General features: G+C 34.4%; 2 protein-coding genes across 2 annotated transcripts; one reads left to right on the top strand and one right to left on the bottom strand.

Moving 5' to 3' along the window:
- Positions 1-13,951: 13,951 nt before the first annotated feature.
- Positions 13,952-44,411, top strand: LOC126967191 (cytochrome b5-related protein-like). The gene is made up of 6 exons (XM_050811669.1): positions 13,952-14,088; positions 28,121-28,345; positions 31,307-31,719; positions 33,447-33,635; positions 34,414-34,638; positions 42,708-44,411. The coding sequence occupies exons 2-6, from the start codon at positions 28,130-28,132 to the stop codon at positions 43,012-43,014; spliced, it is 1,350 nt and encodes a 449-aa protein (XP_050667626.1). The 5' UTR covers positions 13,952-14,088; positions 28,121-28,129; the 3' UTR covers positions 43,015-44,411.
- Positions 44,412-60,850: 16,439 nt separating this feature from the next.
- On the bottom strand, positions 60,851-61,678 carry LOC126967323 (uncharacterized). Its single transcript, XM_050811784.1, has one exon. The coding sequence runs from the start codon at positions 61,676-61,678 to the stop codon at positions 60,851-60,853; it is 828 nt and encodes a 275-aa protein (XP_050667741.1).
- Positions 61,679-72,089: the final 10,411 nt, after the last annotated feature.

Consider the following 72,089-nt stretch of genomic DNA (forward strand, 5'->3'; position numbering starts at 1 on the left):
TTTGAAATCTCATATGTGTATTCGTAACATGTTCGCAAAACGATAATATATATCCAATGAAATAATTGCTTATATCTATACTAAAAGAATGACTTATTACTTAAAGAATACTCAAACTTTTTGTAAGATTTTATATTAAGTTCTTGAAGTATTAAATATACTATTCAAATTCAAATATTTTTATTCAAAATATGATGTGACATCACTTATTCAAAGTCAAAAACTACCACCTATTCTAAAGATAATGCCTCAGACCTGAGTAGAATGGGCGCAACAAACTCGGCGGGCTTTTTTTTTAAGTATACTAAAACAGGCTATCAAATTGTTCCATAGAAAATATTTCTAAGAAGTTATATCATGAACCTTATGTTATGAAGACCATATAGATATTTACGATACCGTCCAATAAAGTGCACGAGGAGTTACTTGGTCTTAAAATAGATTAGTTTTCCGACCTTTAATGCGTCTTTAATGGATACTGGGTCATAAAATACTTATTGTTATGGATTTTACTACAGCTACCGATGGTTTCATTTTTATAATTCACTTCGCGCATCATAATTGTAGTTAGTTGAACTCAAATGATGTGAGCAAATAAGCATTATTAACTTTCAATACCTTTAACTTAACATAACCTTTTTTAACCGCCGCTTCTGAGGTTTAAATAACTTTATTCTCATTAAGACCTATTGTCACTTACATGAGAAATTAATTAGTTATTGTTTGTTTTCCATAATTATTTCTCACCATTGGCAGCTCAATATGACTAGCTGTTCGTGTAACAATTCTGGTTAAATTCTTATTTTTAAAGAAGGATGTGTTAGTGTGAATTTTTTATTTAAAACCGTGTAAATAAGTAAGCATGTAGTGTGGTATATAATTGTCTGATTGTCATACTTTTTGTTTCTGTGTAGATTTTTTCAGTTGAAGTTAAGTAGGGATAATGAAACAGTAACTTTACTTGTTTATTTTGTGTTGTCTGAAGAAATTATTAACTAATTTCTTCTCTCTCAGAGCACCATGAGTTTCCGAAGCAGTGGTAGCGTGAGAAACGACATCAAACAGAATTCTAAAGGAATCAATATTGAGAAAATGAGTGTCTTTATATGCGCTTAAATGTCACTGCTTGTGGCGGCGACATGGGACGGGTCGCCCCCTTCCATAAAATATGGTCAAGGAAGGCGATGGCTGGCCCATGCGTCATGATCGTGGACGGGCGCTACTTATGGGGCAGGATAATCCTGTTACCGAAAACTCTGCTTCAGATTCTTAAAAGTTATTAAATTATTTTTATAATCGTTTTTAAAATGTGTGTGGATAATCCAGCTACTGTACTCAATAACTTTTGTTTTGATGGTAAGTGATCACCGCAGTCCATACTCTCTTGTTACACCAGAGGAAACACAAAAGTGTTGTCAACCTTAAAAAACCGTCGAATAATTAATATACTTAATATGAATTCGAAATATGAAAACACATTGTGGTATGTGGCGGGCGAGGATGGAACAGAGAGTCCCTGGTGAGAGTCAAATGGTCGACCTATTGCCACATGAGTAAATAAAGGTTTTGTTTACTCGTGTGCTTTTGCGTCACCGATGTTTCATTAAAGTAAATAAGTAAAAGTTATCCTTATATTCCTTAAAAAGCGATATTTATTATCTCACTAAAGTGTCATTTTTAGGGTTCCGTAGCCAAATGGCAAAAAACAGAGTCGTCATGTCTGTCTGTCTATCCGTCCGTATGTCACAGCCACTTTTTTCCGAAACTATAAGAACTATACTGTTGAAACTTGGTAATAAGATGTATTCTGTGACTTGTGAATTCACACAAAGAAAGAAAAACAAAAGAATAAATTTTGGGGCTTCCCCATACTTAGAACTGACACACAAAAATTTTGTTCATCAAACCCGTGTGCGGTATCTATGCATAGGTCATCAAAATTGCTAAACATAACAACATTAACCGTGAAGAAAATTTCGTTATTAAAAAGTATAAATGTAAATATTAATAATAATATATTAATAACACTATTTATTTACCAATAATTTAATAAATTTCTAACGAATAAGAAATTTTATATTATGGCCGAGTCACACTTGGCCGCTTGTATAATTTTCATTCGTAATTCAAATCACTTTGTGTAGTATCATTATATCGTTAGATAAAAATTAAAAGAAAATAAAATTCATAAGAAAATTTAATTAATAAATAAGAAAATAAAATAAGTCTACATTCGTCTACTTATAATAAATTCAATTGTATTTAATTGGAATGTTACTTTCCAAGTAATATAAATTCTTGTTATAACAATTTGACTCACTGAGTCTTTGAATCCTGAATGTTTTATAATAGCAATAACACTAGCAATAGGTTTCGTAGATAAATTATTTCATGTAATTAAAGTTCAAAATAATAACTAGCTGACCCAGCAAACGTTGTATTGCCGATATTAAAATCGCGATACAAAAGTAACTGTTGATCGTAGATGGGTGAAAATTTGAAGTTGTATGTATTTTTTAATGTTGACTCATAATCAAACAAATTTAAAAAAAATGTCAAAAAATTCAAAAAAAAAATCGTGTCAAACCTTCGTAAAACCCTTAACATTTAGGGGGATGAACAATAGATGTTGTCCGATTCTCAGACCTACCCAATATGCAATCAAAATTTCATGAGAATCGGTCAAGCCGTTTCGGAGGAGTTCAAAGTTTAACACCATGACACGAGAATTTTATATATTAGATAATCATAAGCCTTTATTACTACACGTATATAAAAGTTAAGTTATTGGAACCCCACTCTGGGTATTGTCCCCTCTCAGATCATCTAAATAGACTATGACAGCTCTAAAAATGTCAAAAAAATGGAGTTTAGAACTAACCTCTATTGTGAGCACACTAACACAAAGTGTCATACAAATCGCGGGTGTAAGACGTAGCTTGTCACGCACACTAAACTAATATTCCTGGCCTGTTTTCATCGGTTGTCGAAGAGCAAGAGACTATCTAGCTAGGCGTATAAAAAATCTAAGAGGCCTCCTATACATTGTTATAAAAATATATATATATATATATATATATATATATATATATATATATTTTATTGCAGGCACTCATTGGACCAATATCACACACAGAATAAAAAAACATTAAAAACAAATACAAAATGTTAAATTTATGTTACTAAAATAAATTAAATTACTAGAAAAATATATTATAATACACAGTGTTGAAAATCGGGTTATCCCTACTAATATTATAAATGTGAATGTATGTTTATTTGTTACGCTTTTACGCCGGAGCTACTAAACCGATTTTGATGAAATTTGGTACAGCGATACACTAGAGCTTGAGAAGGACATAGACTACATTTTATCACGGAAAAATCCGAGGTTCCCGCGGGATTTGTGAAAAATTTATATTCACGTCGGTGAGCTGTAACTATACCAATAGTAGGTTTAGTTTGTCTCTTATGGTATTGATGGCCTTACAGTTGTTGTAAGTTATAGTTGGACCAGAGCTGGCATGTATACATGCCTAGACAATACGTGTGGAACAACGTTATATAGTCACACATAAAGTTAAAAAATTTCATAAAATATGATATTAAATAAAAAAGTCATACCTACGAAACAAAAAATCGTAAAAGGGGTTTATACGTGAAATTGCTGTTTTAAGGTTCGAGAATTAAAAGTGTTACCTTATTATAGCTGACCCGGCAAACGTTGTTTTGCCATATAAATTATTTTTAGAGTTAGACCGTTTCTTGGAGATTGCAACATTACTTTATTTTTCTAAAATAAAAGATTTTTTCTAAAATAAACGTAGCCTAAGTTACTCCTTATTACATCAGCTAATAAAAGTCCCGTCAAAATCGGTGCAGCCATTTCAGAGATTAGCCGGAACAAACAGACAGACGGACAAAAGTTGTAAAAAATGTTATTTTGGTGTATGTACCGTATATATTTTCATATACATTTAGTAGAAAACAGTTTTTTCAATATTACAAACAGACACAACATTTTTTTTAACACATTTAAATAATATATGTATAGATGATAGCTAAAGCGTTCTAAATTCAAAATCAGTGAACGCATATAAAAAAAATGTTTTTCATTCGGCTTTATAAATAAAGATGGATTGCATGGTTGCATGCATGATTGATGGATGGAAAGCAATAACGCAACAGATTAATGCTAACAGCTCGCAATATTAGTGCTGAGTTTAAAAAGGATACGGCTAAAAAAGCGAAGTGCGTTTTTTAGTGTAGGAATACATACAGGAAACTTTAACTTGAAGAATAGATAGATTACCTGAATTCAAATTCAGATTCAAATATTTTTATTCAAAATAGTATGTGACATCACTTATTGAAAGTCAAAAACTACCACCAATTCCAAAATGTATCCCACTGACCTTAGAAGAACGGGCGCAACAAACTCAGCGGGCTTTATTTTTCATCAAAAATATGTTTTACAATTAAAGTAACATTTACAAAGTGACAAAGTAATATTGTAGTTATTATTTAATAGCCTGAGGGCGGTCCATCCATTCCCAATCTGTGGTATGATATAGAAAGTTATTTATGTTATAGTAACCTTTACCACACAAACGTTTTTTTAACAATTCTTTTGAATAACGTAATACTTTTGTTTTGAACATTTTCTGGGATCCTATTGTAAAAGCATATACTTACATTGCCCTCAAAAGACTTGCTAACTCGACTTAATAACTTGTACTATTCTGTAGAAGAATTTTTTGACCACAAAGAGTAACGGGCTTATGACATTGCATTCTAGCTTAGATTAAGAATTGGTCTCCGTTGCCCTCCAACTAGATACCGCACTACCTAAGAATACTGGAATCTTTCATGGAATACAATATACTTACTGATGATATGTGATCTCAGTGTCATTCTTTTTACGTTAAGTTTTACTACGAAATCTTTTTAATTTTAATTTAGTTTTAAGAACATGTGGCACGTCAACGTCATGTATTGTTCGATACTGGCTCGGGTACGCCCACTTGAGCGTAGTATTAGTTGTCGCACTTTGCGACTATGCCTGCGGTATCTTCATGAAGCGCAGCGGAGACAAATCCTCAATCTTAGCATTATAGATTATTATTATCTTCACTTTAATCATTTTTTTTTATAATTTATCAAATTATCATTTTGTGTAAAAATAAAATTGAGTAATTTATATTGTAATAAAAAATTTTGACCGAGACCAAGTTCGCAGGCTGTTGGTAATGGCTAAATTTTTTTTTTATGTCAATTAGGGTCAAGATAAGTAGGACGTTCAGCTGATGGTAATTGATACACCCAGACCCGCTCAGGATTCTTGAAAAATCCAGAAATTCTGAGTGGCATTACAATTGCGCTCGTCTCCTTGAGATATTATATGTTAAGTCTCGTTTGACCAGTGATTTCGCTAGCTACGGCGCCCTTCTGACCGAAACACAATAATGCTTTCACATTACTGCTTCACGGCAGAAATAGGCGCCGTTGTGGTACCCATAATCTAGCCGGCATCCTGTACAAAGGAGCCTCTCACTGGTAAATAGCAGATAACTTAAGTTATTGTTTGACCAAATTTGTACACCATTTAATGGCAAATAAATGAATATGAATGATTAATTGAATACGACGGTAGAAGCCGATTCGCATCAATTAACCATGGAATAAGTAGCGTCGTTGAATGCAGTATATCCATATGGATCCATTTGCATCAAGTCGGTAAAATAAACGAGCTTGAAGAGCGTATCGATTTAACCAACCTACAGAGAGAAGCACGCGTTAAATCTTGCCTTACCAGGTTGAAGAAGTGAAAAACTTAAGGGATTTTGGGGAGAATTGTGACGAGTAATGAATGGCCTCAATATTATTATAGCAACATCACAATGTGTGTCCACAAATAAAGCGCCGGAACAGTGCCCTAAAGTTGACGTTGATGTCAAACACCGGAATCGATATGACTTTGGCCTTTGGACTACCAAGCGTAGAGCATACTTGCACCTCAAAGGCCAGCAACACATCTCTTGATCACTAGTAATGTTCATCGGTGGTTGGTTTTTCACTTCCCCATTTTAACTTCTTATAAAAAAAATCGAATATCTAATCTCACACATCGAAGATTTCGAGATAAAATAATTTGTTCAAAGAGTTTACTTCGGACATAAAGCTTCCAAACCGACGTAGATAGAAGATGAATAATCACAAAAATAACAATAATAAGATGACAGAAACACATAAATTTGATTGGTATTGAGAGGAAGCGAGATACACTACAATTTCTGCTATACCTGTCGCATTCATTCCCCAACAAACAATGGCAGCCGTGGTGCAATACTGTTTAATTCTAATTTTATAAATGATTTGAGTTTTCTTTAGTGTTAATTCCGCCAATATTTGTCTTTTAAATCTGGCACGAGACTCAAATATAGTCTCGTGCCAGATTTTAGCGAGACAATACGTCCTGAGGATGCCTCGTGTAGAGGCGAAACACGTGTCGAATTGTTTAAAGACAAATTGGCGGAATTAACACTAAAGAAAACTCAAATCATTTATATAATTATGGATTTCCGCAAAGTAACGCCTACTTCAATAAATTTTCTTAATTCTAATTGAACAAATTCTGATTGTTAATACGTTGTTGAGTGATTTGGTGTGAATTCAGTTATTATTAAAAATCGTCAAGAAAGAAAACAACACACGTCACAGACTATTGCTATCTCATTTACATACGCTGACAGCAAATCTAGTGGTTCAATTTCTATCTACGCTACCCGCAAAATTTTCATGGAGCACTTAACACTTACCGATGTCTTCGCTTGACTGAATAATTATATTATACTCCCCACAACATTGGTGTTACGAGTATCTTCACTCATCGGTATAGAACACACGGAGATCATTGGTTAGATTAGTGCGACCACGTTTAAGCTCATTTAAATCAGTTTTGAATCAGCCTCGTAAACCAGAATTTATATTGATTCAGTTTTTTATTACTTTTGAAATATTTGACATTGAAATGCTTTGAATACGATTCATGTATTGGATGCAGTACCTCACAAACTAATGTGTTGTGCTAAACAAAAAAACATCTTTTGAAAAATATATATTGACCTTAGATTTAGGCTGGTCTCCGCTGCGTTCCAACTTGATACCGCTCTACGTAAGAACAACTATTAGATGCTTGTGTGCGTGGCATCTTGACAGTCTTTGTATTATTTTACATTGAAATTAATAAAATATAAAATACTTACCTACTGGTGATATCTGATCCCAGTGTCTTTCTTATTTCTTGTAGTATTATTTTTACAAAGTTTTACTACGCAACGCGGCATATTAGTTTTAATTATTAGCAAAGTTTAACAGAATCAATCAATGTCACGCATTGTTCGATACTGGGTCGAGTACGCCCACTTGGGCGTAGTAATTGTTGCCGCACTTTACGACTACGCCTGCGGTATCTAGTCAGAGCGCAGCGGAGATCAATCCTTAATCTAAGTCATTGATTTAAAAATAAATTTTAACAAAAGAGAACCGACTTCAAAAACACAATTTCATAGATATAGGTAATATTATGCACTAGAAAGCATAATAATAATTGCGTATTTTTAACCAATATAATTAATTAATCTAATTATAGTTACGATTATTGTTAATTTTTGAATCGGTGTCCTCCCGCCGCGGTCCCGATCTCGCCTCTCGCCTCCTCACGTCGCACGTGCGACTCAAGCACATCTCAACTATGTATGTAGTTACAAACCTACTGATGGCTGATAACGATGTTACGGTAGGTGACTGAAATATCTGGATAACATAAAAATGTTAATTATGATAAGTTTTTCACGCATATACTTATAGCAAATTTAAAACTTTTATGGTTTTCTTATCGATTCCACTGTCAGATCTGGAACAAATTCCAATGGGACCACATGGGAAGCACCAGCTTTCAAATAAAAAAAGAATTATCAAAATCGGTGCACCCAGTCGAAAGTTTTGAGGTAACAAACATAAAAAAAAACATACTGACGAATTGAGCACCTCCTCCTTTTTTGAAGTCGGTTAAAAAGAGTGTCCGTTGAGTTACTTGTATGTTCTTCTCATGAGCCTTACTTTTTCAAACATATGGTTAGATTCAGTAATAAATAAATAAGGTAATCAAAGTAATTAATAAAATATTTATAACGTAGATTTAAAAGAGTTATTAAGCCTGAGTTTATCTGAATAAAATTTATTTGACTTTGATGATCTAATCGAAAAGTACAGAATGGAGATACAAATTAAGGTCGATATACATACACTTACAAAAATCAATGCTAAAAAGAAGGTTAACAAAAGACAACTCACTGGCCTTAATTATTACTACAAAGTTATTGACGCATATCGAAAATGTCTGCTTAATTATGACAAAAGTGTTTTTGGCCTACTTATAATATGTAAAACTTGAATTACTAAAGTAACATGGTTATAAAATCAATGTATTTTTAAAATCGGCCTAAGGATAACTTATAACACGTGAAACCAGATTACAAATAAAAAACTTAGAAAAAGATTATTAAAAAAAATTATACGTATCAAAACAAAATATATTAAATGACCTAAATTATTCTTTAAAAAGTTACTGACATAGCCCAGATGGTTGCGAAACTGAAGTGGCAGTGGGCAGGGCACATATTTAGTATTGGTTAGTCCCCCACAAGATGTACCGACGATCTGGGGGCCTACTCCTAAAATCGATATTCGATAAATCGTGGCATTAGTCGAATCCTACTCTTAGTTACGTCGATCAATGTCGAAACGATGATTGAACGAACGTAACATTATTCGATATAATCGGTCCTACTCTTAGTTGAAAATGTCAGAGACGAATATTCGAATTTCACAAATAATCAAACGTCACTTTTACGATAATCTCAACGACACCATCTAGGCTGTCGTTGCTATTATCGCTTCAAGTTGTATAGATATATTTGCCATACAATATACATAGTTAATAAATATTATTACAATAATTATATGTGATTTACTACTCAACAGGATTTTTTTACTACTAAGTTATTTAAGTCATTTTGTTGGTCGTTTATGCGTAGAAATAATGCAAATGGCCGCCTGAGAAATAGGAAATCGACGAGAAGGGTTGAGTTACTTTTTTTTACATTTTATTATCCGCGAGTTTTGTATTATTTATTCAATTTTAAATGGTCATATTATATTCATTACATTTTTTTTTTTAATTTACGTTATGTGTAAATGATACCAAATTGGTGGTGCAGAGTCTGGCATGGTCCTTACCTGTTTTGACTTTTGACACAGCGACAAAGCACAGATAATGTTTAGGTTTGAACATATTACATTCACACTAACATCGTAAAAAATTCAAAATATTAGTCTATGGTAACGATAAACGATAAGGAATTCGAACATTTGTTAGAGTAGGGTAGTTGCGATATATTCGGAGTATTATCGTATCGTTCCGAATGTATCGTTGTCTATTTTGCGAGTAGACCTCCTGGTCAAAATCGCCGGAGTAGGTAGGATGAGGGCAGTGCATGACCGATCGTCATGGCGATCTTTGGGGGATGCCTTTGTCCAGCAGTGGACGTCTACCGGCTGAAATGATAATGACGATGAAATTATTTTTGGAACGAAGTTCATGACATAGTCATACTACTACTAAATAAAGTAATCTAATCAATATGGTCGTTGATCCATCGTGTATGATAGAAATCTGAGATAAACAAATTATTCCTTGTTATTTAATAACACTATATCTTTACAACAACAATTAATATTCAAAAACTAAAGGTTGATGCATCCGATATACGATAATTTATATTTATGCAATTTATTCTTTATAAATTTTAATGAAATAATTATAATTATGTAAACACGATTTATATATTGGATGCAGCACCTTACAAACTAATTTGTTTTGTATATTACAGCCATTGTAAAATACTCTATTTGTTTGAAAATCGTGGCCATTTAGTTTCTTGTATGTTCTTCTCGCGAGCTCAACTTCTTCCGAACATATGGTAGAATCAGTAACAGATAAAAAATATATTTATAGTGACGATTCCACAGTGTTTAGTTTAAGCCTTATTGAATTAAATTTATTTAACTTTGACTTTATTTGACTTTGAGAAACTGCACACAACGTGATTACCTACTTAATCTTCGAAGTCATCAATTTTTTACGTTTTCATGTTCCTTTGCGTGTGCTGTTGCGAAATCAGCACATTTTCTGTTGCTGCCGTAATATGCATGTTTTTATCTAACAATAATTTCCAGAATTTGTTGGAAAAAAATCATAAGTTTTTAATAAAAGTTAATTAATCTGAAAATTATGAATCATTTGAGTCATGCTCGTTACACAAATCCTTCATTTAACCAGCAACGACCACTAAAAAGTGTGTCAAGTGCGAGTCAGAATCACGCACCAAGTGTTCCGTACCATCGTACAATATACAGGCTGTAATCATTAACGGCCGTTTCCAATATACTATCTACAGATAGAGATAAATTACTACCTTCTTCTGTCAGTAATTAGCTGTCAATAATCTGAAGCTGTCACAATATACCCGATAACCCGTTTTTAGGAGGAACAATTTAGTAAAAATCTTGCAAATTGGCTTTGACAATGAATTATTCAATAATGAATACGGCTGTATGGGCTTGAACCCTTTGCAACCATCTGGGCTTTGTCTGTGACTTTGGTTCTGCTATGGTTCTCCTCATTTCTGATTCGATCTTGCAAGGAAACTCAGAGCATAGCCCTCTCCATTGCCCTCTAAGCGACAATGATAAGCGAAACTCTCTATGTCATCACTGGCAACACACATTAGTAAAAACCTTCGTTTCCAGATACTGTGGTATTTTGGACGAGAAGATTTTACGGGACATCCCGAACGGGATGGACATCCATCCGAGGCGGATTCGACGAGTGACCGCTTTCCCGAAATTGGATCTGCCTTACTGGTTTATTTGTCCAAGGTAGACGTACTCGTCAACAATTTCGAGAGTACAGTTCCCAATTGTTACGGGAGTAAGTGCAACATGGACATTTGACATGATCTTCGTCTAGTCCATGTTCATTTCGAGAGCTACTCCTTGGGAAGCTGTGTTTAGGACATAGATATATACAAAAATTTGTACCAAAATTTATGGACAATGCGGGAATCAAACCATTGGTACATATTAAATTTGTATACTTTATTCCCAGAAGTGAGGTGTATAACACACTTAAAAATAACAATTATTATTGTCAAATTTGTCTCATTCAGTCTCATTTTTGCAGTTTATGGCACAGAGACCGCTGATACGGATGTAATGAAGAATTCATATTTCATAGTTCTAGAGATTCAGAAACTGATTCAGATATGGATTTGGGGTGTACTACTTTGAGAGACTTAATGTTTTTTTAACCAACTTTGAAAGGTATTTTTTTTTATGTTTGTCCACTGAGATTTATGATATAATTTTCGTTATTCTTCTTTAGTTTACGGAATAGTTGCCATTTGGTCTCATAAAAAATTGACAAGTTTGGCCCAGTACTTTTCATTTAATGAATATTTTTGTTTACGTGGATGATATAATTATTGATTGCGAACGTCTTTTATAGGACGTTTCATTAAGGTTGATTATATTTTATTATTAAGTATTAACCCTTGTCCCGTTAAGTAGGCAACCTGTCATTCATGCCTAACAACCGTTCTTCAGGATATTTCAGTATCTCACAAGTACGAGAAATAGAGTTTCGAAAAGCATTTTTTCGGAGTGATTACTTTTTTCCGTTTCCGTATCTTGGGATCTATAATGTTTAGGCGTGCGGCACCTTTCGTAGGCCTACCCATAGTCACCTAAAAAAATAAATTGCGTGTAAATCTAGTGTGATATATTATGACACAAAAAAGTAAAAAAATAATTACTATAAAAAAAACCGACTTCAAAAACTGAAAAGTATGAAAATATAACTTAATATAAATTTTAATTAATTCACCTCGTATGCAAACCTTATACCTTTAGTATTAATGAAATACTACCTATTGATAGGGTAGAGATCAAGCTATCTTTTATGTAGTTTGAAATAAAAAAAAAATATCTTTTATGTAGTATAGATATGGAATCCCAAAAATAACTGAAAGAGGAAACTTAAAGTTATTAAAAAATATTCATTATCAGGTTTGTCTTGTTGTACTTGGCTTTCAAGATCACGTTGCGGTATAAAATAAAGTCTGTCATTGTTCGCAACATTCAATCTACAGCAGGAATTATATAGACTTATAATTTTTTTTTTTATATGAGAGGGGGCAAACGGGCAAGAGGCTCATGGGATGGCGAGAGGTGAGGCAACCGCCCATGGACATCCGCAACAACAGGTGTGTCAAGAAATGCGTTGCCGGCCTTTAAGGCAGTAAGAGTATGCTTTTTTCTTGAAGGTCCCGAAGTCGTGTCTGTTCGGGAAGACCGCAACCGGTAGTTGAGAACATATCCGATGTTTTACCTCCAGTATGTAAGATTCGCACCGCGGAATATGCGGTGGTGGTGCACCTTGGTCATCCAGAGTCGAGTTGGACGCGAAGAGGGAGATCAGCTTTCTCTTTCGCGTCATTTGCCAGCGAGTCATCATCCCTGTGCAGTGGCGGAATGGCTGGCTGGCAGAAGTTTTCTTGGACAGCCTTGGCGAGCGACCAGAACGCACGAATTCCCGAGGGAAGGCGTGCAAGTCTCTCACCAATTCTGCCAATGTGCTTCGACTTTACGTCAGCAATAACCCTTTTGAAGGACCTGAAGGCATGATTGAAGTGTTTTTTAAGTTCGCTGGAATTCACATCCATAGATACCAACGCATTGACCCAAGCCTGATAGCACTCCTGCTTTTGGTGAGAGGCCATTTTGCAGCAGCGTTCGAACCATGTTTGGGACCTGCCACCGATAGGCACAGAGGAGGATGGAATGAAGAGTTCAATACCTTGCAGTATCACATCAGAAATAGCGTCAGCAGCGGCATTTGGATCACCCAGCGAAAAACAGATCTGCCTCCACGGGTAAGATGCAAAAAAACACTGCATCTCGTCCCACTCTGCTGACCTATAGACCACACGCGGCGACAGCCTAAGAAGCGGGTCGTCTTAGGCGCGTGATCGGCACGGTGCTCCGGATCAGGCAGTGGTCCGAATATCCCAGAGAAGGATCAAAGGCAACTAGGTAGCCGTCTGGATGTGAGGTCAACAGAAAGTCCAACAGTGTATGATCTTCCACGTCTGGGATTAGCGTTGGCGCAATAACCAGTTAAGTGGACGGCATTTAAATTTGAGCGAAGTCCCCTGATGTTGCAAAAGTCCACAGCGAGGATGCAGAGTGGTTTGATCCTCCTGCTATGTTTGCCCCGAGTCAGCACAGATTTGCCCCCTCCAGAATACGCGGGGCAGCCTGGGCAACCACTATTAGGTACGGGGATTAATTGTGGACGCCCAGGGACGGATTCTCCAGGACTGCATAGCCTGGTACCATGCTGGAGTAGTCTACTTTTTTTAGTCCGTGCTGCCATTTGTATTTGGGAGGAGGGGTGTAGGCCTCCGGATACCCCACTCACCGGACGAAACACAGCGGCAAGCCGCTATTTCACGCTGGTTTCGAGTGGGGGAGTGGTATTTTACGGGCGTGTCGGCCCAATTCGGTTGTGTCCGTGAGGACCCAACATGGCACTTCCACTCCAGCAAATCAACTGCTACTAAATTAATGCTATTACTACCAAATTAACTGCTCTTGGCTCTCTTTCACTGTATGTTGTGCTAAAATTAAAGCTAAAGTAGGATAATGATATGACATTAAACAATAAATGAAGGCAGTTTAATGAAATGCCTAAATATTCACTCAACCGTAACACGAAGCAAAGAGAATCGTTTATCGCACGCGCAGTTTTTATTTTTAACAATCCGATCGACAGTCACGGCCAATCAGCTTGTCATGATGGTTGTCATTTGTGGTTTGATAACAACAAAATTATTTAAATCATAAAATACAGTGATATCGGTACTTGTTTAGTGACAATATAAATTATATCTTTAATATTTACCGGTGAGTATTTTGTGTGGTTTCTGTATATGTAAAATATGACAATTAATAATATTTCGAACTGGTTAGTGGTTATTTTATAGATTGTGTTAATTAGTTATCTATAAACTACAGCTGTATCATACTGTTATTATGTTTGACCATTTACTGTACCATATTGTATGTACCCACGCGATGTCATTGAACTATGCCCTATAAATTTTAACTATCTGACCCACCAGACGTTGTTCTGTACATAATAAATAAAAAACTGTTTTTTTATAAATTTCTCAATAATATTTCATAACATCAAGAATTGTTTCACAGCAGAACTGTCAAACCGTGCGGCGATAAATTCTCTCATAGAAAATACGTCCATACAAAACAAATATTGGAAATAAAAATAATTATAGGTCCCAAATCGAAATAAAAATCAATCAACTATCTCTCAAGTTGGACTAAACTGCACTCCATGAAGTAATCCCCATTAAAATAAAACAATGCTGAATATATTTGTGATATGATTTACATGCGTAAGGTTATTATAATTCTGTTATACATTGATATGTAATTTCAACCTATCTTTACAAATTACTTAACTTACTAATGACAACGTTTTTAACAATAATGATGATTATGATTTAACTATATAAAGATGAATCATTTATTAATTATTAGTTGAGTCCACTACTTCGTCGGCATCGAATCTATCTATATTTAACATAAGTAACATAAGTTAAAGTGGCAATTTTGCTTTGTTTGACAATTAACACGATTATTTCGGTACTTGCTAATTGGGTACATTGTAAACTGACTTCGAAGATGACCCGTGAAAGTGCTAATGATATCCTACAACACTTCACTGTAAATTTTGGAAGATGACGACAAATGAGGATCGAACGGGTACATCCTCTTGAACCACACTGGCGAGAGTCAACGGGTCTTCCATCTGCGTCACCGACACGTCATGTTAAAATGTGTAACAAATTAAAAGTTTAATTTCGAGAAATATAATTACTAAATGGGAAAGTATAATGAATTAAATAAATTATAGGTATAAGACTTAGATTAAAGATTGATTCGCTGCGCTCCAACTAGATACCGCAGGCGCATTCGCAAAGTGAGGCATCTAATACTACGCCCAAATGGGTGTATTCGAGCCAGTCTCGTGTGACGTTGAGGTGCCACACTTTGCACCTGGTACCTGGTTGGAGGGCAGCGGAGACGAATCCTTAATCAAAAGTATAAGAACACTATCTACTCTCCTGTATCCTGTCAAAATCTCTAAATCAATTTTACGAAATGACTGTATCTAAAATGGCAATTACCCAGCAATTCAACTGTAGTTGGTAGTAAAACCTGTTTTTTTTTGCTAAAATTCATACTTACGACATAATATTATATAAACATAAACAAAAATGTCAATAGGTTATACGAATATAAGGTATACCAAATCATATCAAAATATTTTAATGCAAGTCACATTATTACAAAAAGGTGGTACATTAGATAGATGCACAATATATGACGCCCTACAAGGGCACAGCAATCTTTTATCTATGCATACATATAAATAAAATTGGAGTGTCTGTTTGTAATATTGAAATAACCGTTTTTTACTACATGTATATGAATAAATATACGGTACATACACCAAGATAACATTTTTACAATTTTTGTCTGTCTGTCTGTTTGTTCCGGCTAATCGCTGAAATGGCTAGACCTATTTTGACGGGATTTTCAATGGCAGGTAGCTAATATAATAGGGAGTAAGTTAAGCTACGTTTATTTTAGAAAAAATCTTTTATTTTTGAAAAATAAAGTAATGTTGCAATGTCGAAGTCCAACGATCTAACTTTACAAATCATTTATATGGCAAAACAACGTTTACCGGGTCAGCTAGTATAAAATAAATAAGTTTAAAAATAATAATATTTGCAGTAATAATATATTTAATACAACTTTTATTATTAATATAACAATTTTTTTCTATGTTATCTAAGAATATTATAACCAACACGATGATAAAATATATCATAAACGCAATCAATTGTTATTACTACACACTGCTTGTTAATTTCCTAAGAAAGTTTATTGGTGTATTTGGTCCATTCACCATTGTTACGTATCTCTTCCGGGGGTAATACGTCACAACAGCCGACCAATCACAGCGCGTCATTTCATGGGGCGAGGGTATAAAAGAGCGGTTTCGGAATCATTTGTTTCAGTCTCGTGCCAGATTTTGGCAAATCAACATATCCTGAGGATGCCTCGTGTAGAGGCGAAACACGTTTCGAATTGTTTAAAGACAAATATTGGCGGAATCAACAATAAAGACAACTCAAATCATATGGATGATAATAAAATTAATTGAAATGAAATAATTTTTATTATTATATTATATATAAAGGCATTTATTTTCTCAAAATTGATTCCTTTAGAATTCTTTTTGATGTCATCAGTAGCACCTTACAAACTAATTTACGATATATATTACAGCCATTGCAAAATACTCTATTTGATCGAAAAGAGTGGCCATTGAGTTATTGTATGTTCTTCTCATCAGCTCAACTTTTTGCGAACATATGGTAAATTCAGTAATTTAAAATAAATATTTGTAGTGACGATTTAAAAGTGCTATGTTTAAGCCTAATTGAATGAAGTTTATTTGATTTTGACTATGCTTTTCAGACATAACATTAAATTGAAAACTGTACAAATATTTTGAACACTAGTTTGATTTAAAAGTAACTGCGTGATCTGTAAGTATGTTGTTTATTAAGTGGAACTCAGATGACTATTCTAGATAACTTGTTATGTATAACACCTGTACATTTATATAAGGAAATATTTAAAAAATTAAATAATTATTTTAACCTTTAAGTACACGCGTTCTTTGTGGTAACATTGCGTCACGCGTCGGGTACACAAGTATCCCCATAAATATTTTACATTTACATTATAAGGTATTTTTAAAAAATTCTTGACTAAAAGTTTTTATTATTAGAATATACACATCATTATTCATGAAAAAAATTATTATTTGCAACACGAACAGACACGAGTAGGGACTTTTAAAAACCAAGTTACCGTACATACATTTATTTTGGGTAGGTACTTAACTAATGTCTTAAAATTTAACAAAAGTATCATTTTCTGGCTAACGCAATTATAAATTTCTAATTGAATTCGTATCAAAAACACGTAATTATATTAATATTTAAAAAAATGATAATAATTACACTGATTAATCCTACTCTAGTGTACCTACTATTATGAATATTTCTTTCAATTGGCTTGGTAAACAATAATTAATTGCAATATAATGAAGCTAACGTAATAGTTGTTTTTAGAAAATTTAGATATAATATATAGAGAAAAAGTGACCTTGAACAGATTAACTAGTAGCGTGCCGGTTGAAATAATTTTTTTGTTGGATTTTTTAAGGCCCGACACAAAATACGTAGAAGCGAAAACTATAAAATATGTAATATTTTTTAAATCGATACTTTGTTTACATTTTACTAAATAATTATAAAAGGCGAGGTTTATTTATAACAAAAAGGGACGAGACGAGCAGGACGTTCGTCTCATGGTTATTGATACGCCCTGCCCATTACAATATAGTGCCGCTCAGGATTTTGTAATCGGTGATAACAATTGCGCTCGTCTCCTTGAGACATAACATGTTAAGTCACGTTTGCCAAGTAATTTCTTAATTCGTCGGTATGTTTTTTTATGTTTGTTACCACAGAACTTTCAACTGGGGTGAACCAACTTGGATGATTCTTTTTTATTTGAAAGCTGTTGCATCCCGTGTGGTCTCATTGCAACGGTCCAGATCTGACAGTGGAATCCATGAGAAAACCATAAAAGTCTTAAATTTGTTATAAGCATGTGCGCGACAAATTCACGAATAACTCAATATCGCGCCAACCGATTTCGTTAATTCTTTTTTTATTGGAAAGAATTATTACTAATAGTTTGGTGAGAATTTCGTTAGGTTATATGGGATCCATGACAAAGTCAGTGCCAGGTAGGTTTGTAACTACATGCATAGTTGTAGGTGAGATGCGCTTGAGTAGCACGCACGACCTGAGGAGGCGAGAGGTGAGAGCGGGGCCGCGGCGGGAGGACACCTATTCCAAAAATAACAATAATCGTAATTAGAATTAGATTAATTAATTAAATTTTTATAAATATATGCAATTATTTTTTGTGAATATTATATCTATTGTTTTGGAATAGTGTTTTTGAAGTCGGTTGTTTTTTTGTTTAAATTATTTTTACAAATTTTTTCAGAATAATAAGTCTATCAGAATTCTTAGATTTATATGTTGATTACAGTACACGGTAAAACCCGAATGGGTTTTATTTGTACTTAGCTTTGAGTATATATATCTTGTTGTGTATATAAATAAAAAAGTGTGTTTGTACTTATGTAAGTACGCAAGGAGTTAAACAAAAGTTAGGAATAAGTCCTGGTATGATTAGTAAATCATACCATTACTTATTCCGATAAAATAAGGACTTATTTATGTAGTAGTGATTGGTAATTAAAATGCACATAATAAAAATGTTACATCTGTATTTTAAAGATTCCCCTTAGAAGTTAATAAACACTTATTTTTAAAAATTAAATGACAATTGGGGCATTGGGTCCCCTTACAATTCACAATAAGTAATGCCCACTCGAAAAAAAAGACTTTTTAATTTCAGATTTCTATATTTGTTAATAAAAATATGTAAAAAATTACTTATAATGTACTTATTATAACAATTAACAATTAAGCCTTATAAAACTCAGAAAACTTATTTCTACAACCCTATCTACGTGTTGAGGGATAAAACTTTATTATGCTTAAAACTAATACATAAGGTTTGTGGGGGGAAAATCCAGGAAACTGGGAAAACCTGGCTATTTGCTATCCGATGCCCACTCGAACTTTTTTTTTTTGCGCCCAAACAAGGGAAAGGGCTACCCTCCGGGATAACGTTGGGAGGGAGGTGGTGAATGCTCATGGTTATGAGGGACTCACGTGAAAACCTAGGTGCCTACCCACTAAACACCACCTGCAGTTGGCTTTGGGCAGGTGCCCTCTAAGCCTACATCGAAGGCGACCTTCTCTTGGGGAGAGAGAGGCGCAAGCGGCACTCCCTATGGAGTTTCCACTGGGATGCCCACTCGAACTTAGCGCTCTGGCTTATATAGGGCACGATCGTCTACCGTAATGATGCTACCAACTGTTATATCTGAATATAATATTCTATTATAGTTATTTCTAATTATAGTGATAATTATATAAAATAACATTACTAACACAGTAAGTAGTTAAATAAATGTAATTATTAATTTTAATGTCTTGACGTCGGTAGCGCTTATTAACACATCAAGTAATCAATATTATATATTGTTGACATTTATAAATTATAAATCTGAGAAAAACCTGATCATTGGCTTATAAAAATAGGTATTATGATAGGATAGATTATCAAGGTAATTTTATTTTGTAAACGAAATCTTATCAATGATAATTGCTATTTGTTTGTGAATACAGATAATATCAAGAGACGAAACATTTTAAATTTTATATGTATAATAGTGTCTTAGGGTGCTTACATAAAGAAACAGGTTTCCAGTACAGACAAATCTGTACGGGTCGGTACCGCTCGGCGCAGGTATGATAAAATTTATTGAAGTAGGCGCTACTTTGCGGAAGTCCATAATTATATAAATGGTTTGAGTTTTCTTTAGTGTTAATTCCGCCAACATTTGTCTTTCAACAATTCGACACGTGTTTCGCCTCTACACGAGGCATCCTCAGGACGTGTTGTGTCGCCAAAATCTGGCACGAGACTGAGGCGAAACACGTGTCGAATTGTTTAAAGACAAATGTTGGCGGAATTAACACTAAAGAAAACTCAAATCATTTATATGCAGGTATAATATTTCAATATAATCTATGCACCGACTACCTGGATTCACCTGTTTCTTTATACGAGTCAACACTGTACCGATCGGTACCGTAATTAAATCTTTATCCGCATGATAATAAAGATAAAACGCAAAATGAATTTATTACATTAATCCATTTCTTTGTTTGTCCGTTAGTATGCCGATTACCACTATTGTTTTCGAATTTTTAATTGGTCAATACTAATGTATAATCTGAAATAGCAAAACAGCATTAGAATTTCCGCGGTCGTACTTCATTAGCATCTGTGAGCACCATTCCACGCGAGCGCGCTTCTGCTCTGCTCTCAATTCATGAGGGATACAACGACAACAAGGTTTCCGAACTTTCAATTCTTCTTGTAAAATTTTCTGAATTTGGCTCATACCAATCCCCAATAGTCCTGGAATTGTCTCATAGGTAATCCGTGGGTTTTGTTCAATTAGCCGCTTAACAGTAGCCACATTCTTTTCGTTGACGGCAGTTGAAGGCGGCCCTTTACGAAATTCGTCATGTCCTTTACGAAACCATCGCCTCACGGTGCTCAAGCAAGGTGCTTCTCTCCCAAAAGCATTTTGAAGACGAGCGGCACAGTCTTGCGGAGAGAGAGAACTTTTAAAATCATAAAAAATCATCGCTCTAAAATCTTTTACTTGGACAAAGGCCTCACGATCAAAGATCTTCACGACGATCCAACGTTTTCTGGCGATCTTGACCAGATTGTTGGTCCATCTTGTGTGTCTAACAACACTGCGTCTTCCGGAACGTGTTGTCCATTCGAGGACTTTACTGCCCCAATGGCCATCTGTCCGTCGAATTATGTGCGCTGCCCACTGCCACTTCAGGTTCGCAATCATATGTTAATGAGGAATTTTATTTTTTACAACAACATTTAAAGAATATTATGTAGTATATTTTCTTATTATAAGGTTACAAAAATTAATTACAAACAAAAAAAAATATTGAAATCACTTATTGAGCGTAACAATAAAATTTATTAAATAGCCTGAGGGAGGTCGGTCCGCTCACAAAGGAAGGGGGTTAAAATGATACCCCATCATTAAGAAAGTCATTAATGTTATTGTAATATTTTAAACTTCGTAACACATATTTTGTTTTGAACATTTTATGGGATCATGTTGTAAAAGCTTATAAATCGTCCAACGGAGGACACGACAAAAACTCGACTTAACCGAGTAGTTGGCATACGAAGTTTATATTTGTTCCTGGTGTTAACATTATTATAAAAACAGTTTCTAGAAAATTGTCCTATGTGCTAATGAACATACAAAACTTCATTAACAATAATATTATATTAAGAAGCAATAGTTAAATTGTTTATTTCTTTCAAATGTTCTCTTAGTGATTTTTTAAGATCTATCTTATAAATAGCGCGAATAGCCCTCTTCTGCTGCATAAAAATGGTATAACGTACGAGATAATACTATGAAAATAACTTAAGTAAACTAGACGCTCGCATCTATGTCAGATAACTGTCTAAACTTTTTAATCGCGTATCGATAACTCAGTTTCAAAGTGTAACAAGTCAAAAATTCCGTAAGTTTGATTTATATCTAGAAATACTTATGTATGAGAAATTGTTCCATAAACGTGAACACACTGTCACATTTATTTAAAATAAAAATGACAAATTAAGTTTAAGAAATAATCTATTCATTTACAATAATTTATTTATTCATAAAGGCTTACCAACTAAATACAATTTATTAAGTTATGCACTAAGAATTAAACAAATATAATAAAAGAGTTTAAATGTACTTAAATTATAGGTAGGCACTACATTACTATACAAAATACATGTGATATTTTAAAATCTATAAATTTAGGAGAGCAATAAAAAATTTTGTTTTTTAAAATTAAGAAAATTTTAAAAGAAGATATCAATGTTTTCCAATTATATAATTGTAACATTAGCTGTAGAGGAGAGTTTAAGCCATAATTACTGTGGTGGTATTTAATGTGCATTGGGGAGAAATTACTAATTAATACAAAGTTAAGTTTGAGTTAAATTTAAGAATAATATAGGTTTAATTTTAGTATTAAGATCAATTTCAAAGAAGAATTAATATAGTAATTTAAGACAATTAAGATAAGAATTATTATTATTATAAGGTCTCAAAGGTCGTAGGTAGGTTATTTAGAGGTTTCATCGCCTCTATGTTTAAAAAAAAAACTCGAATGTACACTTAGTATTTTTGAAATTTCGGTTTAAAGACATTTATTCTCATAAGATTTAACATAAAATCACTTACATGAGAATTTTACATAAATATACAATATAATATTACCTTAGGTTTCTATGATTAAGCATGCAAAACAAACAAAGTGAACAATTACAAAAAATGAAGGTACATACAAAATTCGTCAAAAGAACATCAACATATTTTATATTTATCCGGAATAAGAAGGACTGGATGTGGCTAACGACTTATAAAGATAACAGTTGAAGTAAACTAAAATAATACCTACGGTTTGAACAATAATACAAATAAGAAAACTTAAAACAAATAAGTACATGTTTATGTGAGTGATTGTGCATTCGAGCATTTTTTTTAAATCATATTATTTATTTTATTCGTAACAAAGTTAAGATTAAAAAATACTTAGAATGAAGTATAATTATTATATTAAATAGTGTTGTTTATAATAATATGTTCTTTTAGTTTTTTTTTTTAAATAATGCCGTACATTTAATTTCTTTTATAGTATTTGGAAGTTTGTTATACATCTGAATTCCCTCGTTTATTTATAATCGGAAATTTTAAGTTCCTTTTACCGTAATTAGTTCTTGGTGGACGTAGCATTAAGTCATTACAACTTCTTAAGTTGTTTTCTTGGGAATACTTCTTTTTTTTAAACATTAATTCTGTGTGTATTTCGTTAGTGTATTGTTCGAATAAGAATACATGTGTAATATTTATATTATGTTTGTGTTACGTCCATTATTTTAGTTTCTTTATATACTTTGCTCGTTGGTGTCAGAAAATCATATCTAAATAATACTTTTATAAGTTTATTTTGTGCAGTTTGGATTAAATGTATGTTAGTTCTGTTAGCTGAACCCCAGATTTCAACCAAATAATCAATATGCGGTTTTACGAGAGAGTTATAAATGATATAACGTACATTTCGGGCGCGACAACGTGCTATACTACGCAGTGTTCCAGTAAGGGAGGAAGGAAGACTTTACGTTATCAATGTGAGGTTTCCATGTTAAATGATTGTCTAATAAAAGGCCTAGATAGTTTTCACTATCTGTTCTTTTAATTAATTGGTTATTAATTTTTAATGGTAAATGATTTGGAATCTTTTTATTTTTAGCGGCAAATATAACATAATGGGTTTTTGATATGTTTATCGTCAGTAAATTACACTGAAACCGCACATTGAGCAGGTTTAGGTCATCTTGTGTGTCTTGTAGATTGGCTCAATTTTATGACCAAAATAAAAAAGGCTAGTGTCATCTGCATATAGTGATAGGGTTCCTTTGAGCTGCAATTTACTAATGTTATTTATATAAATCAGAAATTACAATGGTCCTATTATTGAGCCTTGAGGAACTCCATAAAGTACAGTTTCCTGACTGCTTTCATACTTGCCAAGTTTGACTACTTGTTTGCGATCCGTCAAGTACGATTTAAAATTTTTGTGAGCTACGCCAGTGATACTAATATCATTTAATTTATCAAGAATAATTTTGTGGCTAACTATATCGAATGCTTTTTTTAAATCTATAAATATGCCAATGCTATATTTCTTATCATCAATGTTATTTTTTAATTTAGTTACCAAATCAGCTGCAGCCGAAAGTGTATTAGATTTCGGTCTAAAGCCATATTGCTTACTAAATAAGAAATTTATAGATTTTAAGTATGTCTCAAGTCGATCGTATAAAATACGATCAAAAATTTTAGACAATACTGGAAGAACTAAAATGGGTCGATAATTCCCTGGCTCTTGTTGTGATCCAGACTTGTGAATAGGCGTCACTTTTGCAATTTTTAGACTACTTGGAAATATGCCTTGATTTAAACAGGTATTTATGCACTTTGTAAGTTCATCGGCTAGTAACGGCATGATGCATTTTATTGACTTAGTATTTATAGTATCGATACCTGCACTTGTATTAGAGTCTAAGTTTTAATTACTTCATCTACTGTTGCCGATTTAATAGTACTGAGACCTGGGTACGTAATATTAGTGTCCATACTAGCATTTGTGTAGGTTTTATTGTTATGGTACTTTATAGGGATATCTTCCGCTAATTCTGAACCAACAATAGAAAAGAAATCGTTAAAAGCCTGGCAGATATCATTTCCATTCAGAAATACCGTGTCTTTATGTTTTAGTTTAGTGAGTACGGATTGTACTTGATTTTTATTGTGATTTAGAGAATTTATTAAACTCCACATTTTAGAAGGCTTATTTCGACAATTGAAGAACTTCTTGTGATAGTAATCTTTTAATTTTTGAATTCTGATTGCAACGGCACTTTTAGCTTTTATAAAATTGGTTGCGATGCTTTTAGCTTCAGGATTTTTTTTACGTTGATGCCATAGTATGTTTTTACGATTAATATCATCTATTATACTTTTATTTATCCAGTCTTGCTTCGATGGATTATTAATTTTAGGGCGTTTTGTTTTGTTTTGTTTAATTAATGTCCATATTTTATCCTCTAAAATGTTGTAATCATGGTAATTGTTAAATATTTTGGTATTGTTAACTGTCTCATAGAGCTTTTTATAATCAACCACTTCATAGTGTATATTTTTTTTTGCTTCTGGTCGATATTTCCTTACTTCAAAATAAATCTGTTTGTGGTCTGACATCGATGATTCAATAACAGCTAAGTGAAACCCATTTTCATTCAAGTTGGTAGAGACGTGGTCGATCAAAGATTTTTTTACTAAATGTTTCTCTTGTACAATATCTAGATTCAATTCTGTTGATAATTTTGAAACCATTTTCTTGTAGGGAATCTTTATAAGCTTCAACTGACTTGTCTGGGTTTAATAAGTCAAAGTTAAAATGACCAAATACTATAGCTCTTTTTCTTAGATTCAGCTGAGAAGAAAAAGCATCTAGAAAATTATTAACATTACTTCTATCGGGTTTGTATACAGCGCCAATATCTACAGAAAATTTTTGCAAGTTTATCCATAAGTAATGGTTGCCGTCTTTGTACAGCTCTTCGACAACACTTTGCTTTAAGTTATTATGAGCAAAAATTGAAACACTAACACCATAAGCATTCTGTCTGTACTGATAATAGTGAGTGTAACCAGGTAATTGAATTCGTTTAGCTTCTTCTTCGGTTTTTATCCACGTTTCAGACAATACTATTATATGTATGATTGCTGCGAAAGAGTGAATAACGCACTGTAGTTCATCAACTTTACCTGGTTTCACGATACTACGTGCATTTGCATAGAAGCATTTTAGTGATTTTTTGGTTGAGGAAATTTCATTGAGATTGGTTAAAGCTTGATATGTGGAGTTATTATCTTCTAGTTTGTAGTATATTTCATGGAATTTTTTGAATGGATAGTAATGATTTTGGGTACATTCTTGATATATCTAATGCGAAAATTTTCTTCGCCTTTCTATTGAGAACGGCGAACGGCGCTGAAGTTCCTCTTTCAGATTTTGAAATTGAGCCTGCTGGTATGTCTGATCCGAGAATATTTTTATTTTATTAGTTTTTATGTTGGAGTAGGCATTTAGCGGTTTCCTCTGTTTTAAAACACACTATGATAGGGCGCATTTTGTCTGGTTTGTATTTCCCAACACGGAAAATATTAATAGGGCTAGGACAGTCTGGTGTTATTGTTTTAATGGTAATTTAACCATAGATTATTGGCACTAAACCAACAGCAAAGTGGTTGCTGAAATTTGAAATATTTTAGTTAATTTTACATAAAGATTTAAAAAAAACATGTTTTATAAGTAGTATATAAGTTAGAATGGAGCGTGGTCAGAGAATAAAGGCTTTTATTATCATTATTCTTGGCGTTAAACGATTACACGATAAGATAAACATTGTTTACTTCGTCATACAAACCTTGGATTGTTTTACTTTTAATAATATAAGTGTAAGTTTTTCTCGGTTTGGTAGATCATTGATATTAAAAAGTACGAGTGTACTTATCTTCCTGACCAGCGTTGAATGTTTAACACAATCAGAAGCCATAGATAAATCACAAAAGATACCAACTGCATTCCTACACCTGCATCCGTTATTGGATTTTTCCCTAGTTAATCAAAACTATTTCATATAATACAATTTGTAAGAATTAAATTATGTGAGCTATTTGGCTTAACATTTTTTTTTCAATAATTATAATTTAACTAAGGTTAGGTAGGTAACACTAATACTCATTCTGAAGTGCTTCCCGACTTAATATTGGTATAATTTTACTATATTATTTCAGAAGGTCAAAATACATGCCATGTCTGATACAACTAATAAAAACTATTTCAGGATATTATGGTGTAATGACATCAATTATAGAACTAATTATTGATTTATGATAGCAGATTGATTTAAGAGTGTTAATTATTTCTGTAGGGCAAACAATAATATATTTTTTATATTCTTTGACATTATCCTTAAGGAGTAACTCAGCCCCGTAAAATAATATAAAACAATAAACCAACATAGTCCCGCAAAACTGTTTGGACAGTTTGTCTGCATATATAGTTATCCCCAAAGTTAAAAGCGGATCTCTTGTTTTAAGCTGAAGATTCTTACTGTAAATAATTAATAGTAAAAATAAATAAATAAGGAAGCTCTTTTCTTGAAGGTTCTACGTCGTATCGGTTCGGGAAAACAGAAGCCGGTTATTGATTCTACAAAGTGGCTGTGCGAGGCTAGAAATTTCTTGCAAAACGCGCGGTTATAGAATACCAGATGTCAACGAGATGCGGGTAGTATTTAGCATTTTGACGTTTAGTGCGGTGGAATTCGGCTGCTGGTATCTACACATACTGCTCCTCTGAGCACTCACCGTGATAAATGCGGTAGAAGGTGCAGATAGAACTCACATCTATACGCAACGCCAAAGTATCAAGCCGATCGGAGATGACTTGATCGTCGTTGATTCGAGCCGCTCTTCATTGTATGGGGTCAAATGGAAGAAGCTGGTACTGGGGAGCACCCGCAGTTGCAGGCGGTGGCTTCTAGTGAAGAACTGTCTCACCTTGCTGAGTGCACCAAGCTTTTTTGAGGCCATTTTGACCTTCTTTTCCAAGTGACCACGGAACTTAATTTAATTTTAAGCGGCTTCACACACAGATAAGCTTCCTAAAGTTTAAGTGTGTATTATTATATTGTAAGCTATAACTACATTTTATTTTAAATGAATATTTAAAAAAAATTGAACGTCAATCGATATATCTACGCCAAGAATGCCGATACAGGCTATGGTGGTTAGAGAAGTGATCTCGAATCGAGGGTTAGCGGTGAACGCACAAACTTGTGTTTTCTTTAAGAATTTAATAAAATGAACGTTTGTAAAGACCCGTGGTACTATAAAATCTGTATAATACATACGTTTCGAAACTTGAATAGTTTATATATAGAAAAAAGTTACATCAATGTCAAATCAAAAATAATATCTATATAAAAGGTTGATAAACAATTATTACATATGTGAACTCTTATACAATGCCGTTTTCCTCATTGTCTTCACAATAATTAATAAGACCTTATATTTAGATGGAAAAAAACGTGTCATTGTCCTCTACAAAACATTAACATAAAGTGAATGATGGAAAATACTTCTTTAGTATTTTTTTTAAATAAATGAAGAGACGAGGAGGATGTTCAGCTGATGGTAATTGATACGCTCTGCCCATTTCAATGCAGTTCCCCTAAGCGTTTGACTCCCGCATCGGTCGTAAATTTTGTTTTCAAATTTAATTTATCCTCTGGTATTTCACCTCTGGGTGAGGGTTATCACTTTGAAAAAATAACATATTAATTATAAGTATCTTTAGCACAGACAACAATCACTATCAGTTCCATTATGTTATGTATTTAATAAAACATTATGTAACAGAATTACTTAATCTTACAGCATCTTGCAATGGCGCCAAACCTGGACAGGCGACAAACAAGCTTCCCTGATCTTCAATACCCACTTTTACGAGACCAAGATCCAAAAACTGCCCAACAATGGTTAGCGGGCAAGAAAGTCCAAGATGGGGCAAACGGCCTTTGGCGAGTTCACGACAGCTTATATGATTTGACGAATTTTATTGATTTTCATCCCGGAGGCACTCAATGGCTTGAGTTTACTAAGGTTAATTATAGAAACTATCTATACTCTTACTTTTAGTTAATAGTAGATAGCAAAATTCATGAGGAAATAGTAAGTACCTACACTTTGCATGAAAAAAATCGAAACACCTCTGAAGTTTCGTTTTTATTAGTTTTATGTTTTTGAAGTTATACTTCTTTAGGCGCGTGATGAAAAATTGATGAGAGTGAAATTTTAAGATGCACGCGCATCACTGTAACGCAAAAGTAACAGGTTGAAGTTGATTCCTAAAATTTTCTAACGTTTGCGTCATTCGTTTTTTTTTTGGTTTTTTCGTCAATTATTAGGACAGGTAGAGTTCAAACCCATACAGCAAGATTTTTACAAAATTGTTCTTTCTACAAACGTAGAATAGCACGAGGAGTAAATCATTTTAATGATTTTTGCTTCGTTAGGCCAAACTAGTATAACTTCTTAGTTGCATACTTGAGTAGACCCACACTTTTTAAACATAAAATAAAAAAAAATAATGCCAATTATCTCGCATTACTATGAACTACCCAAACCTGGCTAAAAGTCAGAATTCCGGATTTGATACGAGAAGAAGACTGGCCTTGGTCTTGCCGAGATCTGAACCTTGGGCTACAAATCTGTCTGTTACCTATACTACAAGCCAACCTCAAGTCACAAGAATTCTCTAGTGATTAAATATCCCATAGCAACAGAGCGTAAATAACATTCGTGGGAAGTTACGAGACATTCCCCATACAAGTGTCCTAATACAACTTACAACGAAGCCTCAGCCACTAAATTGTAATTGATACGCCATGTCCATTACAATGCAGTGCCACTCAGGATTTTTGAAAAACCCAAAAATTCTGAGCGGCACTACAATAATTGCGCTCGTCACCTTGAGACATAAGATGTTATGTCTCATTTGCCAAGTAATTTCACTAGCTACGGCGCCCTTCTGACCGAAATATTATATTGCTTGCACATTACTGCTTCACGGCAGAAATAGTCGCCGTTGTGGTACCCATAACCTAGCTGGCATCCTGTGCAAAGGTCCCACTGGTAAAATCTTTGATATAAACAAAAAATAAACGAAATTATTCGTAGCCTGGTAGATTAACGACCCGCATTAAGTCTAAAGAAAGTCGTCATTTCGAGGAAAATTCTTTTTTAATTATTGCTGAGATTTTAATAAATGAATATATATAATAATATATATATATATATAAGTATTATATGTTTTGTTTTGATAACATGCCTATTTAATATTATAAATGTGAATGTAAGTTTGTTTGTTACTCTTTTACGCCGGAGCTATTCAGCCAATTTGATGATATTTGGTACAGCGATAGACTAGAGGTTGGGAAAGGACATAGGCTATATTTTATCCAGGAAAAATCCATGGTTACCGCGGGATATAACTATACTAATTGTATGTTTAGTTTGCTATAGGAGTCTTCCGCGAAATAAGATTCATACAATATGTTGGGAACGGGAGCGAGAACGGGAACCGGAACTGGAATAGGACATGAGATAATCTTCAATTCCAAACTTACTTCTTAAGCCACGGGCATCAGCTAGTAACGACATAAAAAACAGAACTTATGACAGTCAGACTGTCACTGATTATGGGTATGTTCCGATATGAACTGCGAGCACTGCACAGTGCTATCACTGTAGAAAAATTCGTTCTGATATGGACTGCCAGTATACTGCCGCAGTACCCTAGGGAAATATATGACGTCATAAATCGCTGCCATATTCTACTGTGAGCACTGGCGTTTTCGAGGTAAGGTACTCGCAGTACTTTGATCACGTGATCAGTCAAAACCACTGGAGTGCCTAAAGATTATAAACAATACCTACAGTGTAATCCTTAAATATTTTTAATGTGACAGTACTCCAACAACAGTTTTTTTTTAAATGTACTAGAAAACTTTAATACACTCATTTGAATGCTGCGTCAGGTAAAATAGTAACCAATATAACTGGCTATAAAAGAACGGCTTCACAGTATACTAAATTGACGCCATACTGTACAGTGGTCGCAGTGCATATCGGAACATACCCTATGTGTGAAACAATTATCACGTGGATTAAATTGTTGTTGATGTCAAAAGGTCGCGGTCAAACATGCAAGGAAACAAGAATTTAAATAATATGTTGTTTAAATTGCTTTAATTAAATGTGATATATCTATAATATGTTACTACTCGTAATACAAAGTACAACAGACAAAATAAGTAGGAATTGTATTGTTTAAATAATAACTATAATTCTCTTTTTTTATTTATGTTTTAATTAGAGATGCCACCAGAGAGGTGTTGTTTTAGGGTTGCGTAGCCAAATGGCAAAAAACGAAACCCTTATGGATTCGTCATGTCTCTGTCTGTCCGTTCGTATGTCACAGCCACTTTTTTCCGAAACTATATGAACTATACTGTTGAAACTTGGTAAGTAGATGTATTCTGTGAACTGCATTAACATTTTTTTCACAAATATAGAAAAAAAAATTTGGGGGTTCCCCATACTTAGAAATGAAACTAAATAAAATTTCTTCAAGAAATCTACAAGTGTGGGATATTTATGTTTAGGTCTTTAAAAATAATATTGAGGTTTCTAATATCATTTTTTTATACTGAATAGTTTGCGCGAGATAGTGATAAAACTGAAAAAAAATATATGATGTACATTACCATGCAAACTTCCACTGAAAATTGGTTTGAACGAGATATAGTTAGTAGTTTCTTTAATACCTCATTAATCGTTACAACTTAACTTTTATATTAAGTTGATTGCTACTTGCTGCTACGGAACCCTGCATGGGCGAGTCCAACTCGCACTTGGCCGCTTTTTTTTATTAGTTTGACGAGTCTGTATTTGAAGAACATCCAGCCACCACAAGTAATTCCCGTTTATGATCTTAAATACTTAAACTTAACTCGATAATTCTAATGAACTTTTACTCACTTAAGTATTTCATAATTGCAGGGTACTGACATCACAGAAGCCTTTGAAACTCATCACATAAGAAGCGATCTTGCCGAGACAATTCTCGCAAAATATTTTGTTTGTCAAGCGGAGTTACCGCGAAATTCGCCTTTTACATTCAAAGAAGATGGATTCTACAGGACTTTGAAAGCGAAAATTGCTGGGAGACTAAAGGACATACCAAAAGACACACGAAAGAAGAGTGATTACGTCACTGATGCTCTGTTGATTGCTTTGTTGATCGGCAGCCCTTTGTGTTGTTGGATTTGGAGACAGAATTTAATATTAGGAGCAGTTACCACTGTAGCTCTGGGATATTTACTCAGTGCGCTCACAATTTGCGCACACAATTATTTTCACAGAACCGACAGTTGGAGGATGTATTTGTTTAATATCAGTGGATTTTCATATAGGTTTGTCAGCAATGTTTTATTATTTTAAGAGAATATATAACTATATAATATTGTAAAGTGTTACTTTGTGAAAATTTTAAAAATTTTAGTGAAAAGTTTCAAGTGTACAGTTCCAAGCTGTTACGGGAGTAGGTGCGACATGGACATTAGACAAGATCTTCGTCTTGCCCATGTTTTTCTCTCTACTATCTATTCTCTCGCAACACCAGAGGAATCACAGGAGTGATGCCGAGCTGTCCCGAAAACACCGCACAAGGAAGCTCATTCCATAGCTTTGTAGTACGTGGAATAAAGCTCCTTGAAAACCGCACTGTGGAGGACCGCCACACATCTAGATGGTTGGGATGAAATCCTAATTTGTGGCTTGTCGTGTGAAGATAGAATTCGACGGCAGGAATAAGGTGAAACAGCTCTTCGAAACACTCCCCATGATAAAGCAGTAGAATACATACAACGAAACGACGTCTCTATGCAACGCCAAGTGATCCAGCCGTTTACAGAGCACTGGGTCCCCGATAGTTCGAGCTGCTCTGGGTTGCAAACGGTCAAATGGATCGAGCTGATACTGGGGCGCGCCAGACCAATGATGACAGCATATGTGGCTGGAGCTTCGCTTTGAAAAGCGCTAGAATATCGGTCGGCTTGAAGTATTGCCGTGCTCTATTAATTGGCGTCATTTATAGAACACTTCTTCAAAGCCAATTCGGCTTTACACTCCAGATGACCGTGGAATTGGCAATCGCTCGAGATTTCGAGACCCATTATTCCGATACCTATTTGATACAATAAAAGATTAAACAGCATTCGCTCTCCACTTAGATTCATGAGAACACTTTTATCTACACGCTATGCAATTTCGAGGACATAAAACAACCGCCTATCTTATGTAATTATCATATTCAGAAACGGAAAGTCTACTGTTACTTACTTAATAAGAATTAACCACACACACACACACACACATTTTATTTCTATTTATTATAATTATCTCAAGTATTGATTCATTTGTCGAGGAATCACTGACCCCAAAGATACAGATTTATCTAGTTTCGGTGTCAGAGGTCTACCCCTTTTGATATCAGTGCAAAACCGTTTTTTTATTACAATTAATAATAAACCATATAAATAATTAAGTAGTATTATCTCCTGAGGTGCTAAGCTGCCACAAAGCGCGTGGCGCCCATGCCCGTCTTAAGCCGCCGCGCGTTACCGACTCCAAAGTCAACGGGCTCGTGTTACAATAAAATTTATTGCTTTTGAAGTGTTTCGGCTTGTTTATAAAAACGAACGTCAATGCTTTTGTTGTTAAACAAGCTAACGCTTTGTTAGATAACATAAACAATAGATACTGCGTAATTTAAACAAATTTCGTTTAAAGTAAGGCTGTCATGCATTTTTTATGATTTTTTTTAGATTTACCTACAGGTTACATTTCGATTATTACTAATGAATGTAGTAATTTTTTATAACGAGTGTAAAGAAACGAAAGTATCGTTCATAAAGTTATGTTGAGAGTTGAAAAAGACATATCAAGATTTATGCTCAATACGTCACTCGAACAGGTGGCTCAGTGCAAAAGGGCTTGGATAGAACCCGAGAGGTCGCGATCGAGTCACGCATCGTTAAAAAATTTTGATTACAAATTTAATTTGTGTAATTAATCCCAGTAGTGAGGGTTATCAATTGAAAATATAACAAATTGTTTAAGTATGAATATTATCTTTCAGCGACTGGAGAATATCGCACGCCATGTCCCATCATCTGCATACCAATACAGCCCAAGACATCGAGTTAAGTATGTTAGAGCCATTCCTTCAGTTCCTGCCAACGCCGGTTAAGCCAATCTGGGCCCAAATGGCTGCCTTTTATTATCCTATTGTGTTTTGTCTCACTTCTTTGGCATGTTTATTGAAAGAGTAAGTATTTCTATGTTTTTAAATGTTTAAGATACGTTTGTACTAATAATTTGAATTATTTTTATATATTCTTGATCATTTCACATTCCAACCTAGGCTTCAAATAAAGAGACACATACACTTATTTATTATTTACTTTAAAAAATATTTATTTCACTATTGCTATTAATATGTAGATCAAATCAATTCAAAATCAATTCATTCGTGTAGACTAAGGGCAAGACTAAGAAATGACAAAAGTATTATTTTCTTTTTATACTTACACCACAGAAGGTTGAGATGGACTGAGAAGAAGTACCAACATTTGACAACAACATCGTTTAACAAATCGTTTCAATTACAATAAATGTAAAGTGATGCAAGAAAAATACTTAAACTTCAAATAATAAATGCCTTACACGAGTTCATAAGTCAAAAAATAATGTATATTGTTTATAGTCTCGTGCCAGATTGTGGCGAGACAACACGTCCTGAGGATGCCTCGTGTAGAGGCGAAACACGTGTCGAATTGTTTAAAAACAAATATTGGCGGAATTTCATTTGTATAATTATGGATTTCCGCAAAGTAACGCCTAATTCAATAAATGTATATTATAATTATTGAAATGATTTGTAAAACTGAAAATTTATATGTTGACTTAAAGGAGTGGCAATGAGTTTCTTGCCACTTCTTCTCATTAGCTCAATATTTTCTTTTTGCCATTCATAAGTGTCATTTCCGTGACCTACATGAATAAAGTGATTTTGATGTCCCTCAATTAGTAATATTTTTTTGCAGACTAATAACGATCGTTGTAAAACACCATGATAAGAAAGCTTCGTTTGCAAATCTTATCCCTTTTACACTTCCTATATGGATGTGGTTAGCTGGTGGTCTGTTCCTACCATGGACCCTGGCTGTTTGGTTGGCCATTGTCATTATTGGCAGTTTCTTCTTTATGATACTGGGGCTCACTGCTGGTCATCATTCAATTCAAAATTTTTTTGAAGGTGATACTCCCAGGTAAGAATAATTATATCATAGTCATTATCACCAGACGTCCACTGCTGGACAAAGGTCCCCAAGATTTCTACGACGATCGGTCCTGCACTGCCCTCGTCCAATGTATTCCCTCGATCTTGACCAGATCGTCGGTCCATCTTATGGGGGCCTACTACGAGGCCTACGAGGACTTTTCTACCCCTTCTGAAATAATTAGTTATGATAATTTATTTAATTTATCAATCTTTTTGAGTATTGTAACATTTGAAGGATAATTTTTATGTAGATTTCATAAACGTACGAGTATAAAGAGCTTACAGACAGGCTTGCCTAATTTTGTCATTGAATTAATTTAAAATTAAATATTAATTCTCATTCGAAAACTTCCATACATACAATTTAAACATATTTATGATTCATTGATAAATTTCTGATGTTAAACACTGAACAAAATTTCCTAATTAATTTTTAAATGCATGGATAAATTTTGAACTACTTTCAACAGGTATAATTTTAAATAATTTATTACTTTGGCCAAGATATAATATGTAATATATAGTTTATCTTACCAATAGTCTAAAAATAGCAAAATTTTCTGTAATAATAGGCGCCTATTTCTACCGTGAAGCAGTTATGTGTAAGCATTATTGAAATTAGTGAAATTACTGGGCAAACGAGACTTAATATCTTATGTCTTAAGGTGACAAGCGTAGTTGTAGTGCCTCTCAGAGTTTTTTGGATTTTTCAAGAAACCAGACCAGCACTGCTTTGTGGGTAGGGCGTATCAATTGCCATCAGCTGAACATCCTGCTCGTCTCGTCCCTTACTGTCATATAGGCTATTTCTCTCCCTTGAATAGAATTACCAGGGAATATAATAGTCATCACGATGAAGTCGACATATTTCATCACAACTTACACAAATTTAAAAAATATATTAAAACGGTTCCTCCAAGGGAGGGATGACCTCAATCGTTATTTTTCGATAATATTTTGTGTAAATTTATATTAAGATTGTATTCGTAGATATATAATATCATAATATATTTTATTTTGTGGCTTAATTTAATTAAATAACATGTCATTTTCGCCTATAATTGAGGCATCACTTACCATATGAATGTTATTGTTTTTGTATTATACTGTGTTTATATTAGTGTATACCTTGTTGGCGGAATTTAATAAATAAATATAAATATACCTTCATCATGATACCAACTTACGTTGAGCTTCAAAACAAGATCTTAACAACAAACTGTGAGACAGCTTGAAATGTGAGCTTCGTGTCTGATATAAATATCAGAGTTAAAACTTTATACACAATGCCATCATCTAGGTAAATAATACCAGAAAACAATAGTTGACGCTTCTCGCGATCTGACTTGTTACTATATAGGTATACATCATGTAACTTGAATAGAAGTGTATGATTTAAATCATAGGTTCTCAACGTGGGCGATAACGCCCCCTTGTGGGCGTTTGAAACTTTCGGGGGGGCAGCAGAAGACCCAGTGAAAATTAGGGGACATTGAGATGGCGCAGGTGGGGCGTGGGTAGATTAAAAAATATAGTCAAAAAAATACACGAAAATACTCTAGAAAAAACATATACTCAAAGTGGGCGGTGAGCAAAATAAGGTTGAGAAACTATGATTTAAATCCTTTTAAAGAATAACTTTACAAGATAATCATATCAGATTTTGGATTGTTCTTCTATGATTCGAATTCAAATTCAAATATTTTTATTAAAAATAGGATGTGACATCACTTATTAAAAGTCCAAAAACTACCACCCATTCCAAAATGAATGCCTCAGGGCTGAGAAGAACGGGCGCAACAATCTGAGCGGGCTTTATTTTTCATAAAACAATATGTTTACAAAGTAACATTGTACAATTAACTTATTATTTAATAGCCCGAGGGAGGTCGCTCCATTCCCAATCTGCGGTATCATTAAGAAATTCATTTATGTTATAATAACCTTTACCACACAAACATTTTTTAACGATTCTTTTGAATAACGTAATACATTGGTTTGAACATTTTCTGGGATCCACTTGTAAAAGCATATACATGCAGCACAAATATTGTATTAATATCGGCAGCGTTGCCCCATAGCAATATACCATAGGACATTATACTATAGAAACAACTAAAGCATACTAGTCGCGCCGTATCTATGTCAGTTAATTGTCAAATCTTTTTAACCGCGTATGCTGCAGAACTAAATCTGCCCGCGAATCCTACTATATGGGGGCCCCATTGTAATTTAGATTCCAGAGTAATGCCAAGAAATTTAGCAGATTCCACCGGTTTATCACATCTCATATGTCAATACACATCAATTAATTTTAAAAAGCTTTAATATGGCAATAAAATATTCCGTTACTCAAAACATTGTATTTTTATCAATCTGCTAGCTGACCCAGCAAACGTTGTATTGCCGATATTAAAATCGCGATACAAAAGTAACTGTCGATCGTAGATGGGTGAAAATTTGAAGTTGTGTGTATTTTTTAATTCTGACTCATAATCAAACATTTAAATTTAAATAAAAAAAAATTGGCGTTGACCACCCTTAACATTTAGGGGGATGAAAAATAGATGTTGTCGGATTCTCAGACCTACCCAATATGCACTCAAAATTTCATGAGAGTCGGTCAAGCCGTTTCGTAGGAGTTTAACTAAAAACACCGCGACATGAGAGTTTTATATATTAGATTTTAAACTAAATACAGACGAAAACACTCGTAAGAGCCCTTTCGAACTACGTCCAATCCGTACCCGTGAAAATACAGTCCAGAGTAGTCATAGAACTATTTCTGTAGTGGTTGACGCACTAGATCCGGCTTCCGTCATCTTGCCTTTGATTTCTTTCCTTTACTTGTATCAAAATAATTATAGGTTAATTTTTGGAACTCTTAAATGTTCAAGAGTAGAAAATATATGTGAAAATACATATATTATGTACTCCGTGGGAGGCTCCCTTTCACCGGATGCCGGCTAGATTATGGCTACCATAACGGCGCCTATTTCTGTCGTGAATCAGTAATGTGTAAGCATTACTGTGTTTCGGTCTGAAAAGCTTTTACTGGGCAAATGAGATTTGACAACTTATGTCTCAAGGTGACGAAAGATTTTTGGGTTTTTCAATAATCTTGAGTTGCTATGCTATTACTGCGTTGTAATGGGCAGGGCGTATAAATTACCACCAGCTGAACGTCCTGCTCGTCTCGTCCCTTATTTTCATTAAAAAAATGTATATCTTTCATATACCAGCTATTACTGATTAATTATGATAATTCGTTTAATAGTTTTGAGCATCGTATTAATGTTTCTTTTATTATAAGTGCTATAAAGGCCACTCGCGTGTAATATCCTGCTTGTATTCAATGTGTCACGACTGTGACATGTTTGTTTAATCACCAGCCTTCTTTTGTTACTTCATGTCCCTTACAATGACGAGATTTTTTGCCTCTCTGTTGTTTAAATACCGTTTATTGCAAAACAGATATATCTGAGTTTAAGGATGTTTTCAAAATCAAAATCAGTTTATTCACGTAGGTCACGGAAATGACACTTATGAATGTAAAAAAAAAAACTTATCGAATCTACCGCTACTTCGTAAAGGGTTGAGCTAATGAGAAGAAGTAGCAAGTAACTCATTGCCACTCTTTTATATCAAGATTTACATTTAAGTACATCGATTTACAAATCATTTTTAAATTACAATATAATATGTAAAATGTAAAATGATGCAACAGAAACACTCAAACGTCAAATAGTCAATGTCTTACACGAGTAAGTCAAAAAAGTAAACGTAAATTAATACAAAAGTTATTGAGTACATTAGCTGCATCATCCACCATAAATAAATAAATAAAGGTATTATGTGAGCATTTAATAAGCGATTATAAATAAACTAGCTGACCCGGCAAACGTTGTTTTGCCATATAAAGTATAATTCATGCGATAGTTTTATAAGTAATAAAATATTGCCTATATTATAGCCTGTACATCATTTTGTTCTATTGTCAATAGTTTTTGCAACGCACGCAAAAATAGGTTTTCGATTTCACAGCTTGTGTTACAAAATAGCAATTTTATTACGGATCCCTAATTTTGAAACGTAGCCTATAGCCTTCCTCGATAAATGGACTACCCAACACTGAAAGAATCATTCAAATCCGACCAGTAGTACCAGAGATTAGAGCGTTCAAACAAACAAACACTGCAGCTTTATAATATTAGTATAGATAAATATGTATATATTCATACACATATATACACACAATAGCTTTAAAGAATCTGAAACCGAGTTTCTAAATCATATATACATTGTACAGCAATGGACTTAGGACCGACCCCTGGGTCAGGCCTCTCGATACAAGCACTGATAGTTGAGTACCATTGTTTAGTTCTAATTTAATACATCTCTCAGAAAACATATTGATGATAAATGTAATTAATGATTGGGGAACGTAAAGGTCATGTATTTTTTTATGCAGTACTGAAAGCAGTACATTATCATAAGCTGAGCTGATATCCAGAAAGGCCGCAAGAACAGACTCATCATTTGAGAAAGCTAATCGAATATCCGACACAAAAATACTTATATTGTCTATGGCGCTCCGGCCATTTTGAACTCCCAGCTGATTGGCCGTCAAAATGTTATTATTACATGACTCTATCTATCCATGACTTGCCGCAACTAAGAGCTGGAATGACTTACCACCACCAGTAAGATCTTCTATAAGATTTAAAATTATAAATTAAAACTTTATCTTTAAACTCAACAAAAGCGGTTGTCTTTTGTGATACTGTTTTTGTGTTTTGCGCTATTATTTTACTTTTTTCCTCGGAATTTTTTAATGTTATTATATTTTTTCTTGTCATTTAATTTTAATTAGTAATTGATAGATAATTTGTGCATTATATTGTATTCGGGATGTCATCCAAGTAAGGCTACCACTGAAAACCAGCACGATGCTAAGAGGGATGCCTGTATTTGATCACATACAATAATTATTGTTGCTTTCATTTTAAATTAAGTTTTATTTTATATATATTTTTTGGAAATTTTATTTTATTTCTTTTCGTTCGTTGTATTTAACTGTGAGATCAAATAAAATATTTCCTTTTCTTTTCAATGAAAACATGGCTGATAATTTTGTATAAATGTATATCCTAAGGCGCTGTTCGATTATTTTCTTTTCTTAACTCTAGCTGACGACCTGTATAGCCGAGTGGTTAGCGATCCTACCTACTAAGCTAGAGGTCCCGGGTTCGAATCCCGGTAGGTGCAAGCATTGATATGATGAATATGGATGTTTGTTTCCGAGTCATGGATGTTTAAATGTATTTATGTATGTTTATATAAATTTATGTATGTTTAAGTAAGTATATTGTTTTAAATATATCATTGTCTTGTAACCCATAACACAGGCTATATATGCTTAACTTGGGCAAGATAATTTGTGTGAAAAGTGTATCAATATTATTATTATCTAGCTCTCTTGTTTTCCGAGGACATCGTAAATTATATCGACCAATTCTTCATTAAAAAATCTGTTTAAGTTTGTACTGAATCCTTAATGGTAGGTACATTTCAGTTCTTTAATAGAATAGTTTCGAATAAAATCTATCCGATATTATTCTATGTATGAACACGCCTCGCTCCTAAACTTTTAAACGACTAAAAAGTTTAAAACTAAACTTGAAAAGTAATAATCGAGCTCGTAAAATAAAGTCATGACCGCATAAAAGAAGGATGCTTTTGCAAAAGATTTAATTTTCGAATCTATAGCCTCTGATGGTACGCTTTTATTCTTTTTTCAATATTACAATTATCATTTAAATATATTCTTTCTTCATTGAATTGGCTTCATAAAACTTTTTTTTTAAGTTTTACCAGTGGGAGGCTCCTTTGCACCGGATGCCACCTAGATTATAGGTACCACAACGGTGCCTATTTCTGTCGTGAATCAGTAATGTATAAGCATTACTGTGTGCAAAGGTCTGAACGGTGCCGTAGCTAGTGAAATTACTGGGTAAATGAGACATGACATCTTATGTCTCAAGGGGACGAGCGGCACTACATTGTAATGGGCAGGGCGTATCAATTACCATCGGCTTAACGTCCTTCTCGTCTCGCCCCTTGTTTTCATTTAAAAAACAGGTAAACAGTTTTTCTCATTGACCTAAAACCATGACGAGTAACAAGGCTTCACAGCAAAAATAAGGAAAAAGTCGAAATCGGAAAAATCGTTATTAATTGTACGCCAGAGTCTCACCGATGGTGATCGGCGTTAATATTACACTTATAATTTATTTATTTATACTTTAATAAAACGGCGTAAGCCAATTACAATATTAAAGTAAGAATTAATTACAAACTAAACATATTACACAAATAATAGTTAATAAATACAAAGTTTACTGTAAATAACTAACAATTAATTAACATCCATCTGCCGTTCATCCATTCCTCTCACAAAAACGCAAGCACTCTGTTAAAATCGTCTGCCATCCATCCGCAATCACAAGCAGGATGTGATAATGGGATAATGGAGTGTGATAGCTGATCATAGCCAAAATCTATAACTAGCTAACCCGAGAGACGTTGTTCTGTTCATCTATATATATAAAAATGAATTGCTGTTCGTTAGTCTCGTTTAACTCTAGAACGGCTGGACCGATTTGGCTAATTTTAGTCTTAAATTAATTGTGGAAGTTCAGAGAAGGTTTTTAAAGGTGAATAAATATGAAAATGCTCGGATTTTATTAAAAAAAAACGATTTTGATTTTCCTTTGATGTGCCCCCGTCGTTCAGAAAAGAATAGTTAAAAATGAATAACTAATTAGAATCTTTGTTTGTCACGAGGTAAAAAACGAACTTTATTCTAGCTGCCTATACTTAGTGGATTAACACAGCTGTTAACTATGATGGCAATACAACGTTTGCTGGGTCAGCTAGTAATAAATAGAATACTATATGAATTTGTCAATAATATTTCATAACATCAAGAATTATTTCGTAAAATATGCACCCTGTTGTTCTAATGAAACATCACAGCAGAACTGTCAAACCGTGCGTCAATTCAGTCAGTTTCTCTCATAGAAAATATGTCCATACAAAGCAAATACTGGAAATAAAAATAATGATCGGTCCCAAACCGAAATGAAAACTGTCCTATCTCTCAAGTTGGACTAAACTGCACTCCATGAAGTAATCCCCATTAAAATCCGTATATTAGAGTTTACTGGAAACAAACATCAGGACACTGGATTTATATATATTAATTTAATATACTACCATAAATCACGGTCTTGATACTACTTCCTGGCAAGCCTCAGTAGAAATTATTTCTGAGATTTATGAAAATAAAAGTGTTTTTATTCACTTTTATCATTTATACAGCGGGGCTCTACAAAAGCGAAATTAAATGAACACACAGATTACATACTTAACCTTAACTATAAAAAATAAATCTAAAAGTTAATTTAAGTAATTATAATTTTCAAACAAAACAAATTCTATAGTTGGGATACAAAATTTAGTTCCTACGCTAGCGGCTATGAGATTACTTACAAGGTGTTCTGAAATTATATTATGTAAAATTGGTGGATATCTTTGGGTGAGACCTTTGTCAGTAGTGGACGTCTTCCTGCTGAAATTATAATAATGATGATGAAAATAATATTAAACTAAATATTACGCTGTAATATGTATGTTAATATATTATTTATATATTTAATAAATTAAGATCTCCGCGATGATTGGTCTTGCCGGGCCTCATCTAACGTATTCCGGCGATCTTGACCAGATCGTCGGTCCATCTTGTAGGGGGCCTACCAACACTGCGCCTTTCGGTATGTGGTCGCCATTCGAGGAATTTTCTGCCCCACTGGTAATCTGTCCGTCAAATTATGTGCCGTGCACACTTCAAGCTCACTTGCCAAGTGGACTATGAGCTTTCTCATCACGATCCTCGTGGAGATCATTGGGGAGGGCTTTGTCCAGCAGTGCACACCTTCCAGCTGATGATGATGATGAAATAAATAAAAACCAATAATATTATTACAATTTCAGGCAGAAATACCTAGACTGGGGGATTCACCAGCTTGATACGATTGTTGAGAGAATAGAGTTCGCAGGAAACCATGTGAGATCTATTACTGGATTTGGAGATCACGCGCTACACCATCTCTTTCCGACCCTGGATCATGCGGAGTTGAAATACCTTTACCCAACACTTATAGAACACTGCGAAAAGTTTGAAATGGAACTACGAATGACCAACTTCTATGAAGCAATATTAAACCACAGCAAACAATTGATTCGCAAACGGCGAAACAATTTTACGATTACGAATTCTAAGTTTGACAAAAGAAAATGAAATATTATATGTAACTTAGATTATGGAATGGTCTCCGCTAAGCTCTAACTAGATACCGCAGGCGTATTCGCAAATTGCGGCAGCTAATACTACGCTCAAATGGGCGTACTCGAGCCAGTCCCGAACAATGTGTGACGTTGACGTGCCACATGTTCTGTTAAACTTTGCAAATAATTGAAACTAATATGACGGGTTACGTAGTAAATCTTCGTAAAAATAATGCTACAATAAATAAGAAAGACACTGGGATCACATATTATCATCAGTAAGTATTTTGTATTTTATTAATTTCAATGTAAAATAACACGAAGCGTATGTTACAAAATTTGAAAGATGCCATTGAGTTTCTTGATGCCACGCGCACAATCATCTAATAGTTGCCGTAATAAAAAAGCTATTGATCTTAAGTAGTGCGGTATCTAGTTGGAGCACAGTGGAAACCAATGATTAATATAAGATATGTAAATAATATATAATATATATGAGCAATGGGCTTTAAATCAGCAGGGTTTTAGGTTACCTTTAAGTTGTAGAAAATAATTAATTATAAAATCCATAACTATTAATTTTAAATGTAAAAAAAATGTTAGGCTTGTCATTTTATGCCTTAATATTTTTATTCAAAGTATTTTATGTAAATAATTATCAAATAAATAGTTAAATGCTTTTGTTAAATTTGAATTTTCCAAATATCTTTCTTTAGCATTCTGAGCTTGATAAGTGTTGACGGAAAATATGTGATAAAAGTTGAATCAACCAATCTGTGATAATTTTGCATAACCAAATTTAATAGTTATCAGATCAAGCATACACACATTATGTTTAAAAAATGGAAAGATAAATTTAAAGGTACGTTAATTAAAATTAAACCGATCTTTTTAAAATAGCTACATAATAGATAATCCGATGACATTCATTACATATAGACAATGCACGTTGGATAAACACAAAGACGAAATATGGAACATGCCACAAATTATTCCATGGTTAACTTCGACTGCTACATCTATACATTGCCGCATTTACTCAAATTGCTTAAGATATTGTTGGTCAATAAGCAGCAATGTAAGACATCTATTTGGCTTGAGTTCGATTCGGAAAGTGACAGTTGACATTTTGTGTCAACAGTCAAAGTGACAGTTGACACAAAACTAAGGAGAAAGGTGTGCTTGCATTGTCTTTTGACTGCGAATGATATGTCCATATGTATAGAACGTTATTGAGATAATCTAACAATTTGGAAAGCAGAACTTGTAAAGGACTTACTTTTAAGGCTTTCTAGCAATGATTTAATATTTATTAAGTCAAATAAAGTTGTCATTTAAGGTGATTAAATTTATTTTTTCGGGCGGAAGGTGTTTTGATGAGAATGGAAATTAAATTATTTTTTATAATAATTGCTTCACTTATTTATTTGTCTCTAAGATGTGTTGAATGTACCTTAACCTTTGTTATTTATGAAAGCTGAAATTTTTTTCTGTGTTCAAAAATAGATAGAGAATACAATAATAATACAATACAAGAGAATGTTGGCCAGAGGTGATCACTTAACACCAGGTGACTCGTACGCTCGTTAAGAAAGAATCCCCAACAATAAATACATATAAGTAACAAGTAGGTACGTAGAAAGTATTTAAAAAAATAATGTCTAATTTGATAAAGTATAAGGTGATGGATTATGAAAGAAAATCTAGGATAGGACTATAAACTAACCTCTATTTTGAGCAATGCACGCACACTAAAACAAAGTGTCATACAAATCGCGAGTGTAAGACGTAGCTTGTCACGCACACTAAACTAATATTCCTGGCCTGTTTTTATCGGTAACAGCAAGAGATCAACTGTATCTAGACGTATAAATTATCTAAGGAATAAACTTACATGAACGAGGATTCATCAAGATAAAACACGTTAGCAATTCATACAAGACTGAAAGCTGTACAGGAGAGAGCAAATGACATCAGCATATATTATAGTTAAGTTTGACAGATGACATCTACAATGACACAGAGTATTAGAAGTGTTAAGGTTAGGTTCAGTTCTTATTTTTACTTTGGGATAATATTAGAGATTACATCGTCCATTGTAAAATACTTCTGTAATGTATATATATTCTGTAATGTATATAAAAGCTGAATGTTATACATGCTTCCTGATATACTTTTATAAGATATTTTCTCACTAACCAGACAGTTTTAAAGATCTTATAAGATATATTGAAAGTCTACCGGACGTAGGGTAGAGTCAAAACTTAAGGAAATTTGAACAGAATCATATTTAGTAGTAAGAATGGAATATCTGTTCAACGGATTTGTAGTAATTTCATTAGATACTTTGAAACTGACAGCCAAAACAGTAAATATGAAGGGGGTTCTCTGAGATCACCAATTACAGAATACTAAAGTCCAATTTAAGTTCATTTAGGATGTCGGAGTGGGTCCACGAAATTAAAACTGGGTTACCACACCCCGCGGCTTTCCACGATATTACCTCAAAACAAAACTAATTTATATTAATGATGGCAACATCCATTCGTTGGAATTAGTTAGCCGTTAAATATATTTTTTAATTTATTTAATGGATCTACTGTAAAATGCTTATACTATTAAAAATTATTTTCAATTAGCATCCGGAGTTTAATATGTCTTATGCTGAAACATTAGACTTATTGATTTTACAAAAAAAATGAATTTGTGGTTAGGGTATAATAGGTCACTATCGTCCATCAAACTTAAATTATGAAAGTATTTTATTAATAGAGTTTTTACCATAAGAAATAATAACTCAATACTACTTTGTTAAAAAAAAAACATGATAATCATTTATATTTCATGAATAGTCATATCATTATAACATATCAATAAATCATAGTTTTAGTATCTGTATTTCAAAAAATACAAGAATGGTAACTAGAATAAGATTAATTAATTCGATTGTATATACGCAATTATTTTTATACTTCTTAGTGCACATTATATATATATTGTTTTGGAATAGTGTTTTTGAAGGCGATTGTTTTTTGATTAAAGAATTTTTTATTTTATGATTTTTAGTGAATTTGAAATACACTAACTAACAATTTGTCTAAATATGTGTAAATATACTAAATTTTTCAATGCAGCAATGAACGTAAGTACTTTGCAATTTGATTACAGACAGTGTTCCGTTACTTTGTCATGGTTTCCGTAATCAGAACCTAACCAAACTCTCACCAAACTATCGTTGAAGTATATGCTTTCCAATAAAAAAAGAATCATCGAAATCGGTTGGCGCGATATTGAGTTATTCCTAAATTTATCATCCACTTTGCTATACGTATGTATAGAAAATTTAAGACTTTTATGGTTTTCTCATGGATTCCACTGCCAGATCTGGAAATTACAATGGGACCACTCGGGAAGCACCAGCTTTCAAATAAAAAAAGAATTATCAAAATCGGTTCATCCAGTCGAAAGTTTTGAGATAATGAACATAAAAATAAAATACCGACGAATTGAGAACGTCCTCTTTTTTTGAAGTCGTTTTAAAGGGTATACTGTGATTCCTCTGATACAGTAGAATGTGGGTGGGTATAATAAATATTATGACATCTAAATTGATATAATATTTACTTAATTATGCCCACTGAATTAATAATTACCAATCGGAGTCAGTCTATGTAAAGAACCCTTTCCTAAATAAATCTTGTTTCAGATATTTTAATATATTTGCTCTCTCCGAATTAACTTTGAGAGAATGTTTATGCGACTGAAACTTTGTTTTAATTTGCAGCTCTAAAGAAAATATATCGCCAACAACACTTTCCTTTTAACAGTTTCACACGAATCTCGAATTACTTAACACTGTGTTTCAGACAAATTAAATTTTGTGGTATTACTTTAAGAACTTATTTGGCGCAAGCTACAGTATAGTACAAATAAAAAATATTTGTAAATTTGAAAAATTTATAAATATTCTTATAACTTATGTATTTTGTTTGTACTTTATGTTTGCCATATTATATTTCCATGCTTGTAACTTATTCTAGTAGGCTTCATAAGATACATAATAGCTTTAAGGGTAAATGTATACACTTGTATAATAAAGTCCCAACCACTGTTCAGGCATTATCTATAAATAAATTTAAATGTTTTATTAAAAAATGGCTCTGTGGTAAATCCTATTACTCCACTGCTGAATATCTAAATGATTGGACAGCCTGGGACTAGACTGTGATTATTTCATATCGATAGAAATGATTGTACAATATTGTATATTTTTATTGAAAAGAATGCCAGAGCGCCATTTGTTTCCGAAGCGGTAGTAGTATCTAATAGTTATTAGAAATGATATCAAAAAGAATTCTAAAGGAATCAATTTTGAGAAAATAAATGCCTTTTATGCCGTTTGTATAAATTACTAAGTATTAATAATACTTTTATGGAAACCTTAGTCTATCTATGCTTAGTATTTTTATGAGAAGCTTCATAATCAACAGAAAAAATAATGTATTTTACTGTCATCTTCAAGATAATATAAATCATTAAGTTTCTATGGAAGACACCCAAAGACACCATAAAATCGCAAAAAAATGTGTAAAAAGTGTTTCAATATTATTATTATTATTATAACAGATTTTTGTTCTCGACTTTCGGTCGGTAATGAACCTAAGTACGGGCATATGTCAAGTAACTTGGTTCAAGTGTTTTGCGTATTAAGTTGAGGTGTTGATGAGTTGGGTGTTAATGAATGATGATTGGTTTGATTTTCGTCTTGGATTGTCAAGTTGGGTTCATAAAACGGCGGACTATAGAGCAAGTATCTATAATTATTGATTTTTGTAAGGGAATATATGTATTTTCGTCAACATATAAAAGTTTGAGAGCAGATTTCAAAGATTTTGGTATTACACCTGTTATTATTATTATTATCGAACTAAAGAAGAATCACGTAAATTGGTTCATAAATCTCAGCTTAATCGATGTACATACCTAAAAAAAACCAATCAAATTGACAAACTCCTCCTTTTTGAAGTCGGTTAAAAATAAATGAATTTTTAACATAATAATAATAATATATAATTTGTATAAAAATCAAATAATAAAAATAACGCCTGCCAGAGATGTTTAGCAATTAGTTCTCGGAGAAGTTTTTTTCTCATTCGGTGATTATCAAGATACTATTGCTATACAGGATGTGATAGTTAAGTCATTTTTTCCCCATTTTTCACCAACACAAATATCTCAAAAATTCTTGAACATTACTCGTAAAAGTCTATAAAAGAAACGAAAAGAAAAGGAACACTACTAATTATATTCAAAACTTTTATATTAAAAAAAATCCCTCCGCTGATCAAATATGTCTGTAATCTGTAAATGTTATATTTTTAGATAAACAATAGAAACCACGATTTCCCATTTCCATCAGATAAATCACTTCTATTTTTCAGATTTATTTGGTAAAAACTTTGTGCGAACTCAAACCATGCAAATTACTGAGGCAGATTAATTTTATCACGACATTTTTCAAGCTTCTGTTCACAAAAGTGTCAAATGAATCGTATTATTTAATTTATATGGGCCTTTATAATTTATAGATAATTTATAGAATACATTGCAATTGTAATTAAATTCAACACTAATTTAAGGTTCTAGTTTAGCAGATATTATAATGTTTATAAGCATGATTGATGATTTACATATTAATTAGTTTATAATCACTAATTTTTAAGTAAGTAAGTAAGACTCCTTTGCACAGGAAGCCGGCTAGATAATGGGTACCACATCGGTGCCTATTTCTGCCGTGAAGCAGTTATGTGTAAACATTACTGTGTTTTGGTCTGAAGAGCTAGTGAAATTACTGAATAAATGAGACTTACCATCTTTTGTCTCTAGGCGACGAGCGCAATTGTAGTGCCGCTCAGAATTTTTGGGTTTTTTATTAAGAATCCTGAGCGGCACTGCATTGTAATTGGTAAGGCGTATCAATAACTATCAGCTGAACGTCCTGCTCGTCTCGTCCCTTATTTTCATTAAAAAAAAGTTGACATAGAGTCAAAGTGCAACGAAAATGGATGTAATTCCAAATCGCTTTCCAATTCCAAATTCCAAATCCTTGTACCTTAAAAGGCATGAAAGGCATTTATTTTCTCAAAATCGATTCCTTTAGAATTCTTAGACTGTTCCGAACAGCACAGATGGATGGTTGTGTGGCGCTCCTCTACAATGCGGTTTTCAAGTTTAGTTCTGCCTCGTACAATCAAACTATGGAATGAGTTAACTTGTGTAACGTTTCCAAGACAATACGACCTACAATTTTCGAAAAGTCCGATAACGCTCATGTGTTTCCTCTGGTATTGCAGGAGAATGGGTGGTAATCACTTAGCGACAGGGAAATCATTTTCTCCATCAATTTTTGTTTTATGAAAATAAGGGGCGAGACGAGCAGGACGTTCAGCTCATGGTAATTGATACGATTCTTGAAAAACCCCAAAAATTCTGAGTTGCACTACAATTCCGCTCGTAACCTTGAGACATAAGATGTTAAGTCTCATTTGCCCAGTAATTTCACTAGCTACGGCGCCCTTCAGATCGAAACACAGTAATGTTTACACATTACTGCTTCACACCAGAAATAGGCGCCGTTGTTGTACCCATAATCTAGCCGGCTTCCTGTGCAACGGAGCATCCCACTGGTAATCTCTTACAAATAGCAGGATCAGATCAAATATTTAATACAATTGACCTTAGATAATTTATACGTCTAGATAGAGTCTCTTCTTTTAGACAACCAATAAAAATAGGCCAGGAATATTACTTTAGTGTGAGTGTCAAGCTACGTCTTACACTCGCAAATTATATGACACTTTGTGTTAGTGTGCGTGAATTGCTCGAAATAGAAGGTAGTTCTAAATTTTTTTTGACGTTTTCACAACTGTCATAGTTTATGTAGACGTATAAAATATAATCTAAGCCAATTGTCTAGAACTTTTAGAACTAGTAGCTTATATGCAAGTCTAAAGGTAAGTTAAGTTGTAATTACTTTACTCTTTCAATACCAGAGGAAACACAAAGTTCATTTAGTACGCAGATAAGTAACCGTGCTATTGAAGTAAGTTGAGAATGAAGTTTAGTTCCTTGGAAACCGCGCTGCATAGAAACGACAGTAATATTTGACGTTGCTATTATTTTAGTCCCCGGAGTTCAAACAGGGAGAACTAATATTGGCTACTGAATTCCGATATAGCCTAATACTCCACATACTAAGCAGCTCGAATTGTCGGGGACCCAGTGCTCTGTGAACGGCTGGATCACTTGGCGTTGCGTAGAGACGTCGCTTCATTGTGTGTCTTCTACCGCATTTATCACGGGGAGTGTTCCGAAGAGCTATTTAACCTGATTCCTGCCGCCGAATTCCACCTTCGCACAACACGCCACTAGTTAGGGTATCATCCCCACCATCTGGATGTGTGGCGGTCCTCCACAGTGCGGTTTTCAAGGAGCTTTCTTCAACGTACTACAAAGCTGTGGAATGAACTTCCTTTTGCGGTGTTTCCGGGACGATACAACATGGGTACCTTCAAAAGAAGCGCGTACACCTGTTACGCATAGCTAACACTAGCGAAGCGCCGCATAAGCATAGTCCCATAAACGTTGCACACGGCACTCGAGGCACGAGGCGCAAGCGCAGCAGAAACGTGACTTAGGTGACATCATGACGGCGTTTACCCGATCGTGGGAAATATAAGTGTGTTCATTACTTGATCTAGCATCGATCAGTAGACATTAGGATAATTAATTGTAATTAGTTTTAACTTTCTTGTAATAAATAAGTTGAAGTAAATTTGCATTTTTTTGCATCTCCTGGCTGCAACCAACGTAATTGGCGCAGTCGGTAGGATAGTCTAAAATAATAGAGTCAGTGAATCGATCACCGATAAGGGCTATTAGAACCTACTTGAGTTGCGGCGAGGTAGAGTATCCGAAAATCGATACAGCAGAGAAATGCAGATGATTTGGTAAGTACCTAGATCTTACTAGAGTTGGTCACCCTTTTTAATTGTAATTTTCCTGTGATACCGCCTAACAGAGGCCCTACGCGTACACAACAAATTTTCAGCGCACCTCCACCTAATTACAGACCGCAAAGCAACGTGTTTAGAGTTCCTCAGCAAAGGTTAGGACACACACCTAATAATAACGGTCCTACACCCATGAGTGGCGTAAGCCACTATGTTACTAAGCCATTGCCTAGACCGATGATAGGACGTGACTGGAGACAACATGGAAATCCACCCCCATCTAATTATTTCAAGACGCGTGAAATAAACTTAAACGACGTTGACTATTACAATTATTACGAATACCCTGAATATGACTATGACTATTACGAACAGACGTACTCAGAACCTTTATATTATAAGCCAATGTACGAGCAAGCGTATAGTGCTCATACTCCCGCTTACGTTGAAGAGCACCATGATGAACATCCTTCTGATAATCAGGATTTTCAGGAAACTCAAAAATCAGAAAAACCAAAATAGAAATTAATCTACAAACTCAGAGACAACTTCCATTTATTCAAATAGCAGATCCACCCTTAAAATTATTAATCGATACAGGCGCGAATCAGTCCTTTATTAGCCCTGAAGCTGTCAAAAATTTTTTTTCAAATGTTCCGTGTAATTATGAACCCTTTGAGGTAACTAATATTCATGCGACCACTAGGAATAATTATTCAATTACCATACCGTGTTTTTCTGAGTTTAACGAAGATAGTGAGATTACTCTTTTTATATATAAATTTCATAACTATTTTGATGGTTTAATTGGCTTAGATTTATTAGAAAAATTAGAGTCTAGCATAGATTTAAAAAATAAAGTCTTAGTTACACGTAAGTCGACCAACCAGTTATGCATGTATGATTCACGAAATTGTAATCTTTATGAAGATATAATACCGGCTAACACATCCAAATTGATCCGCATACCTATTAATTTTCATGATGGTGATGTTTTAGTGACAGAACAAATAATATCCAACTGTACTATTCGCGATTGCATTACCACAGTCAAGAACAATCGCGGTATAATAGAGATCGTAAACCCCACTAAGCATGATATAGTGTTCTCAATGGATAAACCGCTTAGTGCAGAACTATTTAATGAGCAATGCACGCACACTCAACAACCTAGTGATCGTGCTTCGGAAGTTCTTTCGCGATTACGAACTAATCATTTGAATCCAGAAGAACGTGCTAACTTAGAATCTCTCTGTGCACAATATGCTGACGTTTTTTATCTTGATGGTGAACCCTTGACATTCACCAATAAAATTAAACATAAAATCCGTACCACAGATGAATTACCCGTTTATACTAAAACCTATAGATACCCTTACGTTCACAGACAGGAAGTACGGGAACAAATTACAAAAATGCTTGAGCAAGGGATAATCCGTCCTTCACAATCAGCATGGAGCTCCCCCATATGGGTAGTTCCAAAGAAAAGCGATGCCTCTGGAAAAATTAAATGGCGTATTGTTGTTGATTTCCGTAAAATTAATGAAAAAACTATTGATGACAAATACCCCATCCCCAACATTAACGATATTTTGGATAAGCTTGGTAACTGTCATTATTTCACCACTTTAGACCTTGCAAGTGGATTCTATCAGGTAGAAATGGACCCCTCTGACATCCACAAGACGGCATTTAACGTAGAACATGGGCATTTCGAATTTTTACGAATGCCAATGGGTCTGAAAAATTCACCATCCACATTTCAACGTGTGATGGATGATGTCCTAAGGGATCTCCAGAATGTTATCTGTTTAGTATATTTGGATGATATAATAGTGTTTAGCGTCTCATTACAGGAACACATAGTTAATTTAGAAAGAGTTTTCAAAAGATTAAGGGAATCTAACTTCAAAATTCAAATGGATAAGTCAGAATTCTTAAAGTTAGAAACCTCATATTTAGGACACGTAATAAGTAAAGATGGTATAAAGCCTAATCCCGATAAAATCACTGCCATCCAGAGATTCCCCATTCCAAAAACTGCTTCCGAGATTAAGCGTTTCCTCGGTTTGCTCGGTTATTACAGGAAGTTTATTCCAGACTTTGCTCGTATAACTAAACCCATGACGCAATGTCTAAAAAAAGGTTCAAAAATCACCTACAACGATCCCAAATACATTGACTGTTTTGAGAAATGTAAGATACTCTTGACTAACGACCCTATACTACAATACCCGGACTTCACTAAAGACTTTGTACTAACAACTGACGCTTCTAACTTCGCGATAGGTGCTGTTCTTTCTCAAGGACCAATAGGTAGCGACAAACCAATAGCTTACGCATCCAGGACTTTAAACTCGAGTGAGACAAACTACAGTACAATCGAAAAGGAACTGCTAGCCATCGTTTGGGCAACAAAATACTTTCGTCCGTATCTATTCGGTAGAAAATTCAAAATAGTCACAGACCACAGACCTCTACAATGGGTTATGAGCCTTAAGGAGCCTGGCTCTAGACTTACCCGTTGGAGACTTAAGTTGAGTGAATATAATTTCACCGCAGTTTATAAGCAAGGCAAACATAACACCAATGCAGACGCTTTGTCTCGTGTTGAATTAAACAATGAAGACACTAGTTCTATAGTTGTTAATGTATCTGAAAAGCCTCAATCAGTTGCGGGGTCTGAAACTCTATCGGCTCCCTCCAGATTACCGATTAATTCAGACACAGTGACTGTTCACACTAGTAAAGAAATTCCAATCCTTGAAGTCCCAATTTCAGATGAACCACTAAATAAATTCAGTAGACAGATTTGTTTCATTTTAGTAGGCGATATTACGAAAAGACCAGTAGTGACTAAACCCTTTGAAACTCACACCCGGACTACTATACAACTTTCCGAATCTAACTTGACTAATGACGTTGTTAATGCAGTTAAGGAATATATTAATCCAAAAGTAAGAACAGGTATAATAATCCATCCACCTCTCGCTATGTATAAGATTATTCCAATTATACAAGATAACTTTAAAAGCTCTTCGATGAATCTCATCTTGACAAAAATCGAATTAGAAAACGTTAAGGAATATTTGCGACAACAGGACATCATAAAAAAATATCATGAGGGTAAAACAAACCATCGTGGTATCACTGAATGTTACTTGGCCTTATCATCTAAATACTATTGGCCTAGGATGAAAGAATGTATAAGTAAATATATAAATGAATGTAGCATTTGTGGACAGGCTAAATATGACCGAAATCCAATTAAACAGAGATTTTTAATAGTTCCCCCTCCTTCTAAACCGTTTCAGATAATTCATCTTGATCTTTTTACAGCTCAAAACGAAAAATTTTTAACAATTGTAGATGCGTTTTCTAAATACGCGCAAGCCTACCACTTAAGGGATAGTACTGCTCTGAGTGTCGTACAAGCATTATTAATATTTTGCACACATCACGGTGTCCCATTGACAGTAGTGACAGATGGTGGACCTGAATTCACAAATCAGTTATTTGCAGAATTCATCCGGACCCATAAGATGCAACATCATAAAATACTAGCACATTCACCAAACGACAATGGTATAGTAGAACGATTTCATTCCACTATCCTTGAACATCTCAGGATACTGAAACTTGAGAAACGGAATGAACCAGCTGTTAATCTCATGCCTTATGCTATCTTAGCATACAATTGTTCCATCCATAGTTTCACGAGGTGTAGGCCTTTGGACTTGATAACAGGGCATTTTGACCCGCGTGACCCAATTGACATTGACTTAACTGAACATCTATTTCAGCAGTATTCACAAGACCATAGGAAACGAATGCGTCAAGTATATGATATGATTAATGAGATTTCCTTACACGAACGCACCCAACTGACTGAAAATCGTAACAAGGATAGGGAACCGGAGATAGACTATACCCCTGACCAGCAAGTCTTTATAAAAAATCCTTTGGCATCCCGACAAAAACTAGCCCCTCGCTTTACGCAGGATACTGTACTTGCAGACCTTCCAATCCACATTTACACAAAGAAAAAACGCGGTCCAGTTGCCAAATCTCGCCTTAAGCGAAGCCCTAAAAACCTCACCTTGTTGCAGGATATTTCTATGGCTGACAGTACTCCGCACGACCCTAGGACAAGAAGTAACGATTGACTCACTTGACAATGGACCAGGATTACTTCCTTTCAAACTAGGAGTAGCAAGAATTGTCTCACATTACCACGCCTTCCTTAGCCATATAGACTTAGAAAATATTCATAGACAGATAGAATTAGTGAAAAGCCAGATATCCGAATTAAGACCCTTATTAAATAATAAAACTGTATTCCTTTTTGACCCACACATTGAACATCTCAATAGTAAAATTGCATCAATTACAAATAAACTCAATATATTTCAATCATCACGAAATAAAAGAGGTCTCATCGACGGTCTCGGTTCCGTCATAAAAAGCATTTCTGGTAATTTGGATTACACAGACGCGTTGAAGTACGATCGCGCTATTAAGATCTTGCACAGTAATGAACAGAAATTAGAAGTAGAATTAAATAATCATGTCAGCTTAAATAAGAAATTTGTTTCCGAGAGCACTCAAATAATAAGTAGTATTGTATCAAATCAAGATAAAATGAATAAAGCATTAAATTTAATATTACAAAGCGACGCCAGAAAGGACACTGACTTAATAAAGTACGCAAATATGGCACAACACTTACTGATCTTAGGAGATAATGTAGAAGATCTGTGTGAAGAGTTACAGAACTTAGAAAATACGTTAACATTTATTCGTGCATCGAGCACTCCATACTCTATATTTAGTGTTAGTGATGTTAAGGATATGTTAAGTAAGCTTAGGATTTTATATTCTAATAAGGAAGTCCTTGACTTTGAAATTAGAAATTTTTATGAAGTTATTAAATTAGGTTATTTTTATCTAGATAAACAAATAGTAATTGTTATTAAAGTACCGATTGTGGATCCTTCACTATACGACTTCTATAAGCTCTCCCTTGTTCCTAACAGAAACCATAAGACCTTGATCCCACCTTTACCATTCGTATCAATCTCTAGCAAAGATTCTCGGTACATAGAGACAGAATGTCCGAAGTTAAACTCACTATTTCTCTGCGAATCGAAATCAAACCTACAGATACAGGAAAAGCCCGATTGTGTCCAGCAGCTTATTACTAATCAAGAACTCCCGCCATCCTGTGAATTAACGTCAGTTACTCTGAACAACGAAGCACTGGAAGCACTTGACGACAAACATTACACCATGAGCTTCCCTATTCCAACAAAAGTAAAGATATCCTGTGGACAAGAACAGTATCGAAATTTACATGGCAGCTACTTAGCAATTATCCCACTGAATTGCAACTTGAAAGCACCTACCTTCACGATCTCCAATTCAAACGATCATATCAAAGGACATGTCGTAAGAATAATTGAAATGCCCCAGTACATCGAACCAGAGCCCAAATCTTTACCAAAATTTATTCTAAATTCACCAAGTCTACACAAGCTCCATACTTTTAAAAATGATATAGCAACTCAATCATTGATACATCAAGAAAGCTTCACCGATCCAGTAATCTATCACACGACAATACCCATGTACCTTATACTATTGGGTACATGTGCACTTATTGGAACTTTATTATATCTCCAATTACATAGAATACGAAACCAGCGGAATCACGAAGACCTGCAGCGGCACCCCTGATGCAACATATGCTGTTCCGGCACCCAGGAAAATCAACCCTAACCAAATAAAAGTTGACTATGGATGCCTACCAGCGACCATCTCGGAGACGTCCTGCAATAGTCGCTGTTCTACGGGGGGAGGTGTTACGCATAGCTAACCCTAGCGAAGCGCCGCATAAGCATAGTCCCATAAACGTTGCACACGGCACTCGAGGCACGAGGCGCAAGCGCAGCAGAAACGTGACTTAGGTGACATCATGACGGCGTTTACCCGATCGTGGGAAATATAAGTGTGTTCATTACTTGATCTAGCATCGATCAGTAGACATTAGGATAATTAATTGTAATTAGTTTTAACTTTCTTGTAATAAATAAGTTGAAGTAAATTTGCATTTTTTTGCATCTCCTGGCTGCAACCAACGTAATTCACCTTCCTTAAAGGCCGGCAACGCTCCTGTGATGCAAGAGATTGTGGGCGGCGGTGATCACTTAACCACAGGTGACCCGTATGCTCGTTTGTCCTCCTATTCCAATAAAAAAAATACTAAAATAATGGCTTTATCAGTTGGATGTATAGTATTTATCCACCACTAAAGCTAAAGTGGTAGTGTACTGGTATCAAAGGTACACGTAACTTAACATACGCGTTTCAATTACTTTAACAGCTGGCAACGAGCTGTTATAGAAGACCCGAAGACAATTAACTTCGACCTGGAGCGTACTAAAATATGAATGTCAAAACCCTAGAGGAATGCGGAAACTTTATTAAATTAGGTTTAAACTAAGCCCTTTTGAATCGTCACTACAAATATTTCTTTTAAATGACTGAATTTACCATATTATGTTCAAAAAAAGTTGAGCTTGTGAGAAGAACATACAAGAAACTCAACTGCCACTCTTTTCAATCAAAGAGAGTTTTTTACAATGGCTGTAATATACATAGCAAATTAGTTTGCAAGGTGCTGCATCCAATATATGAGTCATGTTTGTTTATTTATTTATTTATTTATTTACAAGTAGGTACAATAACAGATAACAAGATAAAACTATCATCTAATAACAAGTACAGCATATTTTTATGATCCTGAGATCCAATTAAAATTGTACACATCATTCACCAAATACAGTAAAAAAAAATAAAAAATTAATAAGTGGACACAATAGTAATTACAGTATAACGAAATTTAGTTAAACATTAAATTATTTTAGATAAACTAGAAAGTTTTATAAAGAGTATTTTTAAAAATGTCTACATTTGTAAAGAATATATCAAAATCAGCACACACTTCGTTAAATTCTCTACAAATTCTCATAATCGGGTTGTTATGCGATACATTATTATTTGAGGAATTGATCGAAAATAAACATGGAATACGCACAGATCGTGTTGGAACTTTAAAGTTTATCAAACTTAATAGATGACTATCCATAAAACCATTCGCAATGTTATGTAAGACGCACATATCAGATACCCATCTCCGTTTATCAAGACTATGCAAGTTAAATTTACGTAAGCGTTCAGAGTATTCCGGAATTTTACGTCTAACACCCAACCTGCTACAAAGAACTCTTACAAACCGCCGCTGAATTGACTCTATTCTATCACGGTGAACATTATAAATTGGAGACCAAATCACTGAGCAATACTCCAGGATACTTCTCACTAAACCTTTGTATAATAATATCCAGGAGTTTTCCTGTTTAAATGGTCTGGCGATTCTAAAAACAAAGCTTAACATCCTATTTGCCTTTGAACAAATATCATCGTAATGGCTTTTGAAGGATAAATCCGAGTCAAAGATGACGCCCAAGTCCCTTATCACATTCACACGATCTAGAACATTACCATCGATAAAATAATCATGAACAAATGGATTTTTCTTGCGAGTAAATGTAATGAGTTGACACTTTTTTATATTCAGCATCATGCGGTTACTTTTACACCACTGCCAAATAGTCTCGATGTCCCTTTGCAGCAATGAGCAGTCTTCTGGACCGTTTATTTTACGAAAAATTTTTATATCATCGGCGTACGCCAGACACTCACATTGAATTTTGGATAATAAGTCATTTATAAATGCCAAAAAAAGCAAAGGACCTAGATTTGAGCCTTGAGGCACACCAGAGCTAGCAAGAAATGGGACTGACTCGAAGCCACTCAACGCAACTAGTTGCGTACGATTTGATAAATAAGATGTGAGCCATCTGTGAAGATTACCATGAATTCCCAGGTGATGTAGCTTACATAAAAGCACTGAATGGTGAACGTAGTCAAAAGCTTTCGCAAAATCTGTATATATCGAATCAACCTGACTCTTATCGTTAATTGTGTCACATAAGAATGAAGTATATACCAGTAAGTTAGAAACAGTTGAACGACCCGCAAAGAAACCGTGCTGACGTGAGCTTAAGATGGGCTTCAGATGGTTAAAGACATGTACATACACAAGCCTTTCAAAGATTTTGGCGAACCAACTTAGAATGGTTATCGGGCGGTAGTTTGTGACATCTGTTTTGTCCCCAGTCTTATATATTGGTGTTACTTTAGCAATCTTCCATAAAGCAGGAAAGATTCCATTTTGTAGTGATTTGTTGTAAATAAGAACGAGGGGTTTGGCGAGACTCGCAGCGCACATACGAATTAAAATGGGTGGTATACCATCTGGTCCAGAATTTTTGGATAAATCAATGGATTTAAACTGTTGAATAACATTTTCTAGAGACACTGAAAATTGGCAGATTGAAAAAGCCGAAGGAGGAAAGTCAGGAATATAGTTCACATTACTATTAGCGTTCATAGAGTAAACCGACGAGAAATGATCAGCAAACAAGTTCACAATGCCAGGGCCATCATTAGCGTATCGGTTATTGTAACTCATCTGTCTTGGGTAGGCATTAGTGACTTTCTTATTTTTAGTGTAACGCCAAAACGCTTTTAAGTTTATAGCCAGATCAGACTCTATGCGATTTATATATGTGCGAAAACATTGATCAAAAACTACCTTAGTTCTACATCTTAACATTGCAAAAGTATCATAATCTCTTGGATTACCGTAAGTTTTAAATTTGACATGAAATTTAAATTTAGATTTTAGCAACTTTATTAGCCCAGTAGAAAACCAAACGGGATAAGATTTTTTGCGTACTTTGGTTTTGGGTGTGTACTTTTCAATTATTTCATACAAAGTGTTATAAAAACAATGAACGAACTCATCACAATCAAGTTGCAAAGCCGACTGCTCCCAATCAAAGTCTTGAATTTCCCTATTACAGCTCTCGTAATCGGTCTTATGAAAACAGAGTTTCTCAGTTATAGAGTTGTTGAGTTCAAGCAACGGGGCTCGACCACTAAGTAGGGTAAGCTCAAAGGGAGGGTGGTGTGAGTCTAAGCGGCAAACAGCAATGGTATGACTTAGTGAGATAGTATCAGGGGAATCCGTTATCGCCAAGTCCAAGATTCTATTTAAGTGGTTAGGAATGTAGTTAAGTTGTTTTGATAAAGTCAGCTGGAAAAACTCAAACAATGCTCTAGATTTTTCGCACACGTGGCTTAGAGGAAGTCCTGTTTGGTTCGACCACATCATACTACCCAAGTTAAAGTCACCAATAATGCAGATTTTATGGTTTGGATGGCTGCTCATAATATTTTGACATTTATTAAGAAATTCTACATATAGGCTGGTGGGTAGGTAATCCGGTAAATATACTGTACATAAATTGATAGTAGTAACAGGATCTACTTTTATTTGAATCCATAAATCCTCCACCAAATCGGATTGCCAATCGCATCTCAGGACATATTCAACCTTTTTAGATATTGCCATAAGTACACCTCCACCATGGTTTTTTTTAAAATGTTTAAGGAAATTTTCACATCGATCTCTGCGCATTACAAAATACCGATCATCGAACAATTCAGAAGAGTTGATATTTACATTTAACCACGTTTCACTTAAGCATACAATCTCAAAATTATTACACAAAAAAGCATTATACACATCAATCGTTTTAGACTTTAAACCTCTTACATTCTGGTAATATAGAGAGATAGCCATTTGTACAAAAAGAAAAGTCAAATAAGTATCGTTTGCAAAAAGTGTACCGTTAGGAATAAGATGTTTTAACTCATTAATTCAAGACTTTTTTCATTTCTGATCAAGATGTATTTTGAGTCAGAAGATTTCCTAACATAAATTTTTCCATTCCGAATCCAAACAAACGAGTACTTTAACTCCTTGGCTTTTTTCCTGGCTGCAGCGTGTAAAAATTTGTTTTGAGGGGACAAGTGTTCCGAGACATATACAGGTTTTTTATGTCCAGTTATGCCGAGTAATGCGGTGTTTAGTTTTTCATTGGGATTCGCTTTGTTATACCGAAATACAGCGGAATAGAATTCATCTCTGCATCTTAGGCTTTTGAATTTTACAACAATTGCACGAGGTAACTTGCTATCTTTATCCCGTTTAGCGACTCTCGTACAGTGAACGATATCAGCATCGTTAAATTTATGGCCAATAACATTTGCACATTGTTGTACTAAATTAGGCAAGCTCTCAGAACGATTCTCAGGTACACCGTTTAATTCTAAATTATTTTCTCGCAGGTGTTGTTCCAGATTGTTCAATCTTTCGGATAAATTAAGTACGGTAGAGCTCAGAGATCCGTTTTCTTTTTTCAGCTGCATATTTTCGGAACTTAGACGCTCCACGGCTTTTATTAAATCATCGTGAGAGCTGCTCAAAAAGTCAATTGACTTCCGATATTCAAGCAGTTCTTGCTTTATTTCAGATAACTCTTTGTGGAGAGCGCTAGATAACATACGCGGAATCTCAGACCGAAATGAAGTGAGAACTCGATCACTGATCGCTGATATTAAATTTTCATTGTCCACTTTAGGTTCAGGTGCTGAAGAAGGAGGTGTGGTCTTCTTACGAACAGTAATGTTCATTGTTTCTTTGTTCATAGATTAATTAATCTTTCTTATTTAAAAAAAAAAAAAATTGAATAGAGCAATAATAAAATAAAATTAAAATAGTTCACTTATATAATATCTTGGGATTGAACCAAGTTCGCCGCAATGTTTAGACGTCCCTTTACCGCACAGCTACACACTACACACTTGGTTGAATGAAATTTGTAAACGTGTGTTTTAATACGTGAGCTTAACGACGTTACGAGATTAGTTGTTTATATTTTGTGCAATTTAAAATTTAAAATTACCCTCACGTTATAACTTTTATTTATTATCACAAAACTATGACTCGAATTAGTTTAATTTCGAACCTCAAGTGATGGTTATGCACTGTGGTTATTAGTTCTTGGTGAATGATGATTCTTCTAGTATATTCACACAATGATTTCACTCGGTTGCCTTAATCAATGTACACAAACACACGAACCTCGAGAAATGTGTTCAGACTTAGGTAGTGTTCAGTGTAATGTCTGCTTCAAGTTTGTGTGTGATAACACTTATTATTGAAACACGGGCACCAATCTACTCTCTGGAATCAAGGTAACTCAGATTTAGAAACACTAATTATTTATCACGTAAACTTTTTCGGAGGCCTATGTACACGTTGCAGTACCACTAATATTTGTTATTTGTTTGATTATTTCATTAAAAGTTATAAAGAATTTACTGTATAAATATAAATTATCGTATATTTGATGCATCAACCTTTAGAGCTTGAATTCATTGTTTGAGTAAGGATGCTTTGTGACTATGATGGTTATGATTACAGTCATTATTAGTAATTACATTCATCAAATACAATGATTTATTAACTATAACAGGTCGACCTGGCTCCACAAGCAGCACGCGTTCACGAGTTTACGCATGGACCAGCTATATTTCCCTTCGTACATTTTTGAGGGAAGGCGTGAATGAGGCGAGGAATGGCACACGATGCAACCGCAAGCAATGCCATTCAGTGAGCATGACGAACCATGTTATACCTTACCTAAGCATGAGTACTACAAAATTACAAGTGTAATGCTCTTAAAGCAACTCTCTTAAACAAATGATTCTTTATAAAGCAATTACATTGGATTCTTTATAAACCAAAAATAGTAAATTTTATTAAATTCATGTTACATTCATAAGATTATACAATCTAAATATGAAGAATCCTTATTAGGTGGACGAGTAGCATCTATTTTCCACAGTTATTTTTTCAGCTATTATTTAATCGTATAATAGGATTTTTGAATAAGGCGATTCTTTATAACGTTTTTTTTATGAAATTAATGCCCATTACAATGCAGTGCCGCTCAGGATACTTGAAACCCCCAAAAAATCTGAGCGGCACTACAACTGCGATCGTCACCTTGAGACAAGATTTTAAGTCTCATTTGCCCAGTAATTTCACTAGCTACGGCGCCCTTCAGATCAAAACACAGTAATGTTTACACATTACTGCTTCACACCAGAAATAGGCGCCGTTGTTGTACCCATAATCTAGCCGGCTTCCTGTGCAAAGGAGCCTCCCTTTGCTAATCTTTTACAAATAGCAGGGTCAGACACTTGACTAGCGTTCCATCTAGGAGATATATACTCGTATACTTAAATCAAATCATGGAAGCCATAACTGTAGAACATCTTTGTAACTCGATATTATAACATCGATACTTTCAAAACAGCTTATGCTTGTCTTTACACTGGCGTTACTAAAGAGCTTGGATAGAAGTGCCTTCTTATCATTAGGTTATCCATCACGCACATGCTTTTTAGGGTTCCGTAGCCGAATGGCAAAAATCGGAATCTTTATGGATTCGTCGTGTTTGTCTATCTGTCCGTATTTCACAGCCACTTTTGTTCCGAAACTATACTGTTGAAACTTAGTTAGTAAGAAACAAACTTTGGGGGCTTCTCATATTTAGAACTGAAACTCAATATTTTATTTTCATCAAACCCACACGTGTGGTTGAGGTTTCTAATATCATTTTTTTCTAAACTGAATAGTTTCCGCGTGAGACACTTCCATTGTAAAATGTGTGTCCCCATAGTAACTTCTAAAATAAGAGAATGATAAAACTAAAAAAAATATATGATGGACATTATTACCATGCAAATTTCTACCTAAAATTGGTTTGAACCAGATCTAACTAGATGTCTACTAACTAGTAGTTTTTTTTAATACGTCATAATCATTACAACTTTTAGAAGAACTTTTAGATTACGTTACTTGCTGCACTTGGCTGCCTTCTTAACCTTATTTTCAAATAAAAAATTCAACACAGAATTATTTTGAAGCGCTTCTGAAACCCAGGAGCAGTAAAATAAAACTTAAATATCATTCAGACATCTTGAATAGATAATTGGATTTCACATTTTATTTCAACCTAATTTGAATAGTCTACTGAAAAACACCTCTAACTTTAGAACTAATTTACTCCCGTGGGCTAGTTTTAATTGGCTCCATTTTGTTACACTGTATAAGTTTCATTTTAAAGTTAGTGTGTCACAGAAGTAGCTGTATAGCAAAGTTTTTATTACATCTTGCTGAAGGAACTCCCTAATCTACTGACTCATTTGCCCTCGACTCCTAAAAACGTGTAATTAAGAATCCCCCGGGACACGAAGGGCCAACTTCTGATGTCATGAATAAATGTTAAAGTAGGCCAAAACCTTCGTCATGGTCGTGATAGACGTAAAGATTTATGAGTCGAATGTTCTTCTTATTTTTAAAAATAATGATGAATACGAAACGAGTATTATTGTAAGTCACACAGTGGACAGTGGCATTAAAAAGGAGGAGGCAGTATATTTTTTATACTAGCGACTACAAGTCAAGTGTGGCACCCTCGACTTCGTCCTCGAACGTTTCAAATTAGAGAGCAATATGTATCGGATTATGTTTACAATTTCATGGATAGAACTAAAAAAGTAAGTTTTTAAAATCCCTTTACATTGTATAAAAATGGTGCAAAATTATTTATGTATTCATCCGCCTTTAATTCGTCATATCTCGCGTTTGTTTATATTTAAGAGGGGGTAAACGAGCTAGAGGCTCCCGGTATCGAGAGTGGTGAGGCCCATGGACATCCGCAACAACAGGTGTCAAGAGATGCGTTGCCGGCCTTTAAGATTTGCTCTATTCTTGAAGGTACCTAAGTCGTATCGGTTCGGGAAAACAGCAGCCGGTAATTGATTCTACAAAGTGGCTGTGCGAGGCAAGAGATTTCTTACAAAACGCGCGGTTGTGGAATACCAGACGTCAATGTGATTTGGGTGGTATTTTGCGTCTTGACGTAATATCCGCTGGTGGAATTTGGCCGCTGGAATTAAACCCAACAGCTGATCACTCCCCGTGATAAATGCGGTAGCCTTCTGTGCAAGGTTCTGCCAATGTGCTTCGACTTCACGTCAGCAGTAACTCTTTACTGAGTTCTTAACTTAACTTCGGGACCTGGACGCACGATTGTAGTGTTTTTTAAGTTCGCTGGAATTCTCATGCTTAGATATACCGCATTGATAGCACTCCTTCTATCAGCGACAGGCCATTTTGCAGGAGCGGTAAACCAAGGAGGATGAAATAAATGCCTTTTATGCCGTTTGTATAAATTACTAAGTATTAATAATATTTTTATGGAAACCTTAGTCTATCTATGCTTAGTATTTATATGAGAAGCTTCATAATCAACAGAAAAAATAATGTATTTTACTGTCATCTTCACAATAATATAAATCATTAAATTCCTATGGAAGACACCCAAAGACACCATAAAACCGCAAAAAATCGTTTTCCATTTGTGTATTGATAACTTGATAAAGGTAATATTGCTAAGTCATAATTAAGCAAGGCCGTAACTTAACGAAATACCTTCATATAGTGAGGGTAGTTGTCAAAACACCGCAGGCGCAAATTTACGTCTTTAGGTTATCAGATTATTAGTATTTTCGGCTTTCCGTTTTATAAGTCATATTATAAACTGTTATAACTAAATAAAATTTTATATTTTATACTCATATTCAAATTTTGTTCCTCATCTCATGCTTGATGAGGCATAAAAAGGCTGGCATAAAAGGCATTTATTTTCTCAAAATCAAAAAAATGGCTCTCTGACAGAGAAGATGCGGTGTAGCATTCTTTTATGCGCTCTGTTAATAAAATATACAATATTGTAATAACAATATTAGCAATGCCATCAAAAATGCCAATAAAGGAATCAATTTTGAGAAACTAAAAGCCATTAATGAATTCATTGCGTCGTGTTTCGAGGATCATATTACACGGACACCTACAAAAAACTATCCACGTTCTACCTAGCAGGCCTCCATGTCTTCTCCAATCTTAGTTTTCATAGAGTATCGGCGGCGGTGATTACTTAATATGAATAAATTAAACATAAATCGTGCACTCTTATATCTTTTTTTTTTTGTCATTAAGTTCCAGAAAAAATATTGATTACATAAAAAAATACGTTTAAGAAAACGACTTCAATAACTACAAAAGTATAAGAAAACCTTTAATATTAATAAAAAACTATTATTTGTATGTGCTACCTATTGACAGATTTTAAGTCGATGCCACGCCCCAAACAAAATAAAACTAAATAATAGTAATTACTTTAGCTTACTTTCTGTAATTATCAACGACGTCTACCCACTTGGGTTTTTTCTTCTAGACGAAGCTATTCCGCTGAAAGTTACGCGTCTCAAATATAGGTATACCTCTATTACATTTTTTGGTATGTGATTTTTATGGGATCAAATGGAAACTATTCCGCATCTAAGTTTAAGTAAGTATATTGTATTAAATATATCATTGTCTTGTAACCCATAACACAGGCAATATGCTTAACTTGGGGCAAGATAATTTGTGTAAAAAGTGTTTCAATATTATAACAGATTTTTGTTCTCGACTTTCGGTCGGTAATGAACCTAAGTACGGGCATATGTCAAGTAACTTGGTTCAAGTGTTTTGCGTATTAAGTTGAGGTGTTGATGAGTTGGGTGTTAATGAATGATTATTGGTTTGATTTTCGTCTTGGATTGTCAAGTTGGGTTCATAAAACGGCGGACTATAGAGCAAGTATCTATAATTATTGATTTTTGTAAGGGAATATATGTATTTTCGTCAAGATATAAAAGTTTGAGAGCAGATTTCAAAGATTTTGGCATTACACCTGTTATTATTATTATTATCGAACTAAAGAAGAATCACGTAAATTGGTTCATAAATCTCAGCGTAATCGATGTACATACCTAAAAAAAACCAATCAAATTGACAAACTCCTCCTTTTTGAAGTCGGTTAAAAATAAATGAATTTTAAACATAATAATAATATATAATTTGTATAAATATCAAATAATAAAAATAACGCCTGCCAGAGATGTTTAGCAATTAGTTCTCGGAGAAGTTTTTTTCTCATTCGGTGATAATCAAGATACTTTTGCTATACAGGATGTGATAGTTAAGTCATTTTTTCCCCATATTTCACCAACACAAATATCTCAAAAATTCTTGAACATTACTCGTAAAAGTCTATAAAAGAAACCAAAAGAAAAGGAACACTACTAATTGTATTCAAAACTTTTATATTAAAAAAATCCCTCCGCTGATCAAATATGTCTGTAATCTGTAAATGTTATATTTTTAGATAAACAATAGAAACCACGATTTCCCATTTCCATCAGATAAATCACTTCTATTTTTCAGATTTATTTGGTAAAAACTTTGTGCGAACTCAAACCATGCAAATTACTGAGGCAGATTAATTTTATCACGACATTTTTCAAGCTTCTGTTCACAAAAGTGTCAAATGAATCGTATTATTTAATTTATATGGGCCTTTATAATTTATAGATAATTTATAGAATACATTGCAATTGTAATTAAATTCAACACTAATTTAAGGTTCTAGTTTAGCAGATATTATAATGTTTATAAGCATGATTGACGATTTACATATTAATTAGTTTATAATCACAAATTTTTAAGTGGGAGGCTCCTTTACACAGGAAGCCGGCTAGATAATGGGTACCACATCGGCGCCTATTTCTGCCGTGAAGCAGTTATGTGTGAACATTACTGTGTTTTGGTCTGAAGAGCGCCGTGGCTAGTGAAATTACTGAATAAATGAGACTTACCATCTTATGTCTCTAGGCGACGAGCGCAATTGTAGTGCCGCTCAGAATTTTTGGGTTTTTTATTAAGAATCCTGAGCGGCACTGCATTGTAATTGGTAAGGCGTATCAATAACTATCAGCTGAACGTCCTGCTCGTCTCGTCCCTTATTTTCATTAAAAAAAAGTTGACATAGAGTCAAAGTGCAACGAAAATGGATGTAATTCCAAATCGCTTTCCAATTCCAAATTCCAAATCTTTGTACCTTAAAAGGCATGAAAGGCATTTATTTTCTCAAAATCGATTCCTTTAGAATTCTTAGACTGTTCCGAACAGCACAGATGGATGGTTGTGTGGCGCTCCTCTACAATGCGGTTTTCAAGTTTAGTTCTGCCTCGTACAATCAAACTATGGAATGAGTTAACTTGTGTGACGTTTCCAAGACAATACGACCTACAACTTTCGAAAAGTCCGATAACGCTCATGTGTTTCCTCTGGTATTGCAGGAGAATGGGTGGTAATCACTTAGCGACAGGAAAATCATTTTCTCCATCAATTTTTGTTTTATGAAAATAAGGGGCGAGACGAGCAGGACGTTCAGCTCATGGTAATTGATACGATTCTTGAAAAACCCCAAAAATTCTGAGTTGCACTACAATTCCGCTCGTAACCTTGAGACATAAGATGTTAAGTCTCATTTGCCCAGTAATTTCACTAGCTACGGCGCCCTTCAGATCGAAACACAGTAATGTTTACACATTACTGCTTCACACCAGAAATAGGCGCCGTTGTTGTACCCATAATCTAGCCGGCTTCCTGTGCAATGGAGCATCCCACTGGTAATCTCTTACAAATAGCAGGATCAGATCAAATATTTAATACAATTGACCTTAGATAATTTATACGTCTAGATAGAGTCTCTTCTTTTAGACAACCAATAAAAATAGGCCAGGAATATTACTTTAGTGTGAGTGTCAAGCTTCCTCTTACACTCGCAATTTATATGACACTTTGTGTTAGTGTGCGTGAATTGCTCGAAATAGAGGGTAGTTCTAAATTTTTTTTTTGACGTTTTCACAACTGTCATAGTCTATATATACGTATAAAATATAATCTTAGCCAATTGTCTAGAACTTTTAGAACTAGTAGCTTATATGCAAGTCTAAAGGTAAGTTAAGTTGTAATTACTTTACTCTTTCAATACCAGAGGAAACACAAAGTTCATTTAGTACGCAGTTAAGTAACCGTGCTATTGAAGTAAGTTGAGAATGAAGTTTAGTTCCTTGGAAACCGCACTGCATAGAAACGACAATAATATTTGACGTTGCTATTATTTTAGTCCCCGGAGTTCAAACAGGGAGAACTAATATTGGCTACTGAATTCCGATATAGCGTAATACTCCACATACTAAGCAGCTCGAATTGTCGGGGACCCAGTGCTCTGTGAACGGTGTGTGTCTTCTACCGCATTTATCACAAAGAGTGTTCCGAAGAGCTATTTAACCTGATTCCTGCCGCCGAATTCCACCTTCGCATGACACGCCACTAGTTAGGGTATCATCCCCACCATCTGGATGTGTGGCGGTCCTCGACATTGCGGTTTTCAAGGAGCTTTCTTCCACGTACTACAAAGCTGTGGAATGAACTTCCTTTTGCGGTGTTTCCGGGACGATACGACATGGGTACCTTCAAAAAAAGTGCGTACATCTTCCTTGCCGGCCTGGCAACACCCCTGTGATTCCTCTGGTGTTGCAAGAGATTGTGGGCGGCGGTGATCACTTAACAACAGGTGACCCGTATGCTCGTTTGTCCTCCTATTCCAATAAAAAAAATACTAAAATATCGGCTTTATCAGTTGGATGTATAGCATTTATCCACCACCAAAGCTAAAGTGGTATCAAAGGTACACGTAACTTAACATACGCGTTTCAATTACTTTAACAGCTGGCAACGAGCTGATATAGAAGACCCGAAGACAATTAACTTCGACCTGGAGCGTCGTAAAATGTGAATGTCAAAACCCTAGAGAATGCGGAAACTTTATTCAATTAGATTTAAGCTAAGCACTTTTGAATAGTCACTACAAATATTTCTTTTAAATGACTGAATTTACCATATTATGTTCGGAAAAAGTTGAGCTCGTCAGAAGAACATACAAGAAACTCAACTGCCACTCTTTTCAATCAAATAGAGTTTTTTACAATGGCTGTAATATACACAACAAATTAGTTTGCAAGGTGCTGCATCCAATATATGAGTCATGTTTAATTATTTCATTAAAAGTTATAAATAATTTACTGTATTAATATAAATTATCGTATATTTGATGCATCAACCTTTAGAGCTTGAATTCATTGTTTGAGTAAGGATGCTTTGTGACTATGATGGTTATGATTACAGTCATTATTAGTAATTACATTCATCAAATACAATGATTTATTAACTATAACAGGTCGACCTGGCTCCACAAGCAGCACGCGTTCACGAGTTGACGCATGGACCAGCTATATTTCCCTTCGTACGTTTTTGAGGGAAGGCATGAATGAGGCGAGGAATGGCACACGATGCAACCGCAAGCAATGCCATTCAGTGAGCATGACGAACCATGTTATACCTTACCTAAGCATGATAACTACAAAATTACAAGTGTAATGCTCTTAAAGCAACTCTCTTAAACAAATGATTCTTTATAAAGCAATTACATTGGATTCTTTATAAACCAAAAATAGTAAATTTTATTAAATTCATGTTACATCCATAAGATTATACAATCTAAATATGAAGAATCCTTATTAGGTGGACGAGTAGCATCTATTTTCCACAGTTATTTTTTCCTCGATTATTTAATCGTATAATAGGATTTTTGAATAAGGCGATTCTTTATAACGTTTTTTTTTATGAAATTAGGGACTGCCCATTACAATGCAGTGCCGCTCAGGATACTTAAAACCCCCAAAAATTCTGAGCGGCACTACAACTGCGATCGTCACCTTGAGACAAGATTTAAAGTCTCATTTGCCCAGACACTTCACTAGCGTTCCATCTAGGAGATATATACTCGTATACTTAAATCAAATCATGAAAGCCATAACTGTAGAATATCTTTGTAACTCAATATTATAACATCGATACTTTCAAACAGCTTAGACTTGTCTTTACACTGGCGTTACTAAAGAGCTTGGATAGAAGTGATTTCTTATCATTAGGTTATCCATCACGCACACGCTTTTTAGGGTTCCGTAGCCGAATGGCAAAAATCGGAACCTTTATGGATTCGTCATGTCTGTCTGTCTGTCCGTATTTCACAGCCACTTTTGTTCCGAAACTATACTGTTGAAACTTAGTTAGTAAGAAAAAAACTTTGGGGGTTTCTCATATTTAGAACTGAAACTCAATATTTTATTTTCATCAAACCCACACGTGTGGTTGAGGTTTCTAATATCATTTTTTTCTAAACTGAATAGTTTCCGCGTGAGACACTTCCATTGTAAAATGTGTCCCCCCCCCCATAGTAACTTCTAAAATAAGAGAATGATAAAACTAAAAAAAATATATGATGGACATTATTACCATGCAAATTTCTACCTAAAATTGGTTTGAACCAGATCTAACTAGATGTCTACTAACTAGTAGTTTTTTTTAATACGTCATAAATCATTACAACTAACTACAAGAACTTGTAGATTATGTTACTTGCTGCACTTGGCCGCCTTCTTAACCTTATTTTCAAATAAAAAATACAACACAGAATTATTTTGAAGCGCTTCTGAAACCCAGGAGCAGTAAAATAAAACTTAAATATCATTCAGACATCTTGAATAGATAATTGGATTTCACATTTTATTTCAACCTAATTTGAATAGTCTACTGAAAAACACCTCTAACTTTAGAACTAATTTACTCCCGTGAGCTAGTTTTAATTGGCTCCATTTTGTAACACTGTATAAGTTTCATTTTAAAGTTAGTGTGTCACAGAAGTAGCTGTATAGCAAAGTTTTTATTACATCTTGCTGAAGGAACTCCCTAATCTACTGACTCATTTGCCCTCGACTCCTAAAAACGTGTAATTAAGAATCCCCCGGGACACGAAGGGCCAACTTCTGATGTCATGAATAAATGTTAAAGTAGGCCAAAACCTTCGTCATGGTCGTGATAGACGTAAAGATTTATGAGTCGAATGTTCGTCTTATTTTTAAAAATAATGATGAATACGAAACGAGTATTATTGTAAGTCACACAGTGGAAAGTGGCATCAAAAGGGAGGAGGCAGTATATTTTTTATACTAGCGA

This window comes from Leptidea sinapis, chromosome 12 (assembly GCF_905404315.1).
Source record: "Leptidea sinapis chromosome 12, ilLepSina1.1, whole genome shotgun sequence".
NCBI lineage: Eukaryota > Metazoa > Arthropoda > Insecta > Lepidoptera > Pieridae > Leptidea > Leptidea sinapis.

Excerpts from the sequence above, each read along its gene's own strand:
- LOC126967191 (XM_050811669.1), top strand. The coding sequence starts at position 28,130 with ATGGCGCCAAACCTGGACAGGCGACAAACAAGCTTCCCTGATCTTCAA. Across the intron at positions 28,346-31,306 it reads AATGGCTTGAGTTTACTAAG|GGTACTGACATCACAGAAGC; the intron begins GTTAATTATAGA and ends TCATAATTGCAG. Across the intron at positions 34,639-42,707 it reads TTTGAAGGTGATACTCCCAG|GCAGAAATACCTAGACTGGG; the intron begins GTAAGAATAATT and ends TTACAATTTCAG.
- LOC126967323 (XM_050811784.1), bottom strand. The coding sequence starts at position 61,678 with ATGAACATTACTGTTCGTAAGAAGACCACACCTCCTTCTTCAGCACCT.